We start from the raw sequence: 72,089 nt of genomic DNA, 5'->3' as shown, positions 1-72,089 counted from the left end.
TCCGAGCTACTTCAGAATTTATTTTTATTTGCTAAATGCGATACTACAAAATGTCTCAGGGCTGGCTCTGATTTTACGTCTGCTTTATCAACTGTATGTTGGTTATTAGTCATTAGTATTCTTGAAGTTCATTCGTTATATTTGTCGTAAGTGCCCGATAGTAAAAGTTCTTCTTAGTCATGGAGGTTGCGTACATTCCCTGTCGTTTAGATTAGCTAAGTTAAGGCATAAGGTGAAACTCCTTCAGAATTTCTAAATCACTGTGGCAGCCTTCAACCACACTACTATTAAAATTGGTGCGTACAGTCTATTAGATTTCCTTTAAGGAGGGAAAAGGCATTAGAAAGCAGTTCTGACGTTGCTCTTGATCGTAATGGAAGCACGACTTAAGAAAAATCAAGACACGTTCATAAAATTTGTCTACGCAAAAAAAAGCGTTCCTCAATCTAAAATAGTACAATGTTTCCGAAACTGTCAGAAAAATAGGTAAAAGCTAAAAGGTGCAGGGAAAGAGTATTTGGAACACCCAGCAACGAACAATGAGAATGGAAGTCTAAGAACTGAATACCTACATTAAAAGCGGTCTGAGGCAGGGATGGTATTAAAAGTCCTGGTGAAAGGGTATCAGTTATCTGATTCGCTCACGATTTTGCTGTAAGGGACGATCAACATGTTTTTTTTTGTGGCTGCTGCTGCAGCATATATGCAACGTAGCGCGACTCCGACGCGGTATATAAGCAGTGACATTAAGGCAAGGGGTTAATGTAGCATTTTTGTCTTTCCGAGGTGCTTAGGGCAAATAGGCAAACGTGAACTACGGCGACGTTATTAGCAAACGCGTCCAGACAAGAACAAGGTGCTGTTATTCTTCTCTGAGATGCCGAAGAACAAACATTGGTGGACGTAGTAATGAATCATCCTCCTCTTACATTACCATTTTTTTATAGAGATAACTGATAGAATGTATAATCTCGAACTCGCACAGGTTAAAATTACCTCAGCTGTTTCATTAAAAGAGCTGATATGATTTTGTATACGGCGTATTATATTTCAGGCTAAAATGTATAATAATAAATTAATGTGTTACAATCCATGCGTACTACCACTTAAAATTACCCTTCTTTTAAAAATATATATTTCTGGCATATTTAAAATTCATATTATTAATTGAGCAATCAAACGCTAATTATTAAATTTGTTTCTGGATTTATTTATGAAATAATGATATAATTTGGTAAGGATTCTCCTCCTATCGAGTAAGTTGGCCGACTACCGAATAGACGTTTTCATGTCAAAGCAGTAATGACTCTTAAAATTGGCGCTCGATGTGTCTACTCTTTCTTGATCGATTTTAATGTATATTTGGTATCAAGTCGCTCGTGAGCCACGACACTCAAACCTGAGGACGTACTTCGGCACTCAAATGGTTCAAAAGGTCTGAGCACTATGGGACTTAACATCTGAGGTCATCAGTCCCCTAGAATTTAGACCAACTTAAACCTAAATAACCTACGGACACCACACACATCCATGCCCGAGACAGGATTCGAACCTGCGGCCGTAGCTGCAGCGCGATTCCAGACTGAAGCGCCTAGAACCGCTCGGCCACTCCGGCCGGCACTTTGGCATTCAGTGTCACTGGGACAGTCTATGAGAAGTGTCAGATAGTATTTGAGTCCGTTGTGGTATGATGCGTATAGCGCCAGAAAGTCTCAAAACGTTTCTACCAGCTTCGCGTCTGCTGTTCGCTTATGTTATTACATACGTATTCAATAGACTACTCCCTGCACAGTTAAGGCGAAATGTTTAAACATCAGACATTTCTTATTCACTTACCGGTTTCTAATTCTTGTTTCTTCACCTCGTTACCAGCTACCGTTTCGGCATTCTATTCCTGTTTTCACCTCACTGCATACCCAAGTAACACTGTTAACTGGAGCTACAAGCATGAGCCGAATATTTGTTTCTAGAATTTGAAACGTACGTTTTCACCTGCTTTCCTTGTTTTGTTGACGATTTGAGTACGAATGCTGGAAAAAGGGTCTCTGACCGAAACCAATCGAGTGGTAATGAACACTTTTAACAGCAGCTTACGCCGTTACGCGGTGTCGTTTTATAAAGTACGCGCCAGTGTTTATTATGTAGCGAAGACACTGCCCCGAGATTAATGCTACAATCTTCGATAGCTCAACGACTGTCAGAAATGAAATTCACAATGATACTAATGCAGATAATGACTTCCATTATTGAACCGCAGTGGGGCAAGCTAAAAGTCCACATACGCATGATCCCGTTCTCGCTTTTGACCTGAAGGAACACATCGTATCATCTTCCTGTATTTTGTAGTTTTATCAATTACACGTGATTGCAGGCGCGTCTTTATAGTAGAATGGCTTCTATAACTCTACACCGAGTGAGGTCGCGCAGTGGTTACCACACTGGAAAATGGCTTCGAGCACTACGCGATTTAACTTCTGAGGTCATCAGTCGCCTAGAACTTAGAACTAATTAAACCTAAAGAACCTAAGGACATCACACACATCCATGCCCGATGCAGGATTCGAACCTGCGACCGTAGCGGTCGCTCGGTTCCAGACTGTAGCGCCTAGAACCGCACAGCCACTCCGGCCGGCTTAGCACACTGGACTATCATTCGGGAGGACGACGGTTCAATCCTGCGTCCGGCCATCCTTTTCCCTGATTTCCCTAAATCGCTCCAGGCAAATGCTGGGATGGTTCCTTTGAAAGGGCACGGCCGATTTCCTTCACCGTCCTTCCTTAATCCGATGAGACCGATGACCTCGCTGTTTGGCCTCCTCCCCCAAACAACCTCAAACCTCTATGTCTGTGTGGACGTCATGCATCAAACTTCACATTACTGCTTGTTCCCCTTCTGAAACGTACTTGATCAGATATGTAAAGATCATTTTGAAACACCCTGTATTTGTCTGAAGAGCAGCGTTGTGGAGGGACAAGCAGTTCACACAAGAAGAGAAGATTTTGAAACGCTCTGCTAGAGAAGAGTGCTGAAGATTAGATGGGTAGATCAGATTACTAATGAAGTGGCAGTGAATCGAAGCAAAGAGAAAATAAAAGAAGGGATTGATTATGTGACACATCCAGAGGCCGCCAGGAACGGTTTGTTTTAAAACTTGGAGTTTCACCCGACGCATAAAATGTTTAAACAATTACAGGAATTCAACCGGGTGATGTCATCGGCAACGATGTTACGACAGGTACAGAACCCTTCCTTTTTTAAGGCACTAATGGAATGAAAATTAGGTGGACTGATAAGGTAAGGAATGAGGAGGTTCTACGCAGAATCGGAGAGGAAAGGAATATGTGGAAAACACTGATAAGGGGAAGGGACAGGATGATAGGACATCTGCTAAGACATGAGGGAATGACTTCCATGGTACTAGAGGGAGCTGTAGAGGGCAAAAACTGTAGAGGAAGGCAGAGATTGGAATACGTCAAGCAAATAATTGAGGACGTAGGTTGCAAGTGCTACTCTGAGATGAAGAGGTTAGCACAGGAAAGGAATTTGTGGAGGGCCGCATCAAACCAGTTAGTAGACTGATGACAAAAAAAGAATGAGAGAGCAGCTGATAGATTTGAATCTAGTGCACTTGCATGAGCCGACCCTGAAACTTCGTGCGCATGCGTGAATTTTTTTCCGCCTGTCGATACCGTCAGTTGCTGGCAAGCAGCAGTTAAGCGAGGTGATGTGCTCGCGTCAGTTTTTCATTGCGAGGGAAATGACGGAACGACTGGAGTGGCTCTACCGCATCAAATTTTGCCAGAAACTGGGCGACAGCCAGGTGGAAACCATTCGAGAGATTCAGACGGCTCTCGGTGACGATGCTACAGCCATCACGCAGATTAAGGAGTGGTGCGACCGGTTTAAAGACGGCTGCACTTCGGTGGAGAGCGAGCCACTCTCCGGTCGGTCATCAGAACACTCCGAAATGACCAGGTCACTGCTAAGGTGAACGCTAGGGTGATGCGGGACCGTCGTGTGACTGTCGGAGAAACTGCAGAAGAGGTGGGCATCGGCACTTTTTGGACATGTTCTCTTACCAAGACCAAAGAAAGCTCGCCAAGTGCGCAGCGATGTCAAAATGATAATTACTGCTTTCTTTGACTATCGTAGTGTGGTGCGTTACGAGTATGCATCACAGGGTAAAACAATCACCAAAGAGTACTGTAGGGATCACCTCCATCGCCCACGTGACGCTGTGCGATGCCAGAGATCGGACTTCCAGTCAACAGGAGCTGGTGCCCCGAACATGACAATGTTCCAGCACATTTCTCATACCTGATTTACACTTTTTTGGCAGGAACCCACATTCCTGTGCTGCAGTAGCCTCCCTAGTCTCCTGGTATGGCACTCTGAGACTTCTGGGTGTTCCCCAAACTCAAGAGACCATTGAAACAAACAGGATTTCAGACAAGAGAGGACATTATGGCAGAAACAACAGCCGAGCTATATTCCGAAAGAGGCTTTTTCAGCTAGGTTCTAACAATGGCGGCACTGCTGGGAGAAATGCGTGGAGTTTCAAGGAAACTAAGTTGATGGTGATTAGATATCCAATGCTCCATGTAAGCTAGTTTTTCTTTCCGATCGAAGGTCGCCTACTTTTCTGACAGACCTCATATGTGTTTGACACAATACTGGCCACACCTCCTCCCTTCTCTCTGTTTCCACCTCTTTCTCCATCCATATCATCCATCCATCTCTGTCTGTCTCCTCCACCCCCCTCTCTGACTCTTCATCACCTCCTCCTCTTCCTCCCCCTTACTCTGACCATCTACTCCCCCCCCCCTCTCTGACCTCCTCCCTCTCTTTCTACCCTTCTCCTCCTCACCTTCTCTATTTTCTCCTCTGCCTCTCTCTGACCACCCCCTTCCCCCCTCTTTTTGTACATTTCCTCCTCACCCTTCTCAGTGTCTCTCCTTTGCCACCTCACTATGGTGTCCACTTTCTCCACCTCCACACTTTCTCCCTCACCCTCTCTCATTCTGCTCACCGCACTGTCACTGTCCTGTCCACCTTCCCCCTTCTCTCTATCCATCACCTCCTGGCTCCCACTCTCCCTATCCACCCCTCCACCAGGGCTGATACTACTACACCACGGCATGGCCTGTCGTGCAGGGCGGACTACATGTTGAAGACTGGAAAGCAATTGGTTACCCCTGACATATAGGCTGGCCTGCAAAGCAGGTCGATCAAGCAGCTGATACCCTTCATACACAATATGCGTGTTACACAGGGCAGCCTCTACACCAGGGGCTGGAAGAATCACAGTTTTTCTACTCCTATTGTAGCTAGAAGGATATAAGCACCATAGTGGTGACACTCAGAAGGTCTGCTGGTTTTGTGCCACACTTGGTTCAAATCGGTTCAGACATATGGAAGGAGATTCCCCCCCCCCCCCACACACACACACATACATAAATTCTGTTTTATGTATACAGAGAGAGAGAGAGAGCATAATTACCCATAGTTGAGTAAGTAGCATAACTCTCTGACCAGGGAGAGAGCAATATTCCACGTAGAATGTAATCTCTCTAAGGTCACTGGCTAATCTAATCCTAAGTGGTTCCATACTGAAACTAACCCAGTTGCTAGAAAGCATGGCAGAATCTCTGTGTTCATATACTCCATAAGATGACCAGTGCAAAGGTAATGATCAGCAGTAGAATATTTGTTTGCGTGTTATAAGCGTTTGTGACGTTTACATTCATACAATGGTCGTGTATGGTCTTTATGATCCAACCAATGTACAACTTGCAGACTGCAAAGGATATGGTAGGCACCTGGCTTATGCAAATCAAGACTGTTCTTTACAGAGTCTATAAGAGCCCAAATCTCAGATTGTGATCGAAAGAACGTTCGTCACACCTCAGCAGAAGAACAACAATCCTTCTGGAAACGCTTCTTGTGTAAGGCAAAACGGCTGTAGATCGGGTTGGTGAAAGGTGACTTAGAGGTAGGGTAAGTCAAAGTCTGAGATGACATGGGCCCTATGAACCAAGGTTGGAAGTACCCCTTCACGCTGAGTTGGATGCTATCAGACTGTAGATATAAATCAGTGTGAGCTGGCTACCTACATAAACGCATGTCTCAACGTACTGCTAATCTTCCCAGTAACCAACACATCAAGAAAGTGATGACAGCCATACTTTTCCACTGTCATTGTGCAATACATACGAAGAGAAGCCAAAAAAATAAAGCAGTTTCTCTCCGTAGGGCTTGGTAACACTGCTAGTATCCTGGGCTGGAGTATTGTCTGTACAGCGTGTCACTCTTATCCCACGTCAGTCCTCGTATTGTAGCAGACCGTGGAACATGGCAGCTCCATTGTTGATCTGTACCAAGTAGGAAATGAAGGCAGTGATTCGCTTTCTGTTTGTGGAAGGTGTTAAACCTGCGGGAATTAGTGGTCGAATGCAAGTGCAGTATCGTGATAGCTGTTTCAAAATGTTCAACTGTCACTGAGCACTATGGGACTTAACATCTGAGGTCATCAGTCCCCTAGAACTTAGAACTACTTAAACCAAACCAACCTAAGGCCATCACATATATCCGTACCCGAGGCAGGATTCGAACCTGCGACCGTAGCGATCGCGCGGTTCCAGACTGAAGCGCCTAGAACCGCTCGGCCACACCGGCCGGCCGATAGCTGTTTATCGCGAAGCAAGATCTACCAATGGATAGAGCTTTTCAAATGGGGGAGATCTTCTCTATGTGACGAGGAAAGATCCAAGATCGGGCAGACCATCGACATCAACAACTGAGGACAACATGGAAGTCGTTTAGGTTATGGCGATGGAAAAGACACGAATCACAGTGGGGGAAATCGCCAATACTTTACATATCACTCACGGTTCAGCGTATTCCATCTTACAGGAAAGGCTAAATTTTCAAGTGTGTGCAAGATGGGTACCGAAAGAACAGCCAGCGCAGCATAAGGAGCAAAAGATGGACATCTCTCGCAAACATCTGGCACGTTATCACCGCGAGGAAAATGGGCTTTTTACAGCAAATCTTTACTGCAAACGAAACGTTGGTGCATCGTCACGAACAGGAAAGTAAGGCTTTTTTTTCCTTTATTGAGTTTCGATTCCCCCTAAAGGGGGCGGGCTGGCAGCAGCTTATTACGCCGCTCTTCAGCCCACAGAATTTGGTTTAAAAAGATGAAGATAATAAAAAAATAATAACAGTTGGCGATAAAATCGGTGACTTAAAGGTAAAATGGCAGAAAATTCTGGAGCTTAAAACATAAAACACAGGTTTGATGATCTTAATAAAATACACAGGAAGCAGAAAAATAATAGACAGACAATTAAAAAACACGGCGACAGTCTGGGTTCTGTTCGCAAGAGATATAAAATGCACACCCAGCGACAGCATGATTTCTGTCCGCAACACTGTGGAAAGACGCACAACACGGAACACTCACTTAAACACTGCACTAAAAAGTTGGCACAAATATGACATACTACACCCGAGAGCAGGTGGGGGGAAACTGGTCAGATGACGGGAAAAAGGGGGGGGGGAAGGAGAGGAAAAGTGAAGGGGGAGGGGGAAAGTAAGGCTGTGAGTGTGATTTGGAAATACTCGTCATCGCCGTGTAAGGTTTTGGGTTCTGAACAACAACTGTATAAGCTGTGTAAGTTTAAGATTGCAGTCTTATCACAGAAATACACGCATTTACACAGTTTGCAATGTGACAATGTTACGACAGTTATCAAATGAACAAATTTATCATTCTTTTCTCGCAACGGAGTACCGCAGGGTACTAGGGGCCCTCTGCCGGTCACGTTCCTCCAACCACTTCCCGCCTGTGCGGAATTCTGGCGTTAGCGCTAACAGAGGGCACTGATTATGTGCAGAACTATATTTTCTTTCACTTGTGACTTCTTTAGCGATTTGTTTTATGTTGTTTAATATTACCCGGTGCAATGTCAACGCTGTTTAATATTTATGTCATTGTCTAGAATATTGGCACTAGAGCATAAATTATGTCAACCACTGTTTTTTAACTCTTCGTCTTTTTAACAATATTACTTTTGTCGTGTTCTTCTTTTTACTGATTTTTATTATTGTAACACCTTTTATACTTTATAAGCTTATTACAGACTTTAACTATTGTATCCCCCTTTCATTTTCGCTGTTTCAATTAATTATTGAAAACTAGTGTATGCCGACATTAGCGGCATCTGGTGAACTTAATACACAAACATCTTGTGGCTACTGTACGGCTGCTTGTTTTGAACAGTAGTGCTACTGACAACATGACACGTGCATGTGATGTTATTTATATGTATTTGACGATGCTGGCGCTGATTCCGCATTTAACATTTGACGATGCCACTATGGCTGCAGTATATTAGGACTTTGTTTTTATGAAACAGGTATGCGTCTTCACATTTATAGCGCACAAATGTAAATTTTGTCAGTACTACTTTTCAATATGCTCTATGTATTGTTCTTAAGCTGTATACAGTTTGCGAGTGTATTTATATTTTTCCCATTTTTGTTGCAGATCTGATGATGGTCATTAAAGACCGAAACCGGTAATCTGTTAAACAAAAAAGATTGTGACCATAGACGTAAATTAAAGGAAACTTTGTACAATGATAAATCATCCGATTCCGGTGCAAAGTCCAGTACTGTTTAGGATGACAATCAAGTCTACAGAGGGTGGTTTGTTTTGTGACAAGTTGAGCAAAAGATTATGCAAGGTCGCCTGAGTTGGCAGTGGGCGGAAGCTAGTGAACCAACTAGTTCACACCTCTGCTCACGGTATTTACCTTAGCTGTGATAAGCTGTCGTCTGCATGGCTGCTCTCGTCCTCTGAAATTCCTATAAAAACTAATTAAGCCTTTGCTGATTTTTCCAGCAGAAACTCTCGCTATGTCTCTCATAATGCGAGAAAACATGTACTCATCCCTAGTCTTGGAATATGGCAATATGTATGCGCATGGCTGGAGCAGCGTGCATATTAAAATGCCCTCTCAGTCCTCCCAAGGACAATTACCTAACTGGCTGGTTCGTTTCTCCACAGTTGGAGCTCAATGACAGTTCAGCTAATATATAGTTGAATGTGAGCCGCAGTGATCGCAGTGTTGACACAAATTTCTCCTCTGTGTCGTACAGAGCAGACAAACAAAACTTACGCGAAGCGAAATGTAGTGTGAGGAGGGCTATGCGAGAGGCGTTCAGTGAATTCGAAAGTACAGTGCTATGTACTGACTTGGCAGAAAATCCTAAGAAATTTTGGTCTTATGTCAAAGCGGTAGGTGGATCAAAACAAAATGTCCAGACACTCTGTGACCAAAATGGTACTGAAACGGAGAATGACCAGACTAAAGGCCGAAATACTAAATGTCTTTCTCCAAAGCTGTTTCACAGAGGAAGATTACACTGTAGTTCCTTCTCTAGATTGTCGCACAGATGACAAAATGGTAGATATCGAAATAAATGACAGAGGGATAGAGAAACAATTAACATCGCTCAAGAGAGGAAAGGCCGCTGGACCTGATGGGGTACCAGTTCGATTTTACACAGAGTACGCGAAGGAACTTGCCCCCCTTCTTGCAGCGGTTTACCGTAGGTCTCTAGAAGAGCGTAGCGTTCCAAAGGATTCGAAAAGGGCACAGGTCATCCCCGTCAGATGTGCAGAACTATAGACCTATATCTCTAATGTCGATCAGTTGTAGAATTTTGGAACACGTAATATGTTCGAGTATAATGACTTTTCTGGAGACTAGAAATCTACTCTGTAGGAATCAGCATAGGTTTCGAAAAAGACGATCGTGTGAAACCCAGCTCACGCTATTCGTCCACGAGACTCAGAGGGCCATAGACACGGGTTCACATGTAGATGCCGTGTTTCTTCCGCAAGGCGTTCGATACAGTTCCAAACAGTAGTTTAATGAACAAAGTAAGAGCATATGAAGAATCAGACCAATTGTGTGATTGGATTGAAGAGTTCCTAGATAACAGAACGCAGCATGTCATTCTCAAAGGAGAGAAGTCTTCCGAAGTAAGAGTGATTTCAGGTGTGCCGCAGGGGAGTGTCATAGGACCGTTGCTATTCACAATATACATAAATGACCTTGTGGATGACATCGGAAGTTCACTGAGGCTTTTTGCGGATGATGCTGTGGTACATCGAGAGGTTGTAACAATGGAAAATTGTACTGAAATGCAGGAGGATCTGCAGCGAATTGACGCATGGTGCAGGGAATGGCAATTGAATCTCAATGTAGACAAGTGTAATGTGCTGCGAATACATAGAAAGATAGATCCCTTATCATTTAGCTACAAAATAGCAGGTCAGCAACTGGAAGCAGTTAATTCCATAAATTATCTGGGAGTACGCATTAGGAGCGATTTAAAATGGAATGATCATATAAAGTTGATCGTCGGTAAAGCAGATGCGAGACTGAGATTCATTGGAAGAATCCTAAGGAAATGCAATCCGAAAACAAAGGAAGTAGGTTACAGTACGCATGTTCGCCCACTGCTTGAATACTGCTCAGCAGTGTGGGATCCGTACCAGGTAGGGTTGATAGAACATATAGAGAAGATCCTACGGAGAGCAGCGCGCTTCGTTACAGGATCATTTAGTAATCGCGAAAGCGTTACGGAGATGATAGATAAACTCCAGTGGAAGACTCTGCAGGAGAGACGCTCAGTAGCTTGGTACGGGCTTTTGTCAAAGTTTCGAGAACATACCTTCACCGAGGAGTCAAGCAGTATGTTGCTCCCTCCTACGTATATCTCGCGAAGAGACCATGAGGATAAAATCAGAGAGATTAGAACCCACACAGAAGCATATCGACAATCCTTCTTTCCACGAACAATTCGAGACTGGAACAGAAGGGAGAACCGATAGAGGTACTCAAGGTACCCCCCGCCACACACCGTCAGGTGACTTGCGGAGTATGGATGTAGATGTAGATGTAGATGCGCACTGTTCTGCACTTGACACCAGTTCAGAGAAGAGTCCCCCAAAATTTCGCTCTTGTCTTTCTCATAGACGTACTGTCTCTCCACCCGTGTCCATTCGTTCTCCACGTCACGGCTTTTTTCGACCAATAGGAGCGTTCCACTTATTTAGTGGAAACTCTTTCTGTCTCTCGCAAGGGCGCTACCATTGAAATGCGTCGAAATCTCGGCACTTTACTCCTTCCTAGTTCGTTTCCGCCAATCGGACGTCTTGTGCCCACTCCAGACGCCTAAACGTTACATGCGTACATCACAAGTCTACCATTCGCTGTTCACGTGGTCAACTGCATCACTGGCTTTGTTCGTATCCATTTGGAAGTCCGAAACACAGTTTTCTAAAGCTCCTTTCTGTCCTACTTCTGGTGGCCCATTACTTGATCTTCAGTATGCGTCACCTGTTCGGTTGCTGACTCCTGTCACGGGACGCCCCCTAACAGCTTTTAGTGGTGTCTCCTGTGGTGTTGCTTCTGCTTCTGCTCGCGCCCGTTTCCACACAAAACGTTTCCTCTCACTGCTTGTTTCACCTTCTGCTCATTGACATGCATTAACTAGGAGCGGTGTGTTAATACCGTCGACTGAGTGTCATCCCTTTTGCTTTACATACTTATAGGCAGATCTGCTCATTACTGCCAACGTAAGTTAGGTGCCATATTCACCTTCCCGTCACGATGTATAAAACTCTTATGTAAGGTGCGAAATTGACCTTCATTTGTTCTGTCACCTTACAACTGGAAGTTATGAAATTTATACGTCAACCATCAGCTGTTAAGATCATGCTAACATTATTCTGGGATCACCAATTTTGTATTGGAGAGCAGCGTGGAGGGTAAAAATCGGTGAGGGAGACCAAGAGATGAATACACTAAGCAGATTCAGAAGGATGTAGGCTGCAGTAGGTACTGGGAAATGAAGAAGCTTGCACAGGATAGAGTAGCATGGAGAGCTGCATCAAACCAGTCTGAGGACTGAAGACCACAACAACAACAAGTACCAACTATAAAATTTGCCTACACTACATTCTTAGCAACAACAGTACCAGTGTATGTATTCCAGTGTTGGAGGTATCAGAACGATATTAGCTTGTAAGTATCGACTCAGTCGTTTCCAGACCATGGTCTCCTAACTCAAATACATAGATTTATCCTTCTCCACCATCCCCGAAAGTTTGTAACGTCACCATGGAATCACACTGTATGTTATACAGCACTTAAATATGTTGAACTTAACAATATTTACAATCGCTGAATCAAACACAACCTCACGTCACAATCATCTTTCATTTCGCAAAATGTGTCATTTGAGTGGGTGAAGGACAATCGCAAATATTTAAAGTGATCGACTTGTAACACCATAAGTTGGACACTACGTACCTTTTGTTGATTCATTTTGCTTCCTGTTTTGTTTAACATTCCATTGTTGAACTTCTGCAAATGTTGTTTGATTAAATCGATAACACAAAATTGTATACTCATTTCTCTGTAAAAACTTTGATGTCATGGTTTGATTCTTTCCAATGTACTGTATCTGTCATTTAAATTCTTTGTCTCATTTGGAAGGAACAAAACTTACTGTATATAATTGTAATTTTGTTAAAACATTTTTTTGTATAAATGTCAATATGTGCAAATGTTCTGCTTTGTTTAATATGTTTGATTACTGTTATGTAAAGTACTGACCTTCACTTAGGGCTCTTAGTTATTTTGTATGTAAAAGGCGTTGTGGTTCCCCTATGGAACGGAACTTTAGCGCACGCAAAATGTGGTTGGCATGGATAGAAAGGTGGATTAAGTGTCAGTCGGGGACGAGCTATCAAACTGTCAACTGCTCATGTAAAAGTTGTGTATTGTGCTGATGCCGAGAGAGGTTTTTCGTGCCACTTTCCAATTTCTCGGATAGATGGATAAAGAGCTGGCACTGTTCTGGAATTGGTACCTATCATCGCCACCAAGACATGACAGAGTCCAGCATTTCCGCCTACAAATCCACCCACCGACATGCATTCGCCACTACATTGCGCAATCACCGAAAAGGAACCAAGGGATTGTAAATATGTAAAGTGAGGGATCAGCTCATTGGATGTTTTAGTGTGCTGAAACATAAGGTAACTTATAACTGAATTTATGTACCTACCTTGATTTTTTCCTTATCACAACACCTCTCAGGTTCCTCTCCGTTTGGACTATGATTACCGAGTGTCCTTGTCATGGAAAAATGGAAGCTTCAAAGCCAAACAGTTAATTAAATAATGTTGTTTGATATTTGGTAAGAAGGGAGCATTCAGTGTTACTCTGGATTTGGTAAAATTGTGGGAGGTAGTAAATGTAGCTTTGTGAAAGCCTCTCAGTGATTGAAACAGTCCAAGTTAAAGTTTTGTGGACTTTCAAAGTTACCTATTTAATCATTGACTTGATAATAGAAGGCTGTGATAATAAAGACAGGCAATAAACCATCTTGAGATTGGTTCCAAAAGTAAATATTACTAAATTTTGGCTTGAGATGTTCTTCTTAGTAAACAATTTGCTGTTACTTTTAAAAATTAAAAGTTCTTAAAACTGAGGCTTACTAAGTTTTGCTTAGTTATTGATCATAGTGTTGTCTGTTGTAAATTTTAAAAGGTGAGTCAGTTTTTTACAAATTTGTCAATATTGTGTCTCACTGCAATAAAAGTCGTGAACTGCATTTGTGCAAAGTTATATACTCATGTTTGCTAAATGCATGTGTCTCTTGTGTATTGGAAGTGCATATTAGTGGTGTAAAAGGATCCACAGTTTGTCTATTGTGCTCATGCTAGATAACGATTAATAGAAAGACCACTATCTATGAAAATAGTAACTTATTTATCCAAAAGACAGTGAGAAGTAATTTGTAAGTGAACTCCATTTAATTTTCATTCTAAGCAGAAAAGTGTTTAGTAGTGATAGTCCTAATCTATGCACAATAACTAATTTTGCTGTGAACCATATCCATATTTCATGTCAGATAGGAATTTGTTTAAAAAGTAATATTAAACCTCTGTCCAATTTACCATTCTACTGTGAATATTAATAGTAACGTTATTGAGACCATTCAGTTTGACTAAATCCTCAAAGTAATTGTTTTGTTATCTGTTATATTTATGCAAATAGCTTGTTGTGCTCTGTCAGCTCCAACCTTAACGTGAACATACTATATGCAGGTGCCAGAGTTCATTGCACTCTCGTGTGACAAAGTATAGGCTGTGTTTGCCCATTGAAGTTACTTATTTTCAGTTTCTTGAACAAGAATTATCATTTGGACGCTGTGGATAGGTAAATTATTGTTTGTTACTATTTGAATATTTACGTAATTCTGAACTTCACTTCCGATACGCCACATCCGTTAGGTACATCGCGGTGAACATAAATTCCTTTCAGAGGGTAGCACTGCTCTGCTTCTTTATACTGCAATTGGTTTAATAAATATAATTTCACTTATGCAAAGTGCCTCCAGCGTTGAGGTTATGGTATAACTGTAGCAGGCGGTAGCGTTTTAAACTGTCTCAAAAGTAATTAGATTAAAAACAGCCGACCAGTTGCAAAGGATAAAGTAATCTTTACCTAGGTTTCGATAGATTTAAACCTATCTTCTTCAGAAGGCGGCCTGAGGAAAATAAACATCGTGTTTTATATGAAAGGTATACACATAAGTCAAGATTAGACTTTAACATATATTAAGAGAATCTTGTGTTACAAAATATGAGAAGGATTTCTTGTACTTACAGTATTACATTAACATCTCAAAAGTACATTCGCCCAATGTTACTGTCGGTGACATGTTCTCCAAGCATCCTATCCCAACACCTTAACACCGACATGTGTCAGAAACAGCTGGCTGCGAAATTCGCAGAATCTGCTGCAGTACCGCTGGCGCCGCGGCCATCTGCCGAAAAATTCCCACGACATCTTAAGCGAGTTAGGAGGAAGATTTGCCATCGATTCCTCGGCAGCGCGGCCTGCGGTGGGCGTGAGTACCCCGGGCCACGCACGCCGTTGGCGCCGGCGGGCTGAGAGGATTCGTTAATATAATGGAGAGACGCCGGCGGCTATAATGGCTGGAGGGCCCGCGGAAGCGTCGGCGGCCGTGCATTAGGCGGATTGTGGCGCCGCTCAAGAGGATTGTTAGTTGTGGGGGCGGCAGCGGCAGGGGGCGGCAGGGGCCGGGGAGGATTCCGGCATGCGGTGGGGGCCGCCGTGAGGGTGGAGGGGGGTGGTCTCATTAGGCGGTGGCAGGCGGGCGGCCACTCTGCGGGCCGCGCTTCGAGGCCCGCCGATCCTGGCACGGTCGCCACTTCTTCTGCTCCCATTTATCTCGTCTTCCTTTCTACTTTTGCTGTTGGCTGCGTTGACGCCAATGACTGCTGTGAGGAAAGATTCAGGATATAGCCCAGATACACAATTTTCCCTAGCTGATTGCCCAGTGCAACCCAGTCACTGTTATAAAGGGACCCAGTTGCGAACAATATTTCAAAATTTCTTAAAAGACTTCATAGTCGTCGTTGACTGTATAAAATATTTATTAATGGGAAGGAAAGCGTTTCTGAAGAAGAGAAATCTGTTAACATCGAGTATGGATTTAAGTGTCAGGAAGTCGTTTCTGAAAGTATTTGTATGGAGTGTAGACATGTATGGAAGTGAAACATGGACGATAAATACACTCCTGCAAATGGAAAAAAGAACACATTGACACCGGTGTGTCAGACCCACCATACTTGCTCCGGACACTGCGAGAGGGCTGTACAAGCAATGATCACACGCACGGCACAGCGGACACACCAGGAACCGCGGTGTTGGCCGTCGAATGGCGCTAGCTGCGCAGCATTTGTGCACCGCCGCCGTCAGTGTCAGCCAGTTTGCCGTGGCATACGGAGCTCCATCGCAGTCTTTAACACTGGTAGCATGCCGCGACAGCGTGGACGTGAACCGTATGTGCAGTTGACGGACTTTGAGCGAGGGCGTATAGTGGGCATGCGGGAGGCCGGGTGGACGTACCGCCGAATTGCTCAACACGTGGGGCGTGAGGTCTCCACAGTACATCGATGTTGTCGCCAGTGGTCGGCGGAAGGTGCACGTGCCCGTCGACCTGGGACCGGACCGCAGCGACGCACGGATGCACGCCAAGACCGTAGGATCCTACGCAGTGCCGTAGGGGACCGCACCGCCACTTCCCAGCAAATTAGGGACACTGTTGCTCCTGGGGTATCGGCGAGGACCATTCGCAACCGTCTCCATGAAGCTGGGCTACGGTCCCGCACACCGTTAGGCCGTCTTCCGCTCACGCCCCAACATCGTGCAGCCCGCCTCCAGTGGTGTCGCGACAGGCGTGAATGGAGGGACGAATGGAGACGTGTCGTCTTCAGCGATGAGAGTCGCTTCTGCCTTGGTGCCAATGATGGTCGTATGCGTGTTTGGCGCCGTGCAGGTGAGCGCCACAATCAGGACTGCATACGACCGAGGCACACAGGGCCAACACCCGGCATCATGGTGTGGGGAGCGATCTCCTACACTGGCCGTACACCACTGGTGATCGTCGAGGGGACACTGAATAGTGCACGGTACATCCAAATCGTCATCGAACCCATCGTTCTACCATTCCTAGACCGGCAAGGGAACTTGCTGTTCCAACAGGACAATGCACGTCCGCATGTATCCCGTGCCACCCAACGTGCTCTAGAAGGTGTAAGTCAACTACCCCGGCCAGCAAGATCTCCGGATCTGTCCCCCATTGAGCATGTTTGGGACTGGATGAAGCGTCGCCTCACGCGGTCTGCACGTCCAGCACGAACGCTGGTCCAACTGAGGCGCCAGGTGGAAATGGCATGGCAAGCCGTTCCACAGGACTACATCCAGCATCTCTACGATCGTCTCCATGGGAGAATAGCAGCCTGCATTGCTGCGAAAGGTGCATATACACTGTACTAGTGCCGACATTGTGCATGCTCTGTTGCCTGTGTCTATGTGGCTGTGGTTCTGTCAGTGTGATCATGTCATGTATCTGACCCCAGGAATGTGTCAATAAAGTTTCCCCTTCCTGGGACAATGAATTCACGGTGTTCTTATTTCAATTTCCAGGAGTATTGTTTAGACAAGAAGAGAATAGAAGCTTTCAAAATGTGGTGCTACAGAAGAATGCTGAAGATTAGATGGGCAGATCACATAACTAATGAGGAGGTGTTGAATAGGATTGGGGAGAAGAGAAGTTTGTGGCACAACTTCACTAGAAGAAGGGATCGGTTGGTAGGACATGTTCTGAGGCATCAAGGGATCACCAATTTAGTATTGGAGGGCAGCGTAGAGGGTAAAAATCGTAAAGGGAGACCAAGAGATGAATACAGCAAGCAGATCCAGAAGGAAGTAGGTTGCAGTAGGTACTGGGGATGATGAAGCTTGCACAGGATAGAGGAGCATGGAGAGCTGCATCAAACCAGTCTCAGGACTCAAGACCACAACAACAACAACTATTGCAATTTCGGTGTTATGGCCATTTTCAAGTAACACTGAAAACGTTGTTTCCATCGTTCAAATAATGTGTATGTGTGATACATTATTAGAACGATGGTAACACCGACAGTTCAGTACATATTTAACAACATATTACGATGTAATAAGTGTCGTACTCATCGGATGTTGTGGGACTCTCACAGTCAAAAGGCTGCATTTTGACAACGACATGTATGCATGTCTAATAGTTTCATATTCTGAAGAAAGTAAGTGATGTACATTTGTCACCAATTTTTATAATTGAGCTACTTTCTTAATGAAATGTTTGCTTAATTATGTATATACACCCTGTGCTTCACTTTTGTATTTTTGTGTTTAGGTAACGTTTGCAGTGTTACTTGAAAATGGCCATAACACCGAAATTGCAATAGTAATAGTAAATATTTTATACAGTCAATGACAACTCTGATGTCTTTTAAGAAATATTATATGACTGTGAATCCCAACCGTGAGATGTTATTCACATATTTTAAAACATCGGAAATATGTTTAGTCTTGTTTAAAACTCCTATTATTTAGCAAAAAGTTGATATTTGGTTCATTCATATTTGACCATTAGATTCTGAGTTATTAATTTTTTTGTGATATATGATGTCTAACTGCCTCACCTATTTTTGCACAATCTTGCTGAGTATTGACAACAGTACAGCAATAATTTGTGTTTTACCGGTACTCTTATTTTGCTTGCAACAGGTAATTGTTGTTTCCGTGTTAGCCAGCCTGTCCGCATTACTGACTATTGTTTCTCAACTCTTGTTGTTGCTTATGTTTTTGTGATGCAAATGTGATGTTCTAGCGTGCTTTTGTGAGCTGTTATAAGCACGATGGACAGAATAAGGGAACTTGGGTATGTCCCCAGGGTTTGTGGAGATAAATTATAGAGATGAACATCGAAAGTAACAGTTATGAACACAGGTGAGTAAATAATTTTGAAGGTGAAGTGAGCATGAGCGTCTGTGCTTCAAGTAAAAAGCTTCTAGGCGCTGCCTCTTTAGCCGGCCGCTGTGGCCGAGCGTTCTAAGTCTAGTGGACTGATGACCTCAGATGTTAAGTCCTATAGTGCTTAGAGCCATTTCAGCTACCTGTTTTCAAAGAAGGTCTAAGCAGTCAAGCGGTATCCTGTACACAGACTATTTTGTGGGACAGGGACAATAAATCGCAACAGAAAGTGGTAGAAGAGAAACTATATGGGCCTACAGTCAACGTTAATGAACTGGCGTGTATACTGCATGTACAGAAAAGAATGGGATCATAGCTTCTGAAAGTACATAAGGAAAAAAGTTAGGTGGTAAAGAAGCCCAGATTAAGTTTGAAATAGACAATATCTAGAATTACTATGTTATGTTTAGGAGGAATAACATGGTAGAGGCATCCTGACAAAGGTTGAAACAGACAGGATATAGAATTATTATGGTATGGAAATTGCGAATAACTGCAACAATGTACAAGCAATGAGAAAAGCTATCTGGACTACAAAAAAATGGTTCAAATGGCTCTGAGCACTATGGGACTCAACTGCTGAGGTCATTGGTCCCCTAGAACTTAGAACTAGTTAAACCTAACTAACCTAAGGACATCACAAACATCCATGCCCGAGGCAGGATTCGAACCTGCGACCGTAGCGGTCTTGCGGTTCCAGACTGCAGCGCCTTTAACCGCACGGCCACTTCGGCTGGCTATCTGGACTACATTCTTTCATAAAATTTCAATGGGTGCAGAAGATAACATCACCCTTCACTACTGGAAGTAGATAGCTGATGTAAATTCAACAACCCAGCTACAGCTTCCAATTAAAAGCGCAAACATCCAGTGCCAGACACTACCCCGCTTACTGTCAAACCCATTTTCAGATACCTTAGCCAGCAAAAGCGCTTGAAAAAATGTCTTAGTTGTAAAACTCTAAATACGGATGAGAATTAGAATTCTGTCAGGGCAAGGCTAATGGGTGTGGCTATCAAAAACTTAGAAAAGAAGTACTGAAGTTCGGTTCTCATGATTCAGTGATGTGGAGTGTTAGTGTATCAGGAAGGACTAATGTGTTGAGGCACTTGGGAACAAACGATGGTATGTCACTATTAAAAGGGGACGGAAAAGAATTGATGTGGTTGCTGTCTGTTGCACCGAATTTTCTGTTGGAAATGCTACCAAGGAGGCCAGGACAGCCAGAAGAGCAAAGAAAAGAAGGAAAGAACATAAGGGGGATGAAGCTTAGCCACAGTAGATTCCTGCAATGTTTTATAAGTGCATCTATGTGGTAATGTTCACTAGTTTCTCGCATACCAAATTTTAACACAGTTTTTCTCAAAAGAACATTTTGAGATATTCTAGTAGACTTTCCTCACAAACTAAGACTGTAAAGACATCAAACTTTCATCTCTTGTTAATAAATAGATGATTAATCAGAGGAAAAAAACGGTCCTGTAAAGACATCAAGAATAAAGTTACAATCTCCAAGGTTTTTAAAAATATTATAATTTTCTTTTCTTTCAGAACAAACAAATCATTGCCCTCAACATACGTAACATAAGGGCGCCAACTGATATGCAGTCTGAATATGCTGTTTCATCTGTATTCTGTAAAAGTATCGAGTCTTTGTCTCAACCAGTTTCTTCAGAGGGCGTACCTGTAATTTGTTAATGTTAAAATCGATTCCTTATGGGAGTTCCTTCGCGAGTGAGTACCCTTAATGACATCTAGTTGCCAACGCTTAACTCCCAGTAACGGTGAAAGTCGATAGAACTGTCATCAGTTATCCTTAGGCGTGTCCAACGGATGTTTCCGTTATTTCTTGGCGTCATTGTCTACGTCTACATGTCTACATTTACATCTACATGGATACTCTGCAAATAACATTTAAGTGTCTCGCAGAAGGTTCGTCGAACTACTTTCAGAATAACTCTCTACTATTCCAATCAGTACAGCACGTGGAAAAAACGAAAAGCTATATCTTTCCGTGCGAGCTCTGGTATCAATTACTTTATTACGATAATCGTTTCTCCCTATGTAGGTCGGCGCCAACGAAATTTATTCGCATTCGGAGAAGAAAATTGGTGATTGAAATTTCGTGAGAACATTCTGCCGCAACGAAAAACGCCTTTGTTTTACTGATGTCCATACCAAATGCTATATCATTTCAGTGACACTCTCCCCCCTATTTCCCGATAATACAAAACGTGCTGCCCTTACCTGAACTTTTTCGATGTACTCCGTAAATCCTATCTGGTAAGGATCCCACACCGCCAGCAGTATTCTAAAAGAGGACGGACAAGCGTAATATAGGCAGTCTCTAGTAGATCTATTACATTCTCTGTCTTGCCAATAAAATGCAGCCTTTGGTTAGCCTTTCCTACAACATTCTCTATGTGTTCTTTCTAATTTAAGTTGTTTGTAATTGTAATTCCTAGGTTTTTAGTTGAATTTACGGCCTTTAGATTTGTCTGATTAAAAGATATCCATACAGATACCTTTTTTAAATCTTTTTGCAATTTGTTTTGATCTTCTGATGTCGAAAACGACAGCGTCATCTGCAAACAATCGAAGACGGCTGCTCAGATTGTCTTCCAAGTCGTTTATACAGGTACGGAACAGCAAAGGGCCTATAACACTACCTTGGGAAACACCATAAATCACTCGAAGACTTTCCATTAATTACCTCGAACTGCGACCTGTGACAAGAAATCACGAAACCAGTCGCATAACTGAGACGATATTGTACAAGCACGCATTTTCACTTCAAGACGCTTGTTTGGTACGGTGTCAAAAGCCTTCCGGAAATCCAGAAATACGCAATCATTTTAAAACCCTTGTCAATAGCATTCAACACTTCGTGCGGGTAATGGGCTAGTTGTGTTGCACAAGACCAATGTTTTCCAAATCCGTGTCGACCGTGCGTCAATTTTCGTCGAGGTAATTCATAATGTTCGAACGCAGTATATGTTCCAGAATCCTACTGCATATCGACATTAATGATATGAGCCTGTAATTTAGTGGATTACTCCTACTACCTCTCTTGAATATTGGTGTGACCTGTGCAACTTCCCAGTCTTTAGGTACGGGTCTTTCTTCGGGAAAAATCTTGTATATGAGCCATTGCATCAGCATACTCTGAAAGGAACCTAACTGGTAGACGAATAGCGATCTTGCTTGATATTTTACTAAAAAGCAGTCCAGAACGCTACATTTTTTCCTTATTTTCAGTTCTGGTAACCAGTTTCGAATTTTAAGACCATTTTCAGACCAAAGCCTCTGAAATATACAGGGTGAACCAGAACTCCATAGACAAAAAATTCGGAGTTTGTTCAGCGATGTTTTATGAGCATTTTTATATTAGGGACTTGTGGTGTCACAGCCAGACACCACACTTGCTAGGAGGTAGCCTTTAAATCGGCCGCGGTCCGTTAGTATACGTCGGACCCGCGTGTCGCCACTATCAGTGATTGCAGACCGAGCGCCGCCACACGGCAGGTCTAGAGACACTTCCTAGCACTCGCCCCAGTTGGACAACCGACTTTGCTAGGGATGGTTCACTGACAAAATACGCTCTCATTTGCCGAGACGATAGTTAGCATAGCCTTCAGCTACGTCATTTGCTACGACCTAGCAAGGCGCAATTACCAGTTACTATTGAGATTATGAATAATGTACCATCAAGAGCGATTTCACCATTTATGGATTAAAGTTAAGTATTCCAGCAGCAACGTAACGTTTTTTGCTAAAGTCTAATTTCCTTGTCCTGTTCCAGACCTCACGCCAGTCTGTGTCAGCTAAAACGCGTGCCTTTCGGCTTCCTCTCACACCGGGTTGGCTCTCTTGCCAATTCACAACAGGACTCATGGGCTCCAGTGGCCTCAGAGTGATTCAGTTTGATTTTTATCCCCCACTCATTTCTGTATTTGTATTGCAGAGCAAATAATGATGTTATGCGCTGTGTATGTTGTTTGGGAAAAGAACGTGTTCCATTAACTCACCGTACTTACTGTTGACAACAGTACTGTCCACCTTACACTTCCTCATAAAGCTGTACTGATCGATTCTGTCTCGGGTTTGTTCCTCAGCCACTGTTAGTTGTCCTGTGGATAGGTTTACTCATGTGAAACTGGTCGATATGCACCTTCCGTGTGGAATCACGGAGTGCAGTGGAAGAGAGACGCAGCGATGTTTTGCTAAGACGTTCCAGCAGCGAGAGCATCCACATCACGCTACTTTTGCATGTGAGTGTTACTGCATTATCCCGTAGCTTGTGCTGTGCAATTTGTATGCTACAGACTTTTTGAATGATGTGAAGTTATTTCCAGAGAAACAAGGTACTTCGGGAAACGAACCCAGTAGGTCTATTCTGCAACGTGACATAGGCGACCACATGGTCGTTGTATCGAAATACTCGGAAAGTATCCCTGAAAAACCTCCGACATCACTGCACAGCACACTTTCTGCCCTCTACCGGAAACAGGTGACTATGACTAACTTTCCTGTACTCAGCTCGGATTTGATTTTAGTTCTGCTGCTCATCACGTACAGTTTCTTCTGGTTATCAGTTTTCTCTCTGCTACGGACGTATGTTGGAATTTAATTGAAATAAGTTACATTGCACATGCAGCAGGGGAACTTTCTTCTCTATATGAATTTTAATTCTGCATTGCTCTGCCATTTCTTGAGCTTTCATGCAATTTCGATGAAAAGCAGTTATTCCTGTACTGTGTGTTTTGCTGATGAGACTTTTGTGATTGTAAGTATATTTCTGTCATAAAATGTCTAGACAATGTGTAAATAACTCTAAAATATGTTTTGTTTCATACACTGGGAATGTACAGTGAAAGGCGAGCGACATAATCTTACTCTTTTAGTTAACAAGGGATATGAGATATATTCTTCTGGCCGTAGAGATGGGGATGAGAAGCCGTTTGCTCCTCATCTTTGTTGTGGCACAAGGGCAAGCAATATGCGTAAGTGGCTGCGGGCTGCTCCAGCAGAAAATGCCATTTGTGGTATAAATGGTGAGGCACGGACACTAGGATCAGCCCAGTGACTGCAATTTGTTGCTTGACCAAAGTGAAAGGGTATTCTGCAAAATCAAAACGCGATATTCAATATCCACACTTTGTCTCAGCGATACGGCCAGGTCCTTATGATGCTTCTCTATGTGATTGTACCACGGATGAACAACCTACAGAGATGCTGTCCGACAGCAGTGGGAACTAAGCAGCAGCAGCAACCAGCACAGTACGAGTTGCTCCGTATCCGGAGTGTTTGCCACCGCAGTCGACTTCAGCTGATCGCATTACGCAGGGAGGATTTAACGACCTGTGTAGGGACTTGGATCTTTCATTGACACTATCTGATTTACTGGCTTCGCGATTGCAGGGATGGAATTTGCTCGCTTCAACTAAATACTGAAGGATTACAATTACAAATAACGTAAATAGGAACGATCACATAGATAATATTAAGAGTACAGCAAACCAAAGACTGCGATTCATTGGCAGAACACTTAGAAGGTACAATAGGTCTACTAAAGAGACTGCTTACACTACGCTTGTTCGCCCTATTCTGGAGTACTGCTGTGCGGTGTGGGACTCGCATCAGGTGGGACTGACTGATGACATCGAAAAAGTACAAAGAAGGGCAGCTCGTTTTGTATTATCGTGCAATAGGGGAGATAGTGTCACAGACATGATACGTGAATTGGAGTGGCAATCATTAAAACAAAGGCGTTTTTCGTTGCGACGGGATCTTCTCATGAAATTTCAATCACCAGTTTTCTCCTCCGATTGCGAAAACATTCTGTTGGCACCATCCTACATAGGGAGAAATGCTCATCACGATAAAATACGAGAAATCAGGGCTCGCACGGAAAAATTTAAGTGCTCGTTTTTCCCGCGTGCCGTTCGAGAGTGGAACGGTAGAGAGACAGCGTGAAGGTGGTTCATTGAACCCTCTGCCAGGCACTTTATTGTGAATAGCAGAGTAATTAGGTAGATGTAGATGTAGGTTGTTAAACTGGCTTCATGTAGGAGGCGCCAGAATGAATTTGAAACATTCCTCCATCGAGTTTGTGTACTGTAACAACATCAATAGTTTTTTTTGGAGCACTGCATCATGTTCACGACCATGAAGAGACTCTTTATTTATTCATCGAAATCAAGTTTAAAGACAGTATTCCTTCATATTATTAATAACTATTCCTCAGTTGCAGTCCGATTCTTGCCTAACAAGAAAGAGGATTATGAAAGTATGCCAGATTTTCTCAGTGTTTGATATAACGGGAAATTGTGTGCATATCTGAAAGACTGAGTGGAATGCAACCAGGTTACTTGAAGTACTGCTGCCTTGTGAGCAAGTGGGACAATTGCAACAAGAAAGAACGTCAAGCACCGAACGAGTGGCCTAAGTGAAACACTTACACTCCAGGTGTAATGAGTGCATCGTATGAGTCGCTAGTAAGGACTAGGCCGGCCGGAGTGGCCGAGCGGTCCTAGGCGCTTCAGTCTGAAACCGCGCGACCGCTACGGTCGCAGGTTCGAATCCTGCCTCGGGCATGGATGTGTCTTATGTCATTAGTGTTGTGGCTTGGAAAGAGAGCCAATCCACTCAGGAAGCCGAAAGGCACGCGTTTCAGCTCACGCAGGCTGGCGTGAGGTCTGGAACAGGTCAAGGAAATGAGACTAGCAAAAAAAGGACGTAGCTGTGGAATACTCAACTTTAATCCATAAATGGTGAACATCGCTCTTGACGGTACACGTTTTACAGCATCAATAGTAACTGGTAACGGCGCCCTGCCAGTTCGCAGCAAATGACGTAGCTGAAGGCCATGCTAACTATCGTCTCGGCAAATGAGAGCGTATTTTGTCAGTAAACCATCGCTAGCAAAGTCGGCTGTACAACTGGGGCGAGTGCTAGGAAGTCTCTCTAGACCTGCCGTTTGGCGGCGCTCGGTCTGCAATCACTGATAGTGGCGACACGCGGGTCCGACGTATACTAACGAACCGCGGCCGATTTAAAGGCTACCACCTAGCAAGTGTGGTGTCTGGCGGTGACACCACAATTACATTAGTCCCCTTCTAGGGGACTGATGACCTCAGATATTAGTCCCATAGTGCTCAGAGCCATTTCAACCATTTATTAAACACTAAAGATGTATACGAGCCACCCCTGCATTTCAAAATAGGGTTAAAGACGACATTCGTAAAAGCGCTGGACAGGGAAGGGGAAGCTTTCGCACACCTGAAAAGAAAGTTTGCCAATGTCAGCGGTGCAAAGATGAAGGCTGGAGTATTTATTGGTACCCAACTACGGCAGCTTAGGCAAGATACAGATTTCACGAGCTCGCTAAGTGAGACTGAAAAATGTGCATGAAATGCCAGTGTGTACGCACTTTCTTGACAATCACAAATATGACGAATATAGAGAAATTGTGGATAATATGATATTTTCAAAGATCTTGTATGAACTATCATATGTCACGAAAGTTACATTTCCTTGATTACCATCGCGGCTTTTTTCCTCAGAATCTCTACATCTATATCTACACTTACATACACACTCCACAAGCCATCGTACGGTGCGTGGTAAAGGTATCCTGTACCACTACTGGCCATTTTATTTCCCGTTCCACTCGCTAATAGCGAGAGCGAATAACGACTATCTAGATGCCAGTTTATGGTCCGTAATTTCTCGCATCTTATCTTTGTGACTGTTACACATATGTTGGAGCAGTAGAATCGGTCTATAGTCAGCTTCAAACTTCTGTTCTCTAAATTTTCTAAAATTTAGGTTACAAAAATATAAAACTGCATCAGTCACTATAACAGTGGAATTACTAACATCCAGATAGGGTATTATTAATTCAGTCTTACTTTCCAAGATTATTCACTTTTGTTGTTGTGGTCTTCAGTCCACTTCAGCCCCAAAGGGTGGTTTGATGCAACTCTCCATGCTACTCTATCTTGTGCAAGCTTCTTCATCTGCCAGTACCTACTCCAACCTTCAAACCTCTGAATCTACTTGCTGTATTCATCTCTTGGTCTTTCTCTACGATTTTTACCCCATGCTTCCCTCCAGTACTAAACTGGTGATCCCTTGATGCCTCAGAATGTGTCCTACCAATCGATCCCTTCTTTTAGCCAGGTTCTACCACAAATTTCTCTTCTCTCCAGTTCTGTTCAGTACCTGCCTCTCGACTCTTATAACAGCCATCTGGTTTCTGTACAAATTGTAAACAGCCTTTCGCTCCCTATATTTTACCCCAGCCGCCTTTAGAATTTGAAAGAGAGTATTCCAGACGACATTGCCAAAAGCTGTCTCTAAGTCTACAAATGCTATAAACCAAGGTTTGCCTTTCGTTAACCTCTCTTCTATGAGAAGTCGTAAGGCCAGTATTGCCTCGCGAGTTCCTACTTTTCTTCGGAATCCAAACTGATCTTCTCCGTGGTCGACGTCTACCAGTTTTCCCATTTATTGACTATATGACGCTATTTAGTGCACCTGGCCTAATTTTAATTGAAGGGGATGAAAGTGGACGAAATGATTATTTGGCTATAATACAGTCTGGCCCACCGAGGAATTCGTTCTCTTGGTTCCCTCGTGAAGGTTTCATTCATAAGCGTGACAGCGGTATATACTTTTCTTCTTTTTTATTTTTAAAAGTTATTTACCCTTGCTTATTATGACCTATTTGTGTAAACATTTTATCTGCCGTTTTAAGCAATCATCGTCTCTTTGTGATTATGTATGGAAACCTAATAGCTATCGCAGCCCATCGCCTACCTGTGTCATCTGCTGTGAGCTGCATACTCTTTGTACGTTTCTATGCCCAGTACTATGAGCACAGCCGGGACTATGAGCAGCCGCGTCTCCTGCTTACTTACTGTGTGGGCTTGATTCCGTTTTAGTGGATGTGGACGGCGCCGCATAACTGACAAGGTAATCTACTGCCTATTTATAATTTACGTACTTCTTATGAGACTAAGCCAGTTATTTGCTTTAGAGCAGTATTTGGCTATTTTCGAGATGATGTGTTTTATAGGACACGGCACGAGATCCTTTTTTTTTAAAAAATTGACAAAGGTAACTACCTGCTGGGGCTTTCGTGTGTTTTAGGCGCGGTTTCCCGTGTATTTAACATCTTTTGCATCAGTAAGTTGGACTTCATTTGTTTTCAATGTTGTTGGAGTATATTTTGGACGCTGTCGATTTGTATTGTTTTAGACTCTAGGATATCAAGAAGCTTTGAAAATATGTTTATACACCAGAGGAGCAAAGGTAGCATCCTGTTGCGGTGGAAAATTCGACTGAGGCGATAATGTTAGACAAGGCACCTTTTTGTATGATAATTTAGTGTCCACATAACACACTATAAAGAGGAGTACCAGGATAAATTGAAATGCAGGAAAAATTCAAAAGCGACATTTTACAGAAACAAATGTAGCGCGGACTTCAATGCGAAATGCAGAGAATAAGAGTTTGCACACGAAACTTTGTCTCGAAATCTGGCAGAAAATCCAGAGACATACTGATCGTACGTTAAGTATGCTAGCGCCAAAGACACAATCAATGCTCTCTCGGCGCGGTAGCAATGGAAGTACTACTGACGACAGGGCTGCCAAAGCAGAGTTTCTAAACACAGCCTTCCGAAATTACTTCACCAAAAAGACGAAGTAAACATTCCGAAATTCGAAAGAACAACAGCTGCCACCATGAGTAACTTAGAAGTAGATATTCCCGGAGTAGTGAAACAACTTAAATCACTTAACAAAAGCAAGTCTTCCGGTCCAGACTGTATACCAATTAGGTTCGTTTCACAATACGCTGGCCAGCCGTTGTGGGCGAGCAGTTCTAGGCGCTTCAGTCCGAAATTGCGCTGCTGCGGTCGCAGGTTCGAATCCTCCCTCGGGCATGGATGTGTGTTAGTTAGGTTCTAGGCGACTGATGACCTCAGATGTTAAGTCCCATAGTGCTCTGAGCCATCTGAACCATTTTCAGAGTACGCTGATGCAATAGCTCCATACTCAACAATCACATGCAACCGCTCGTTCGGCGATAGATCCGTACCCAAAGTCTGAAAATTGTATGGGTCACACCAATATTAAAGGAAGGTAGTAGCAGTAAGACACTAAATTATAGGTCCGTATCATTAACGCCGATATTCAATAGGATTTTGCAACATAAATCGTGTTCGAACATTATGAATTACTTCAGCTATTTACACACAATCAACATGGATTTAGAAAACATCGTTCTTGTGAAACACCACTAACTCTCTATTCAGACGAAGTGTTGACGACGATTTCAGACTGATTCCGTATTTCCGCATTTCCATAAGGCTTTTGACACTGTACCTCACAAGCGGCTTGTAGTCGATTTGCGTGCTTATAGAATATCGTCTTAGTTATGTGACTGGATTTGTGACTTCCTGTCGGAAAGGTCACAGTTCGTAGTAATTGTCGGAAAGTCATCGCGTAAAAGAGAAGTGATTTCTGGCTTTCCCCAACGTAGTGTTATAGGCCCTCTGCTGTTCCTTATCCAAATAAACGATTTAGGAGAAATTCAGAGCAGCCATCTTAGGTTGTTTGCAGATGACGCTGTAGTTTATGGTCTAGTAAAGTCATCAGAAGATCGAAACAAATTGCAAAACGACGTAAAAAAGATCACTGTATGGAGCGAAAATTAGCAATTTTCCCTAAATAATGAAAAGTGTGAGGTCATCGACATTAATGCTAAAAGGAATCCGTTAAACTTCGGTTACACGATAATTCCGTCAAATCTACAGGCAGTAAATTCAACCAAATGTCTAGGAATTACAATTACTAACAGCTTAAATTGGAAAGAACGCATACAAAATGTTTGAAAGGCGAGCAAGAGACTACGTGTCATTGGCAGAAGGTATAGGAAATGTAACGGGTCTACTACACAGACTGCCTACACTACGCCTGTCTGTCCACATTTGGAGTACTGTTGCGCGGTGTGGGATCCTTACCAGGTAGGGTTAACAGAGTACATGGAGAAAGCTCAACGAAGAGGAGCACGTTTCGTATTGTCGCGAACCAAGGTGGAGAGTGTCGCGGTCATGATACAGGATTTGGGATGGACAACTTTAAAACAAAGGCGCTTTTCGTTTTGGCGGAATCTTCTGACGAAATTTCAGTAATCCTCTGACGAAATTTCAGTCACCAACTTTTTCCTCTGAATGCGAATATATTTTGTTGACGCCGACCTACATAGGGAGGAACGATCACGATAGTAAAATCAGGGAGATCAGAGCTCGCACGTAAAGATGTAAGTGTTCGTTTTTTCCACGCGCTGCATGAGATTGGAATAATGTAGAGTTAATGTGAAGGTGGTTGGATGAACCGTCTGTGAGGCACTTAAATGCGATTTGCAGAGTATCCTCGTAGATGCAGATGTAGATGATTTATAGTGAATTACCTACAGAGATGAGCATTCCAGATGGCAGAGAGGAATAAAATGCCACATCACTTCTATACCAATAACCTATATGGGAAAGTGGGCAGGTGCTGAACGCAAAACCCACGTAGTTAGGGGAAAGTGGCCATTGTGTAACCCTTCGGAAAAATGGATGTAGTTGTTATATGTTACTTTTTTCTTCCTCCAAAAGTATTTGATGTGGTACCTTATAACATGTAGGGTTATTACAAATGGTAGAAGCGATTTCACAGCTCTACAATAACTTTATTATTTGAGATATTTTCACAATGCTTTGCACACACATACAAAAACTCAAAAAGATTTTTAGGCATTCACAAATGTTCGATATGTGCCCCTTTAGTGATTCGGCAGACATCAAGCCGATAATCCAGTTCCTCCCACACTCGGCGCGGCATGTCCCCATCAATGAGTTCGAAAGCATCGTTGATGCGAGCTCGCAGTTCTGGCACGTTTCTTGGTAGAGGAGGTTTAAACACTGAATCTTTCACATAACCCGACAGAAACAAATCGCATGTGGTTAAGTCGGGAGAGCGTGGAGGCCATGACACGAATTGCTGATCATAATCTCCACCACGACCGATCCATCGGTTTTGCAATCTCCTGTTTAAGAAATGCCGAACATCATGATGGAAGTGCGGTGGAGCACCATCCTGTTGAAAGATGAAGTCGGCGCTGTCGGTCTCCAGTTGTGGCATGAGCCAATTTTCCAGCATGTCCAGATACACGTGTCCTGTAACGTTTTTTTCGCAGAAGAAAAAGGGGCCTTAAACTGTAACGGTGAGATTGCACAAAACACGTTAACTTTTGGTGAATTGCGAATTTGCTGCACGAATGCGTGAGGATTCTCTACCACCCAGATTCGCACATTGTGTCTGTTCACTTCACCATTAAGAAAAAATGTTGCTTCATCACTGAAAACAAGTTTCGCACTCAACGCATCCTCTTCCATGAGCTGTTGCAACCGCGCCAAAAATTGAAATCGTTTGACTTTGTCATCGGGTGTCAGGGCTTGCAGCAATTGTAAACGGTAAGGCTTCTGCTTTAGCCTTTTCCGTAAGATTTTCCAAACCGTCGGCTGTGGTACGTTTAGCTCCCTGCTTGCTTTATTCATCGACTTCCGCGGGCTACGCGTGAAACTTGCCCGCACGCGTTCAACGCTTTCTTCGGTTACTGCAGGCCGACCCGTTGATTTCCCCTTACAGAGGCATCCAGAAGCTTTACACTGCGCATACCATCGCCGAATGGAGTTAGCAGTTGGTGGATCTTTGTTGAACTTGGTCCTGAAGTGTCGTTGCACTGTTATGACTGACTGATGTGAGTGCATTTCAAGCACGACATACGCTTTCTCGGGTCCTGTCGCCATTTTGTCTCACTGCGCTCTCGAGCGCTCTGGCGGCTGAAACCTAAAGTGCGGCTTCAGCCGAACAAAACTTTATGAGTTTTTCTACGCATCTGTAGTGTGTCGAGACCATATGCCAATGAATGGAGCTACAGTGAATTCATGAAATCGCTTCAATCATTTGTAATAGCCCTATATATGCAAAATGTGTAAGAGGCAAGCTTCTATCAATAACCAGAGTTTAGTGAAAATCGGTCTCCCTTAGAGCGGCCTCTTTACTCCACCTCCCTCTATAAACACGTCGGCTAGACGAGATCGTTTAATGTTGGAGCTACCAGCTGAGACTCTACAGCTTCTGATGATGGAGACGTTTCGTTAGCCACTGACACATATCTTGGACCGCACCCTAATGCCCATGTAACAAAACAGCAACGCTGAAAAAAACGTCTGTCAAAGCCAACGACCGAAAGGCGCTTGGATGCGACACTAATATCGCTCATTTTCCATTGTTCGTCATTTCACAACCTTCTCACAACCATTCCCACAGAAGGAGGGCCATGCAAGTCTTACCTGCACTGTTTTTTACAGATATGAGACCCAATTTATGCTCAATTTATTCCACAATAGCACATTTATGTTCTTCACGACACCCCTTTTCTATCCCCACTACTATGACTTGGAGTGCTCAGCATTTTCACTTTTCAGATAGCATGTCATATTCATACTACTTTGATCCAAATTGCTCCAGCTATCCCAGAGTTATGAATTACATCTCACACGTTCTTACTAACACCTGCATTTCTAAAGACTAAACATCTTGAAAACTATCATCCGTCAGCGAAGAAACCCTGAAAGCTATGGATTCTAAAAATCATTTTCGAATTTTTTTGTCATCCCTTTGACAGTTACATACCATCTACAATGATGACGGAGTGTGTTACCGCAACTTTCTCCGGAAAGAAAGTCATACACGTAAACTTCTCCAGGCGTTCTAAAGCTATCGATATGGAGCAAGCATCAGGGAGAGTTGACATGATTTATGAATCGGATTTAAAAAAAGGTTTATGGTTTAACATGTTGCCAGGTGCCAGAATAAGATTTATTGCGAGAATCGTAAGGAAATGGAATTCAAATACGAACGAGGTTGCTTACGACCCTTTTAAAGACATCATGGTTCCCATCAGTGTCAAAAGTATTTCTTTCTAAATCCAGAATTTCGAATTTGGCCTAAATTATTTATTTCTAAATCCACAACTGCTTGTTTGCCTTTAAGCCATTTTCAAGCGGAGTATAGCGGAGCCTTGGTGCTTTAGCACGTGTTTAAATATAAAAATATCAGAGATGCAATTTAGTCAGCTTAAAACCGTAACGAAATGCAGAAAGACTAACATGGAATGAAATGGGGAAAAAACCAGCGAGAAAGTGAATGGACATCAAATTTCATGGCATGGGTGGGAAGAGGAAACAAAGATACTATAGTAGACTAACTCGCATTTGGAGATAATTTTGCTATGTTGTTGTTGTTGTTGTGGTCTTCAGTCCAGAGACTGGTTTGATGCAGCTCTCCATGCTACTCTATCTTGTGCAAGCTTCTGCATCTCCCAGTACCTACTGCAACCTACATCCTTCTGAATCTGCTTAGTGTATTCATCTCTTGGTCTCCCTCTACGATTTTTACCTTCCAATACTAAATTGGTGATCCCTTGATACCTCAGAACATGTCCTACCAACCGATCACTTTTTCTAGTCAAGTTGTGCCACAAACTCCTATTCTCCCCAATTCTATTCAATATCTCCACATTAGTTATGTGATCTACCCATCTAATCTTCAGCATTCTTCTGTAGCACCACATTTCGAAAGCTTCTATTCTCTTCTTGTCCAAACTATGTATCAACCATCTTTCGCTTCCGTACATGGCTACACTCCCTACAAATACTTTCAGAAACGACTTCCTGCCACTTAAATCTATACTCGATGTTAACAAATTTCTCTTCTTCAGAAACGCTTTCCTTACCATTGCCAGTCTACATTTTATATCCTCTCTACTTCGACCATCATAAGTTATTTTGCTCCCCAAATAGCAAAACTCCTTTACTACTTTAAGTGTCTCATTTCCTAATCTAATTCCCTCAGCATCACCCGAGTTAAATCGACTACATTCCATTATCCTCGTTTTGCTTTTGTTGATGTTCATCTTATACCCTCCTTTCAAGAAACTTTACGTTAGAGTGAGTCTATTTGAACAAACCAGATTCAATCCGAAAAAATTATTATAGTCAGGTATAAGTTAATTGATTCTTAAATTCTGACTTACTGATGTTGTAGACGACAATACAATGTTTCTACGTTTCACGAAGTGGATATTCTTACATTTGTGGACATTAAAAGCCTGTTGTCAAACTTACCACCATTTTCGAATTTTATCAAGGTCTGACTGGATATTCGTGCAGCTTTTCTTCACGCAGTTCTTCGCTACAAACAATTGAACTCGGGACCTTTGCCTTTCGCGGGCAAGTGCTCTACCACTGAGCTACCGAAGCACGACTCAGGGCCGCTACCCACAGCTTTACTTCTGGCAGTATCTCGTCTCCTACCTTCCAAACTTTACAGAAGCTCTTCTGCGAACCTTGCAGAACTAGCACTCCTGAAAGAAAGGATATTGCGGAGACATGGCTTAGCCACAGCCTGGGGGATGTTTCCAGAATGAGATTTTCACTCTGCAGCGGAGTTTTAATCTGCCAGGAAGTTTCATATCAGCGCACACTCCGCTGCAGAATGAAAATCTCATTTTGGAAACATCCCCCAGGCTGTGGCTAAGCCATGTCTCCGCAATATCCTTTCTTCCAGGAGTGCTAGTTCTGCAAGGTTCGCAGGAGAGCTTCTGTAAAGTTTGGAAGGTAGGAGACGAGATACTGGCAGAAGTAAAGCTGTGAGTACCGGCCGTGATTCGTGCTTCGGTAGCTCAGATGGTAGAGCACTTGCCCGCGAAAGGCAAAGGTCCCGAGTCCGAGTCTCGGTTGGGCACACAGTTTTAATCTGCCAGGAAGTTTCAAACTGTTCATTGTTCAGAAATAAAGAGGTCTTACACGCTGCAAAAAGCATGTAACTGTATTAAGTATCTAAATGTTAGAAGGAAGATTCGACCTATCTTTTCCTGAACATGGCCGTGTTCTTCTTAGATAAAAACACAAGCTGTCGGACAACAGTCTCTTCCTACACTGATGTACCTTATGTCATATGGGATATAGTAGTTGTACTAAACATTTTATTAAAAATACTTAGTTGACCACCTGTACCCCGGATTGTTTCCTCTCAACGAAACGTCGTTTCATGCTGAACGTGAGAGCGGAATGCCAGTGCTGCCAGCTGCGTGCAATACACGCTGTCGACTTATTTGACATCGGAATGCAATTTCGTACACACGTAAATGATATAACTAGTTTACTCAAAATGATTTGGTAACCACCCAAATCGCATAACATAAATTTTGTCTTCCAAAAAAATAACTTTATCCTTTATTTAAGCCGGTATGGCCGAGCGGTTCTAGGCGCTACAATCTGGAACTGCGCGACCGCTACGGTCACAGGCTCGAATCTTGCCTCGGGCATGGATGTGTGTGATGTCCTTAGGTTAGTTAGGTTTAAGTGATTCTAAGTTCTAGGGGACTGATGACCTCATCAGTTATGTCCCATAGTGCTCACAGCCATTTGAACCATTTTTTAAGCACGTGTTGAAACTGTGGACAATGGAGTGGAAAGCACATTTTCAACCCCCGTTCGGAAGAACGATAAACAGATGTAATTACAGTGGCCGATATGGTAGCGCGTGCACTGGCAATTCAAAGACACACATTGTTAGGCGTAGTTGGGGCTTTGTCATACTGCATCTCGCCGGCTATTTGACAACAGAGGTTCGTCCTGTCCAACGTCCTGGAAAGTTCTGATTCGGTATTTGCGTTTCAACACGGGACAAGTCAGGTGGACAACCGTCGTGTTGCAGCCAGTCGAATCTCCAGTGGTTGGTGGATCACGTCGTTCATAAACAGCCCTTTTCAATGTACGACAGGGTTCATGTCTGGAGAACGTGCTGGCCACTCTAGTCGAGCGATGTCGTTATCCTGAAGGAACTCATTCACAAGATGTGCACGATGGGGGCGCGAATGGTCTTCCATGAAGACGAATGCATCGCCAATAAGCCGGGTTGCCTACAAACAAGTCTCCGACGTTGAATGCATGTGCGACACTGATAGGTGAGGAGAACGTGATGCCAATCCTGAGCGGTCCATGTTGTTGCGTCCATCTGTACCGCGCTGCATGGTGCCGTAGTTGCAAAGATGGACCTGGCCATGGACGTCTGGAGTGAAGTTGCGCATCATGCAGCCTATTGCGCACAGTTTGTGTCGTAACACGACGTGCTGTGGCTGTGCGAAAAGCTTTATTCAACATGGTGGTGTTGCCATCAGGGTCCTCCGAGCCATAATCCGTAGGTAGCGGTCATCAACTCCAGTAGTAGCCCTTGGGCGGCCTGAGCGAGGCATGTCATCGACAGTTCCTGTCTCTCTGTGTCTGTTCCATGTCCGAACAATATCGTTTTGGTTCACTCCGAGACGCCTGGACACTTCCCTTGTTGAGAGCCCTTCCTGGCACAAAGTAACAACGCGGACGCGATCGAACCGCGGTATTGACCGTCTAGGCAGGGTTGAACTACAGATAACACGAGCCGTGTACCTCCTTTCTGAGGATGACTGGAACTGATCGGCTGTCGGACCCCCTGTGTCTAATAGGAGTTGCTCATGCGTGGTTGTTTACATCTTTGGCCTGGTTTAGTGACATCTCTGAACAGTCAAAGGGACTGTGTCTGTGATACAATGTCCACAGTCAACGTCTGTCTTCAGGAGTTCTGGGATCTGGGGGTGATGCAAAACTTTTTTTGATGTGTATAATTCGTGCAGTTGCCTTGCGTGTCGGACACTGACGATCCGAATAGATAGCCCTATACCGGTGTACTGTTCGTACGGCATTTATTTTACATACACCATACAAAAGTAATATATCAAAATTCTCTTGATTGGTGTATTGTACGTTAACCGGGGGCCTAGAAACGACGGAGAGGCACCGCCCCGCCACAGAAGCAGTGGTCCACAACCCCACGACGACTACCGCAGTCCACTTCACCCCTCCGCCGCCCCACATCGAACCCAGGTTTATTGTGCGGTTCGGCCCCCAGTGGACCCACTCAGGGAACGTCTCACACCCGATGGGTGTAACCCCTATGTTTGCGTGGTAGAGTAAGGTGGTGTACGCGTACCTGGAGACAGTGTTTACGAAGCAATCGCCGACATAGTGTAGCTGAGGCGGAATAAGGGGAACCAGCCCGCATTCGCCGAGGCAGATGGAAAACGCCCTAAAAACCATCAACAGACTGGACGGCACTCCCGACCTCGACCCAAGTCCGCCAGCAGGAGGATTCGTACTGGGGACCGGGCGCTCCTTCCCACTCCAGAAAGCAGTGCATTAGACCACACGGCTAACCGGGCGGGCTTCATTGGTGTACATGTCTGCATACAACGAATACTGAAGCAGAAATGAGCATCCTGCAGTGCAGACAGGTAAACAGGCAAATATGTCGACATTCTGACACAGTGTAGCACAAGAGCTCTGTTTGTCGGTGTTTGCGCCACTAACGCCAGTTCCAGCCACCGTGCTGTCAAATTCTAGGACGTTTCTCGAATTTTTCTGCGAGATTTTTTAACGTCAACATTAACAAACGCTCTATCAATGTATCTGTCGTCACAAGAGCTATCGAATGCAGTTATAAAAAGTGTACCGTTCAAATTAAAAAACCTACTTGCTTCAATATCTCAGTTGAAATCTGCGCTAGAAACATTAACCAAATAAAAACATGCGTGCCCCTCAACTCTAGCATATGCCGAAAACCGCATTTCGATATGTGTACCGTCCACGAAATAAGAGGGTTATTATGTATTATATAACTCACCCTATACCATCTGCAAGAGTTTCAAATTGCCTTGCTATGCACATTTTTAAGTGTTACTCCCACATAAAAAATAGGACCTTTTTGTTGGAAATGTTGGATTGTTGTTGTGGTCTTCGGTTCAGAGACTGGTCTTATGCAGCTCTCCATGCTACTCTATTCTGTGCAAACCTCTTCGTCTTCGAGTACCTATGCAACCTACATCTTCTAAATCTGTTCAGTGTATTCATCTCTTGATCTCCCTCTATGGTTTTTACCCTCCACGCTTCCTTCCATCACAGATCCCTTGATGATTCAGAACGTATCCTATCAACTGACCTCTTCTTCTAGTCAAGTTGTGCCACATATTCCTCTTTTCCCCAATTCTATTCAATACCTCCTCATTAGTTGTGTCATCTACCCATCTAATCTTCAGCATCCTTCTGTAGCATCACATCTCGAGAGCTTCTATTCTCTTCTTGTCTAAACTAGTTATCGTCCATGTTTCACTTCCATACATGGCTACACTCCATATTTTATATCCTCTCTGCTTTGACAGTCAACAGTTATTTTGCTTCCCAAATACCAAAACTCATTTAATACTTTAAAAGTCTCATTTCCTAACCTAATTCCCTCAGAATCACCCGACTTAATTCGACTACATTCCATTAGTCTCGTATTGCTTTTGTTGATGTTCATCTTATATCCTTCTTTCAAGACACTGGCCATTCCGTTCAGCTGCTCTTCTAGGTTCTTTGCTGTCTCCGAGAGAATTAGATTATCGTTGGCAAACCTCAAAGTTTTTATTTCTTCTCCATGGATTTCAATGCCTACTCTCAATTTTTCTTTTGTTTCCTTTACTGCTTGCTCAATATACAGATTAAGTAATATCGGTGATAGGCTGCAACCCTGTCTTACTCCCTTCTCAACCACTGCTTCCTTTTCATGCTCCTCGACTCTTATAACTGCCATCTGTTTTCTGTACAAATTGTAAACAGCCTTTCGCTCCCTGTATTTTACCCCTGCGATCTTCAGCATTTTAAAGAGGGTATTCCAACATTGTCAAATGTTAGAATAGTGGGTTTGCCTTTCCTTACTCTATCTTCTAAGATAAGTCTTAGGGTCAGTATTGCCTCTCGTGTTCCAACATTTCTACGGAATCCAAACTGATCTTCTACCAGCTTTTCCATCTTCTGTAAAGAATACGTGTTAGTATTTTGTAACCATGACTTACTAAACTGATAGTTCAGTAATTTTTACACCTGTCAACACCTGCTTTATTTAGGATTGGATTGAAGTCTGAGAGTATTTCGCCTGTCTCATACATCTTGCTTACCAGATGGAAGAGTTTTGTCATGGATGGCTCTCCCAAGGCTATCAATAGTTCTAATGGAATGTTGTCTACTCCCCAGGGCCTTGTTTCGACTCAGGTCTTTCAGTGCTCTGTCAAGCTCGTGATGCAGTATCGTATCTTCCATTACATCTTCATCAACGTCCTCTTTTATTTCCATAATATTGCCCACTGTATACTCCCACTTTTCTGCTTTCCCTTGTTTGCTTAAACTGGTTTTCCATTTGAGCTCTTGCTATTCATACAAGCGGTTCTCTTTTCTCCGACGGTTTCTTTAAGTTTCCTGCAGTCAGTTTCTATTTTACCCCTAGTGATACATGCTTCTACATCCTTACATTTCTCCCCTAGCCCTCCCTGCTTAGCCATTTTGCACTTTTTGTCGATCTAATTTTTGATACGTTTGTATTCCTTTTCGCCTGCTTCATTTACTACATTTTTATATTTTCTCCTTTCATCAGTGAAATTCAATATTTCATCTGTTACCCATGGGTTTCTACAAGCCATCGTCTTTTTACCTACTTGATTCTCTGCTGCCTCCACTATTTCATCTCTCAAAGCTACGCATTCTCCTTCTACTATATTTCTTTCCCCTGTATTTGTCAATCGTTCCCTAATGCTCTCTCTGAAACTCTCTACAGCCTCTCATTCTTTCAGTTTATCCAGATCCCATTTCCTTTAGTTACTACCTTTTTGCAGTTTCTTCAGTTTTAGTTTACAATGCATAAGCAATAAAATGTGGTCAGAGACCGCTTCTGCCCCTGGAAATGTCTTACACTTTAAAATTGGTTCCTAACTCTCTGTCATACCATTATATAACCTATCAGAACTCTTCCAGTGTCTCCAGGCCTCTTCCACGTACACAGCCTTCTTTCATGATTCTTAAACCACGTGTTAGCTATGACTAAGTTATATTCTGTGCAAAATTCTACCAGGCGGCTTCCTGTTTCATTCCTTACTCCCATTCCATGTTCGCCTACTACTTTTCGTTCTCTTCCTTTTCCTATTATCGAATTCCAGTCCCCTATGACTATAAAATTTTCGTCTCCCTTTTCTATCTGAATAATTTCTTTTATCGTATCGTATATTTCTTCTATCTCTTCATCATCTGCGGAGCTAGTTGGCATATAAATTTGTGCTACTGTGGCAGGCGTGGGCTTGGGTATAATAACGCGTTCACTATGCTGTTCGTAGTTTCTTAAACGCACTCCCTTTTTTTTTTCATTATTAAACCTACTCCTGCATTACCGTTACTTGGTTTTGTATTTACAACCCTGTACTCACGTGACTGGAAGTCTTGTTCGTCCTGCCACCGTACTTCACTAACTACCACTACATCTATGTTTAGCTTATCCATTTCCCTTTTTAAATTGTCTCACCTGCCTGCTGCTTAACGGATCTGACGTTCCACGCTCCGATCAGTAGGACGCCAAGTTTGTTTCCTGAGTAGCCCCCGCCCGGAGATCCGGAATGTTCTACCCATGAGGACGCCATCACCATTTAACCATACAGTAAAGCTGCATGCCCTCGGGAAAAATTACGGCTGTAGTTCCCCATTGCTTTCCGCCGTTCGCAGTACCAGCACAGCAAGACCGTTTGGGTTGATGTTACAAGGCCAGATCGGTTAATCATCCACACTGTCGCCCCTGCAACTACTGGATAGGCTGCTGCCCCTCTTCAGGAACCACACGTTTGTCTGGCCTCTCAACAGATACCCCTCCGCTGTGGTTGCACCTACGGTACGGCCATCTGTATCGCTGAGGTACGCAAGCATCCCCGCCAACGGCAAGGTCCGTGGTTCATGGAGGAGGGGTGGGGGGTGGGGGTGGGGGGGGGAAGTAAGGCTGTAAATGCAGTGTATTAATTCTGTGCTGTCATATGGTTTCGCTAAAGGCCGTAGTTTCTGAATTATTCAAGAAAAACTCACAAAAACGCGTTTTTCTTCACTAATTCGAAAACTGTGGCCTCGAGCGAAAACATATCGCAGTTCAAAATTTAACTGCATTACATTTCCTACAAAGAGGTCCCATACAGTTTTTCTGTGGGACTAATAGTCTGCGAGTAGTCAGTGAGAAAATATGAAAACCTTTATAGGTATTTGAGGGTGTTGCTGGTTGCATAAAACCCAGAGTCAAGGACAGCTGAATCACCGTGTGTACATATCGGGTTGCTTAAAATATACAGTGAAACTAACCATCACATCACAGTCACAACTGAAAAATTCATTTACGTGAACTCAAAGTGAAGTTCACAATTTGAAATCCAAAACAAAAATGGTAGTCGATAAATGAATCCCTATCAACGGGAGAACCAACATACGAAATGGAAACTTAACAAACCACTTGCATCACCGTGAACAATAAAAACTGGACACGTGTTGCACACATGCTTCATTCGAATTAGGCCGTACAGCAGTGAGCTGAACCGCAGGAAACGCACATCCTCGCCTATTTGCGTGTTGCGTTTCGCCAGTTCAAATTCGATCACCAGACTGTATTTGTTATTTAATATTTATCATTTCTCGAAGGATTTCGAAAATTATTATGTTAGTAATGTTTGCATAATCAGAAATATTTGACGTTTGTATAGATAACAGCAATATTCGCCGGCCGGGGTGGCCGAGCGGTTCTAGGCGCTACAGTCTGGAACCGCGCGACCGCTACGGTCGCAGCTTCGAATCCTGCCTCGGGCATGGATGTGTGTGATGTCCTTAGGTTAGTTAGGTTTAAGTAGTTCTAAGTTCTGACCTCAGAAGCTAAGTCCCATAGTGCTCAGAGCCATTTGAACCAGCAATCTTCGTCTACAAGTTCAGTCCCGATCTCTGTGAACAGTTCTACATCTACATCTACATTTACACTCCGCAAGCCACCCAACGGTGTGTGGCGGAGGGCACTTTATGTGCCACTGTCATTACCTCCATTTCCTGTTCCAGTCGCGTATGGCTCGCGGGATGAACGACTGTCTGAAAGCCTCCGTGCGCGCTCTAATCTCTCTAATTTTACATTCGTGATCTCCTCGGGAGGTATAAGTAGGGGGAAGCAATATATTCGATACCTCATCCAGAAACGCACCCTCTCGAAACCTGGACAGCAAGCTACACCGCGATGCAGAGCGCCTCTCTTGCAGAGTCTGCCACTTGAGTTTGTTAAACATCTCCGTAACGCTATCACGGTTACCAAATAACCCTGTGACGAAACGCGCCGCTCTTCTTTGGATCTTCTCTATCTCCTCCGTCAACCCGATCTGGTACGGATCCCACACTGATGAGCAATACTCAAGTATCCGTAGTAAAGTGTCCGTAGTAAACGTGCTTTCAGCATTAATTGTTATACTTCACTAAAGATACTGCTTCCGGGTTTGCTCTTGGCTCTCGTTACAACGCGACCATAATAGCAGTTCTTAAAATGTTTACTGTTGCTCCTGACACACAATGTATTCACTGGGGCCCGGTTAGCCATTAAAAAAAAAAAAAAAATTAAAAAATAAGAAATAAAAGGTCCCGGCGACAGCGACGTCATTAAAGACGAAAGAATGGGGAGGGAAATCTGCCATGCCACAAAGGAACTATCCCACAATTGGCTAGGAGTGACTTAAGGAAAACACGTAGCACCCAGACTGGCACGACCAAACACGGATTTCAACCATTGCCTTCCGGAATGCGAAATCAGTGTGTTAACCAAAGCGCCACTTCGTTCGGTTGCAGTTACTTGAGAAAAATTAAACATTACGAGGTGCGTTCAAGTTCTAAGGCCTCCGATTTTTTTTTTCTAATTAACTACTCACCCGAAATCGATGAAACTGGCGTTACTTCTCGACGTAATCGCCCTGCAGACGTACACATTTTTCACAACGCTGACGCCATGATTCCATGGCAGCGGCGAAGGCTTCTTTAGGAGTCTGTTTTGACCACTGGAAAATCGCTGAGGCAATAGCAGCACGGCTGGTGAATGTGCGGCCACGGAGAGTGTCTTTCATTGTTGGAAAAAGCCAAAAGTCACTAGGAGCCAGGTGAGTAGGGAGCATGAGGAATCACTTCAAAGTTGTTATCACGAAGAAACTGTTGCGTAACGTTAGCTCGATGTGCGGGTGCCTTACTAAACCATTTGTGGGAAAAAGTACAGAAGTCACAAGTAACGTCTGTTCACACTCACGTAATATACAGGGTGATTCAAAAAGAATACCACAACTTTAAAAATGTGTATTTAATGAAAGAAACATAATACAGGGTGATTCAAAAAGAATACCACAACTTTAAAAATGTGTATTTAATGAAAGAAACATAATATAACCTTCTGTTATACATCATTACAAAGAGTATTTAAAAAGGTTTTTTTTCACTCAAAAACAAGTTCAGAGATGTTCAATATGGCCCCCTCCAGACACTCGAGCAATATCAACCCGATACTCCAACTCGTTCCACACACTCTGTAGCATATCAGGCGTAACAGTTTGGATAGCTGCTGTTATTTCTCGTTTCAAATCATCAATGGTGGCTGGGAGAGGTGGCCGAGACACCATATCCTTAACACACCCCCATAAGAAAAAATCGCAGGGGGTAAGATCAGGGCTTCTTGGAGGCCAGTGATGAAGTGCTCTGTCACGGGCTGCCTGGCAGCCGATCCATCGCCTCGGGTAGTTGACGTTCAGGTAGTTACGGACAGATGTGCCAATGTGGTGGCGCTTGCGACCGAACCGCTGAATCTTTCCATCAGTAAATGGGGTATGTTCTCCACTGACTCGGTTGTTTTAACCCCCTCCACTGACGGAATGACCCACTTCCCAATTCCGTATGTATAAAACCAATACGGACTTGTAGCTGTCACGCCTTTGCGCTTACTGCTACGTATTTTAACTGTAAATAGCTCAGTCCCAATGGTAAGAGGCAGTAGTGAATTCACGTAGTTAATACTTGAATCCAGCACAGCTGCCACAAGCTCAGCTCACTTTTACTCCACTCCTACCCTCGCCATTGCACCACATTAACTAGGTGCTACGTGGACCTTGCTAAATTCACTTGCGTATACATTTTTGACCGTTACTCGCCAGTATTTACCTAATGAATAGTACACTCCTAACCGGACTATTTCCCTAAGAGCTGTGATGATTGAACGGGTTCGATCCACGGCCTACAGTGCCCTACAGTTCACACGGTAACACTGCCTACCTGACCCACTTAACTTGGTAGTGAGCTTATGTATCCAATCACCACTGCTAGCAGCAGTGGATAATCCTATCAGCACGACGAGAGCAGCAGACTTACCGTCGAATCCTCCTGATAATACTTATAACTACGGTCGCCAGCTCTGAAGGAGCAAAAGAATAAATCAATTTTTGGGCTCGTTTCAAAGTGAAATGGCTTGAGTTGAATTTAAACTTAATTCTGAATATTACTATTTCTGATCATTCTAGATGATTCTACAAAGCAAATACTCTCTCAATTTCTGTGAGTTGGCTTGGTAATTACTACCAAGACAGGTTATGCAACTTCGATTAACAAAATTCTATCCTTCAACTTATTTAATGATTTTGGATATTACTCTTTGGACCATTGATACAGAATTAGTTAAGTGACTTTACTTGAAAGGTTGCTCAGAAAAATTTAAGTAACTGTAAATAGGCGACTCATTCTGGTGTGACCATTGCTCTTTTCAACATTCTTATACGCTAAAGTATTCTACAACCAAAAGAATTGTAAATGAAAGAGGCGATGGTGGCCTCAGTCTGATTTCACTATACTATGTTTGAGGTTACTACACTTTACAATGAACAACATGCGTCGTAATTTTACTCATTACTATATTCTGTCCTCTGCACTTGCATAAAAGAAAACTGGTATTCTCCTTTTACATGTATACAAAGTTCGACTTAACAATTGCAAGCAGTCTTGCCTTGGGTAGACGTGTCGGTGCTGGTGGTGAGATGCATGTGGCTAACGCTGCTCTTCACGCCTCATGCCCTTAATGGCGGCTGGAACTATGAGCTGTAGCACTCGTATAAGCTACTGCACGTCCGCCATAAAATCTGGGCGCAGGAACTCTTACAATCAGCCCCAGTGGCATAGAGGCGGCTTCAACAACCATTCGTCGCGTTTTACTCCAAAAATGGCGACGATATTCGCCTCTTCTCTGTTGCACAATCACTTTTGCGTGAGCACAGTTACGCACGTCCGATCACGTCAACACACTCCAGGCCATTCTTGTTCAGTCCCTGTGTCTCCAGCTACCTCTAGCTACGCTCGTATCACCAAGAGTGGGGGCGTTCCCCTACCACCTTTTTACTGAAATCATTTAGTATTTAAGAATATTTATATTTACTACCCTGGAGTCCATACCAGTCATAATAATTTACTACTAGCGTTTTACAACATTAAATTATACAGTAATAACTTATAATTACCAAGAAAAAGAATACATTTGACTCTGAGAGCTTAGTGCATTGTCTGACAGCGCTAATTCCCAGTTTCGCCAATAGATGGCATCAGGGTGCACTCCCTGGCAGTCTCACACAAGCGCGCCCGTTTCAGACGCGCGGGCTCCAAATTACTGTCAGCCCACCATCATTTCAGTTCCGTTACACGCTCCATCTCCATACAGTTGATTATGGAATTTGCAGCTCTCTGCTAGCTCTGCGAGTCGATTTTCCTGGGCTGCGAACAAATGCTTGCTGGATGCGTGCTACATTTTCATCACTCGTTCTCGGCCGTCCAGAACTTTTCCCTTTGCACAAACACCCATTCTCTGTAAACTGTTTATACCAACCAGAATGAGATTTTCACTCTGCAGCGGTACTGGCAGAAGTAAAGCTGTGAGTACCGGACGTGAGTCGTGCTTCGGTAGCTCAGTTGGTAGAGCACTTGCCCGCGAAAGGCAAAGGTCCCGAGTTCGAGTCTCGGTCGGGCACACAGTTTTAATCTGCCAGGAAGTTTCATATCAGCGCACACTCCGCTGCAGAGTGAAAATCTCATTCTGGAAACATCCCCCAGGCTGTGGCTAAGCCATGTCTCCGCAATATCCTTTCTTTCAGGAGTGCTAGTTCTGCAAGGTTCGCAGAAGAGCTTCTGTAAAGTTTGGAAGGTAGGAGACGAGGTACTGGCAGAAGTAAAGCTGTGAGTACCGGACGTGAGTCGTGCTTCGGTAGCTCAGTTGGTAGAGCACTTGCCCGCGAAAGGCAAAGGTCCCGAGTTCGAGTCTCGGTCGGGCACACAGTTTTAATCTGCCAGGAAGTTTCGTGTTTATACCAACGTTTAATACACCACCTATCAGGAGGTTTAACACCATACTTCGTTCGAAATGCACGCTGAACAACTGTCGTCGATTCACTTCTGCCGTACTCAATAGCACGAAAAGGTTTCTGTTGAGCAGTCGCCATCTTAGCATCAACTGACGCTGACGCCTAGTCAACAGCGCCTCAAGCGAACAAATGTACAACTAAATAAAACTTTATAGCTCCCTTAATTCGCCAACTGATAGTGCTTAGCTCTGCCTTTTGTCGTTGCAGAGTTTTAAATTCCTAAAGTTGTGGTATTCTTTTTGAATCACCCTGTACATAAGCAGAGCGGATGCCATGATATTTAATGATCTTTTAAACTATTATTTGCATAAAAATAACACGTATTTTGAGAGAATATTGACCGAAAACGTATTTTTTTATGTAATCATTCACGGTAACAACCTAACCTAACCATATTATTAACAAAGGAAAATAATCTATTATGGACTCACTTTCCAACCAGATGCGTCCTCTGGTGATTGTTTAGTAACACAATCACTAAATCAGAAGCTAAAACCGCTAAATGTGTTTAAAATAACAAGTTATAGGTGTACATAAACCACAGCCTCACCGATCGACAGGGCCACAACGAAATCCAAAACCTCTCGGTACAATTGTCGTAAAATCGGTGGGAGGACCGTTCGGTAACAGGTCTCAGAAACTTACTGAATAGTATATTTCGATAAAGAGCCGAAAATGACGTCACTACCGAAACGAACCAACTACACTGATCGATATGAATGATACAGAATAGGGCCCCTGGTCTCGTCCTGACCAACACATGGCGATCACTGGCACCGAGGCAGAACTAGCTCCCATCATAAAAGACAACAGATCTCCATCCTGCCCCCCAATGAGCTCTCGCTTGAATGAACGCTACAGGGCGTCTGGCTCTGAGCAGTCCTCGAAGTAACCGATTTGTCAGTGTGGTGCCAACTGATCGCCAGATTTCTGCTGCAGATGCAGCACAATGCGCCAGAGCTTTGGACTGAATGCGATGGTCTTCCCTCCCGGTAATGGCCGGCTGGAGTGGCCGAGCGGTTCTAAGCGCTTCAGTCTGGAGCCGCGTGACCGCTACGGTCGCAGGTTAGAATCTTGCCTTGAGCATGCATGTGTGTGATGTCCTTAGGTTAGTTAGGTTTAAGTAGTTCTAAGTCTAGGGGACTGATGACATCAGGTGTTTAGTCTCATAGTGCTCAGAGCCATTTGAACCATTTGAACCTCTTGGTAATGGACGTGGCCATCCAGAGCCCGGTCTTCTTGGGTCCGTACATGCTCGTGACCACCGCTACCTGCAGTCATTTACAGTGCCTAAGTTCCTACCAAGTCTTCTTGGAATATCGCAGGAAGAACATTCAGCTTGTGGTAGCCCTATTACACGACATCGTTCAAACCCCGTGAGGTGCTGATAACGGCGTCTTTGTTCCCTTAAATCCATTGTTAACAACCACCAGCACACCACCGTCCAATCTCAAAGGCAACTAAAGCTCACGACCGTTATAGTGTGTGTTTAAACCAAACCTGATTCCCACCCTCATACAGGTGCTACTAGCGCAACTTTTATACGACTGGCACAAAATACAAATAGAAATCATCTTTCAGATGTAGAAATACGCCTGCCAACTTTCGTTTATATCGCATAATTCCTCCTTCGCATTGCGATTTTTTTTCCGTCCGTGTAGTGGAGCTTATAATGGGTGATACCCACCTACGAGGTGCATTCAAGTTCTAAAGCCTCCGATTTTTTTTCTCCGGACTGGAAAGAGATAGAAACATGCGCATTGTTTTAAAATGAGGCCGCGTTCATTGTCAATACGTCCCACAGATAGCAGCACCGTACGGCAGATGGAATTTTACCGCCAGCGGCGAGAATGACGACTGTTTTAAATACTTAAAATGGCGACGTTTTCCTTACTTGAACAGCGTGCAATCATTCGTTTTCTGAATTAGCGTGGTGTGAAACCAATTGAAATTCATCGACAGTTGAAGGAGACATGTCGTGACGGAGTTATGGATGTGCCGAAAGTGCGTTCGTGGGTGCGGCAGTTTAATGAAGACAGAACATTGTGTGACAACAAACCGAAACAACCTCGGGCTCGCACATGCCGGTCTGACGAGATGATCGAGAAAGTGGAGAGAATTGTTTTGGGGGATCGCCGAATGACTGTTGAACAGATCGCCTTCAGAGTTGGCATTTCTGTGGGTTCTGTGCACACAATCCTGCGTGACGACCTGAAAATGCGAAAAGTGTCATCCAGGTTGGTGCCACGAATGCTGACGGACGACCACATGGCTGCCGGTGTGGCATGTTGCCAAGCAATGTTGACGCACAACGACAGCATGAATGGGACTTCCTTTTCGTCGGTTGTGACAATGGATGAGACGTGGATGTCATTTTTCGATCCAGAAACAAAGCGCCAGTCAGCTCAATGGAAGCACACAGATTCACTGCCATCAAAAAAATTTCGGGTAACCGCCAGTGCTGAAAAAATGATGGTGTCCTTGTTCTGGGACAGCCAGGGCGTAATCCTTACCCATTGCGTTCCAAAGGGCACTACGGTAACAGGTGCATCCTACGAAAATGTTTTGAGGAACAAATTCCTTCCTGCACTGCAACAAAAACGTCCGGGAAGGGCTGTGCGTGTGCTGTTTCACCAAGACAACGCACCCGCACATCGAGCTAACGTTACGCAACAGTTTCTTCGTGATAGGAACTTTGAAGTGATTCCTCATGCTCCCTACTCACCTGACCTGGCTGCTAGTGACTTTTGGCTTTTTCCAACAATGAAAGGCACTCTCCGTGGCCGCACATTCACCAGCCGTGCTGCTATTGCCTCAGCGATTTTCCAGTGGTCAAAACAGACTCCTAAAGAAGCCTTCGTCGCTGCCATGGAATTATGGCGTCAGCGTTGTGAAAAATGTGTACGTCTGCAGGGCGATTACGTCGAGAAGTAACGCCAGTTTCATCGATTTCGGGCGAGTAGGTAACTAGAAAAAAAATCGGAGGCCTTAGAACTTGAATGCACCTCGTAGTAACCAAATAATTAGTTTTGTCTTCACTTATCCTTAGACCTACATCTTCACTAGACTTGATTAACGCATCCGCATTTGCTGTTATAGATTATTTCTTATCGCTAATGATGTTTAGATCATCTTCATACCCTAATATCTTAATATTTGCATTTAACCCCACACCCTCTGAATTATTTGCTGCTTTTTCACAACATTTTCCTGCTAAGAAAAACGGCGAACCGTTTTCCTGGTTGAAATAAATTTAGAAAAATGACATGGCCAGTTTTTCGGACCGCTGCTAAGAGTAAACTTTCTAGGAGACATACCGATCTCCAAAAGTTTCTGAAAGACACGGGCAGTCCCTGGGAACGACGGTCACATGCTTCAGCATGCAGCCAAACATTTTCCCCTTTTCTTTTTCTTTTTTCATATTCCCATGCTGTTCGCCCCCAGTTGCTGAGTGGTTCCGCCGGCACGGTAGCTCAGCGTGTTCGGTAAGAGGGCTGCTTGCTCTCTGTAATGAAAAACTGAGTAAAGGAATCAACGATCACCTTGAACGGATATCTTGTGACGTCCGCCCAGACCAAACGCAACGAACTATATCGAACAAAATGAAAAAAAAAATGTGGTCAGCGCGACAGAATGTCAATCCTAAGGGTCCGGGTCGATTCCCGGCTGGGTCGGAGATTTTCTCCGCTCAGGGACTGGGTGTTGTGCTGCCCTCATCATCATCATTTCATCCCCATCGACGCGCAAGTCGCCGAAGTGGCGTCAATCGAAAGATTTGCACCCGGCGAACTGTCTAACCGACGGGAGGCCCTAGTCACACGTCATTTTCATTTGTTCCCAAGCTAGAAAACAGCACACAAAAGGCGCCAAACATAAGACGTCTGTACTGGCTGGAGTATACAGGGTGTTTCAAAAAGGTACGGCCAAACTTTCAGGAAACATTCCTCACACACAAATAAAGAAAAGATGTTATGTGGACATGTGTCTGGAAACGCTTAATTTCCATGTTAGAGCTCATTTTAGTTTCGTCAGTATGTACTGTACTTCCTCGATTCACCGCCAGTTGGCCCAATTGAAGGAAGGTAATGTTGACTTCGGTGCTTGTGTTGACATGCGACTCATTGCTCTATAGTACTAGCATCAAGCACATCAGTACGTAGCATTAACAGGTTAGTGTTCATCACGAACGTGGTTTTGCAGTCAGTGCAATGTTTACAAATGCGGAGTTGGCAGATGCCCATTTCATGTATGGATTAGCACGGGGCAATAGCCGTGGCGCGGTACGTTTGTATCGAGACAGATTTTCAGAACGAAGGTGTCCCGACAGGAAGACGTTCGAAGCAATTGATCGGCGTCCTAGGGAGCACGGAACATTCCAGCCTATGACTCGCGACTGGGGAAGACCTAGAACGACGAGAACACCAGCAATGGACGAGGCAATTCTTCGTGCAGTTGACGATAACCCTAATGTCAGCGTCAGAGAAGTTGCTGCTGTACAAGGTAACGTTGACGACGTCACTGTATGGAGAGTGCTACGGGAGATCCAGTTGTTTCCGTACCGTGTACAGCGTGTGCAGGCACTATCAGCAGCTGATTGGCCTCCACGGGTACACTTCTGCGAATGGTTCATCCAACAATGTGTCAATCCTCATTTCAGTGCAAATGTTCTCTTTACGGATGAGGCTTCATTCCAACATGATCAAATTGTAAATTTTCACAATCAACATGTGTGGGCTGACGAGAATCCGCACGCAATTGTGCAATCACGTCATCAACACAGGTTTTCTGTGAACGTTTTGACAGGCATTGTTGGTGATGTCTTGATTGGGCCCCATGTTCTTCCACCTACGCTCAATGGAGCACGTTATCATGATTTAATACGGGATATTCTACCTGTGCTGCTAGAACATGTGCCTTTACAGGTACGACTCAACATGTGGTTTATGCACGATGGAGCTCCTGCACATTTCAGTCGAAGAGTTCGCACGCTTCTCAACAACAGATTCGGTGACCGATGGATTGGTAGAGGCGGACCAATTCCATGGCCTCCACGCTCTCCTGACCTCAACCCTCTTGACTTTCATTTATGGGGGCATTTGAAAGCTCTTGTCTACGCAACCCCGGTACCAAATGTAGAGACTCTTCGTGCTCGTATTGTGGACGGCTGTGATACAATACACCATTCCCCAGGGCTGCATCAGCGCATCAGGGATTCCATGCGACGGAGGGTGGATGCATGTATCCTCGCTAACGGCGGACATTTTGAACATTTCCTGTAACAAAGTGTTTGAAGTCACGCTGGTACGTTCTGTTGCTGTGTGTTTCCATTCCATGATTAATGTGACTTGAAGAGAAGTAATAAAATGAGCTCTAACGTGGAAAGTAAGCGTTTCCGGACATATGTCCACATAACATATTTTCTTTCTTTGTTGTGAGGAATGTTTCCTGAAAGTTTGGCCGTACGTTTTTGTAACACCCTGTAATGATGTAAAATTTTTTGACGCAAGTTTCTGGAAGAGTGGTTTCAGTACACTTGATTGGAACGGTAGCATGTTTCCTACGGTGGTGGGAGTACAGCTGTGTCTGGCTGATTTTTCATTGGTAGAACAAAAATGTTACTTTCTGATCGGCAACTGCTGCTTGAGACGCGACAAACGCCCGCAGGATGCGCTATGCACTGTTAACTTCACTTTGGATTCTGCTCTGGGTTCAGTCTCTGCTTGCAGAAGGGACACTTCGGATCCTGTTTGCGGCAGCTGTTACTTCGCGTCTTACACTCGGTGGAGACACTTCGGGTTCCGCAAGCAGCTGGGACACTCTGCGGTCAGAACGCTCGGGGTGGAGGCTTGTCCAGTAAACTCCTGGGTTGAGACCTCGTCCGAGAGCGATGCAACAGAGACGATCCCCAAACAGCCGCGATAAATGAATGCGCCTACCGCAGCCAGCGCGTTCACGTTCCAGAGATGGTGAGATTTACGGGCAGCACCGACGGTATAGGTCGTGTTGAATCTAATACACTCCTGGAAATGGAAAACAGAACACATTGACACCGGTGTGTCAGACCCACCATACTTGCTCCGGACACTACGAGAGGGCTGTACAAGCAATGACCACACGCACGGCACAGCGGACACACCAGGAACCGCGGTGTTGGCCGTCGAATGGCGCTAGCTGCGCAGCATTTGTGCACCGCCGCCGTCAGTGTCAGCCAGTTTGCCGTGGCATCGGAGCTCCATCGCAGTCTTTAACACTGGTAGCATGCCGCGACAGCGTGGACGTGAACCGTATGTGCAGTTGACGGACTTCGAGCGAGGGCGTATAGTGGGCATGCGGGAGGACGGGTGGACGTACCGCCGAATTGCTCAACACGTGGGGCGTGAGGTCTCCACAGTACATCGATGTTGTCGCCAGTGGTCGGCGGAAGGTGCACGTGCCCGTCGACCTGGGACCGGACCGCAGCGACGCACGGATGCACGCCAAGACCGTAGGATCCTACGCAGTGCCGTAGGGGACCGCACCGCCACTTCCCAGCAAATTAGGGACACTGTTGCTCCTGGGGTATCGGCGAGGACCATTCGCAACCATCTCCATGAAGCTGGGCTACGGTCCCGCACACCGTTAGGCCGTCTTCCGCTCACGCCCCAACATCGTGCAGCCCGCCTCCAGTGGTGTCGCGACAGGCGTGAATGGAGGGACGAATGGAGACGTGTCGTCTTCAGCGATGAGAGTCGCTTCTGCCTTGGTGCCAATGATGGTCGTATGCGTGTTTGGCGCCGTGCAGGTGAGCGCCACAATCAGGACTGCATACGACCGAGGCACACAGGGCCAACACCCGACATCATGGTGTGGGGAGCGATCTCCTACACTGGCCGTACACCACTGGTGATCGTCGAGGGGACACTGAATAATGCACGGTACATCCAAACCGTCATCGAACCCATCGTTCTACCATTCCTAGACCGGCAAGGGAACTTGCTGTTCCAACAGGACAATGCACGTCCTCATGTATCCCGTGCCACCCAACGTGCTCTAGAAGGTGGAAGTCAACTACCCTGGCCAGCAAGATCTCCGGATCTGTCCCCCATTGAGAATGTTTGGGACTGGATGAAGCGTCGTCTCACGCGGTCTGCACGTCCAGCACGAACGCTGGTCCAACTGAGGCGCCAGGTGGAAATGGCATGGCAAGCCGTTCCACAGGACTACATCCAGCATCTCTACGATCGTCTCCATGGGAGAATAGCAGCCTGCATTGCTGCGAAAGGTGGATATACACTGTACTAGTGCCGACATTGTGCATGCTCTGTTGCCTGTGTCCATGTGCCTGTGGTTCTGTCAGTGTGATCATGTGATGTATCTGACCCCAGGAATGTGTCAATAAAGTTTCCCCTTCCTGGGACAATGAATTCACGGTGTTCTTATTTCAATTTCCAGGAGTGTAACTGTCAGTAGCTGAGGACTTGAGCCGTCGGCCCACGGACCGTGCATCCGAACGTTGAGCGTTGAGCGTGCCGAGTTCCTGACGTCATAGCGTGGGACAGCACGTTCGGGAGTCTTTCCGAACGTGCAGAGCAGTATTTGGCATGTCAGATATTCTGAGCGTGCGTCTGAGCGTTGACCAATGAGATGGCACAACGCCACCTACGTCACACACACGCCGTCTCCCTTCAATATAGAGTTGTGAGGCGCCATATTGGCATTCATTTCAAGCCTATTTGTATACATGCCGTTTCTGAGCACTAGCAAATTGAGAATCACTGGAAAACCCGTTGTTAACTGTGTGATTCTTTCCAATAAAATAATGAGAGACATCATATTCGTGGCAAAAGAATTATTGTAACTTGCGTATGATGAGAGTAGGCTATTTGAAGGCAGCGACACACTGAAGATCCACCCAAAACGCCTTGTTCTTGGTACAATTTGTTATAATTAAATTTCAATTAGTAACATATCTACGATTAAGGTTTTCAGCATGTGTAACATAATATAATATCAAATAAGAAACGTGTTGGTGGTTTAGCGTAATGAGTAGCATCACTGTCCGGTAATGAGTTGTTTATTGGGTCGGTGGTTCGCATCTTCACACCTGTATTTTTTTCCCTAACATTCGCGTTTTTATTAGGTTCTGATACTTTATTATTAGTTTAATATAAGTATATACTATAATATTTGATCTCATGTAAATATAAGTACACCTTTTTTTGAGGGTGACTTTGTTCGATTGGCTTAATCTACAGGAGAGCTTGCGCTACTTGTATAAAGATATTTTGCTCCTTTTTCTTTTACGCTTCGTAACTGACAGGTTGCAAAGATTCTGCTACTGGGTAGGAACAGTGATCAAGTAAGACTGACCTTTGGGTTTTACTAAAATGTGGAAATGATGAAATACTGTTTATCTTATGCGGAGAAGTATTCCAAATTTGCACCGCACTCTTTGTAATGGATCTTTTATAAGCCTGTCTCCTTATAGATTGGACATGGTACTTTCATTTTCGTGGACGATAGAGGAAAAGTGCGTTGTCATAGAGCTAACGTGGGAATTTTACGCGCGCCCGTTTAGTAAACAGTGCGATTTACGAACTTGAAACATCCGTCAACTGCCGCTGGAGTGCGTTGCGATCGCGTATACCACGTTGGGGCCCACGTACCGTGTGCACAAGTCGCATCGTTCCTGAGAGTTCAGCAGCACGTTGAACTTGGCACGCTCAACGTTAACGTTCGACAGCACGGTCCGTGTGCCGACGGCTTTAGGTTCTACCTGGCCACTGGGGATGGCACAGTTGCACGACAACTTCACTTATATTCTAAGCATAAATGCACTCGTCGTTTTCGAGTCAGTAAAAATTTAATATGTTAGTGAGCTGAACTTACCACCACGTGCTTCCCTTTCAGAACTCTGCCAGCCATAAGTCACTTCAATTTTATTGTGTCCTGTGTTTATCATTATTACGTTACATCTGGATTAACTTTCACTGTATTGGTGCAAATGGCTCTGAGCACTATGGGACTTAACTTCTGAGGTCATCAGTCCCCTTGAAGTTAGAACTACTTAAACCTAACTAAGGACATCACACACATCCATGCCCGAGGCAGGATTCGAACCTGCGACCGTAGCGGTCGCGCGGTTCCAGACTGTAGCGCCTAGAACCGCTCGGCCACTGCGGCCGGCCCACTGAATTGCTTGGCAATGTTTTTAACGAAATTAACTTGTGCTAATGAAGAGGGGAAGATATCTTATCATTGAATTTCATTTAATAGCTACTAATTCCTGTGCATAATTAAGAAAACTATGATTACACCGACCTACTGATCCACTGCTGGGCTAAAAATTAGAGTTCATTAATTTCAATGGACACAGTTTAATTAGCGTGGTTCACTGGGGCAGAGATATAGATAGATAGATAAATAACTAATTTCAATACTTAAATTCTTTAACAGCAAGGCGGAAACGGGGAGGGGGGGGGGGGGAGCACTGTCAGAACGTCTCTAAGCTTCATAATCCCTTCCGTTAAATACAGACAAAAAAATTAACTGAAATAGAAAAGAAAGATAGGGAAATAGTCTAGAAAAACTTGGAAACAAAATATGATAATGGTAAATGAAAATTAAGAAGTAGTCAAGGAGTTTATCAAAGATTAGAACAAGCATTAGATACAATAAGCAAGAGAAGAGTTGTATTAAGTGGACAACTGAAACGGTGAGGTCAAAACAGAATAACGAAAACTTTTCAACTTTTCTGACAAACCTAAATACAGGAATGACATGGGTTAAGACTTCATTGTTGTGGCCCAAAGACATTACTCTGGACCTGCGGAAAAATGAAATTGCACAGGAAGAAAAAGAGAAAAGTTTCGGGCAAAAGTAAATAATACCAATGGCTTCCAGGGGAAAACAAACAAAAAGACACGTGTAATATTGACAGAAGAAAGAAGAAGCGCCAGTGATAGATATTGATTTGGAAACAAGGGGTAAGTGCCTGAGAGGGAACATTTCTAGTATGGAAGTGAAAGTCAACATCAGGAAATTCGGGGAAGAAGAAAGTGAAAGAGTTTGAAATGAACAAATACTAATAGGAATAGATGAGAATGGTACTCTACGAAAACTTTTACCAGAAGCAGGAGCACGTTGTACATCTACATCATACTCGTCAAGCCACCTAATGGTGTGTAGCGGAGGGTACTTTCGGTACCACTCCCTGATCCCACCAACCCTGTTCCACTCGCGAATAGTGAGTGGGAAGAATGATTGTCGTTAAGCCTCTGTATTGGCTCTAATTTCTCGAAATTTCTCCTCGTGGTCAATACGCGAGATGTATGCGGGGTAAAGTAATATGTCACTCCTGAAAAGTGCTGTCCCGAAATTTCAATAGTAACTCTCTCCGTGTTGCACAACGTCTCTCTTGCAACGTCTGCCAGTGGAGTGTGTTTAGCATCTCCGTAACTCTCTCTCTCTCCACCTAAACGATCCCGTGACGAAACGCGCCGCTCTTCGTTGGATCTTCTCTATCTCCTCTATCAGTTCTACCTGATAGGGTCCCACATAGATGAACAATACTCCAAACCGGGCGAACGAGTGCCTTATAAGCCACTTCTTTCATCGATACGTTACATTTCCTTAAGCTTCTTTGGATGAATCTGAGTCTTGTGTCTGCTTTTCCCACTATCTGTTTTATGTGGTCATTCCACTTAAGGTCGTTCTGGATAGTTACGCCTAGAAATTTTACGGCAGACGTTGTCTCCAACTGTTTTTTAACGGTAGTGTAGCTGTACAGTACTGGATTTCTTTTCCTATGTATGCGCAATATGTTACATTTATTTACGTTCAGGATCAACTGCCGAAGTCTGCACCATTCATCAGTTCTCTGCAGGTCGTTCTGCAAATTCTTACTATCTTCTGGCATTGCTACTGAAGTGTCGGCAGAAGTGCCAACACTGTTTTGTGTGAGGAGACCGAAATGCACGCTATATGCTCACGCAGGCTGGCGTGAGGTCTGAAACAGGATGCGTAATGAATGCTATAAAGAAAAGTACGTGGCTTCTGAAATACTTAACTTTAATCCACATTTGTAGAACATCTCTCGTTACTGTACAGGCTTTATAAACACAATATCAATTGGTAATGGCGCCTTGCTAGGTCGTAGCAAAAGTAGCTGAAGGCTACGCTAACTATCGTCTCGGCAAATGAGAGCGTAATTCTCAGTGAACCATGGCTAGCAAAGTCGGCTGTACAAATGGGGCGAGTGCTAGTACGTGTCTCTAGACCTGCCGTGTGGTGGCGCTCGGTCTGCAATTACTGACAGTGGCGACACGCGGGTCCGTCGTATACTAGCGGACCGCGGCCGATTTAAAAGCTACCACCCAGCAAGTGTAGTGTCTGGCGGTGACACCACAGCTACTTTGGTATAGACAACTGCATCATCTGCGAATAGCCTTAAAGTGCATCCGACGCTTTCTACTAGATCGTTTATGCAGCATATATTGTAAACAGAAACGGTCCTATCACACTTCCCTGTGGTACTCCGGATATTACCTTTAGATCTGTCGATTTAGTTCCGATTAAGAGTGACGTGTTGAGCTCCATCTGCAAGAAAGTCTTGAATCCAATCGCCGGTCTGCTCTGATAGTAAGCTCGTATTTTTTTCATTAAAACTTAACTGAAATCAAGGAACACGGCATCAACCCTAGGGCCGTTCTCCACTGCGCTGTGGGAAGTTTTCCTTCGACATCCAGCGATATTAATTTGACACTAGAAGCAGAAGTGGAAGGAGAAAAACCAGTAGAGGAAAAACGGATTAAGGGTCCACCCTCATCGGTAAGGATATAAAATAAGCGATTTTACGGTTTATTGTTAGAAAAACTAATGAAACCATCAACGTAAATCTTCTTGCACATTTTTTATTGATTCTTGGACAACATTTTCTGATTTTTGTAAGAAACTCAATCATCGATCACCCTCCACCCCCCATCCGGGGAGTTAAAGTTGCTCTCTCATAACTGAGGTGTGCTCAAGACGAATGTTCTGTAGTGTATGAATCTTATCTGAAATTTTAAAAAAATTAAAAAAAATCTTAATCTGTAGGATATTGCGCACTGAACAACAGCCAAGTTTTTTTAAATTTGAAATACAGGGTGTATGAGGTACAGTGTGTTTGAAGTCGGCAGAATCGATTGCGGGCACTCTAATAAAGACATCTTTCAGAAATTTGGCTGAATTACTGCTCGGTCTGCAGTAGGAGTTGTTTTACTTTTGTTTTAATTTATTCACTAGTCGCAAAAAACGTGACCAAAAACACATGACAGAACTACATCTTTAGTTCAAACGACAGCCACTTTATAATTTATTCAAATTACAAAAATCTGTGCTATTAGTCAGTATGCAATAGCTTATAGATTAAATTTTTTTTTTTAAAATTTGAGATAAGATTTACAGACGTCAGACTCTCGTCATAGACGCGCCTCGATTTGAACAGAACAACTTTAACTCCTCGAATTGGAGGGGGGGGGGTGATAGATGACTGAATTGCTCAGAAAAATGTTGTCCAAGAATCAATAAATAATTAGTAACACAATTTACGTGGATTACTTCATTAGTTTTTCCAACAAAAAATCGTAAAAATCTCTTATTTTATAGGCTGACTCAGTAGAATGGACCCCTAATAGAGGATGTCGACTGTAGCAGTTAGGTAGAAATAAAGAAATTGAAACAAGATAGGAGCAGATGGAGAACATCATCAAACAAGTAAAAAATCTGACAAGTGAAGACAAAATTATCTTAAAACTTCCTCCAGACGTTAAGTGCATGGAATCCTCATGTCTGAGTACGCTTTCGACTATTAGTTATACTCTATTCTGGAGAATTGTAATGGAATAAGTGACAATATAACGTTGCCGAACTCTACCCTAACACAATTTTCACCTTAAATAACTCTCTGAACATTTTAACAAGGTTCATGTAATAGCCTAAAACATACCATAATAAAACTGAGGATTGGAAGACACCAGAAGGTACAGTGCGGAACATGGTCAAAGTTAAATAGCTGGGTGAATCTATTTAAAAAAAAGAAAAAAAGAAGCGGGAGCAAGGAGGCAATTATAGCGAGGATGAAGAAGTCAAGGTCAGCCTTCTTTATGACCAGTTGTACATAAAAAGTCCGCAGCTCGTGGTCTTGCGGTAGCGTCCTCGCTTCCTGCGCACGGGGGTCCCGGTTTCGATTCCCGGTGGGGTCAGGGATATTCCTTGCCTCGAGATGGCTGGGTGTTGTAGTGTTGTCTTTATCATCATCATTCATCCCCATTACAATCGGAGGAAAGCAATGGCAAACCACCTCCGTTACGACCTTGCGTAGACGGCGGTGCGGGTCTCCCGCATCGTTCCCTACCCTCCTCCGAGTATGGGACCTCAACATCATAGGTACAATATAGGGAATACTTCTACAGACGCAAAGATCAAACACTACGTCCCAACGGTGAGGAATGCGGGACTGCTACTGAGACGATAACAACAGGAGGGCATGGTGAAGATCAACTAGAGAAATAAGAGGGAAGTACTATCCCCTGAGAAAGAGAGTTGCGAAGAGCTAGGGAAGGACTGTATCAGAGTATGAGGAAATAACGGGAGAAGTCAGACATTGAAGGGTAGGATTTGCCGGACGGATGAATATGGATAGAATGACGAAATAATGAGTTTGAAGAATAACAGGGGGGTGGGGGGGGGGGGTGGGGGGCCGACAAGAGTAAAGACAGGAAAAAAGAGGGTTGTTGAATTGCGGAAGGACTGGTCGGAGGTGGGGATTAATGTTGAAGAAAACGAAAATAGGAGAAGCAAAAACAATGTGCCAGACATTTGAAACATCCCCTTGGAAAAATTAAGAATGACTGTCCTGGTAAACCTCTTACGTTATTTGATTTTCAAACAGCTGAGCAAAACTGAACGTACTCAGACATTTCTCTCTTTACTTATTCTGATCATCACTAAACAGACACACAATATTTTCTTAGCGCAACGCAATCTGACTTTCAATAATCCCTGACTAACAGTAAGCTATAGCTTTCATGAATCAAATTACCTCACAAAAATCTTTGTTACTCGAACTACTGCAATACAGAGAGCGCCAATACTGCCAGCCAAATAAAAGAAACTAACTACTGAAGGCACTAACTACTGATAGGCATATAGTTAGCAAATGAAATATTTTGGTAGAGAACAAACAATGTATTTACCTTAATAATCTTCAAAAGTCATCATATATCTATCTATCAATTCATGACATCCATCTTAACAAATTTCCTGGACACACGTCCAGATCGTCCGCTCTTAAAATTCTGCAATCTCTCTCCCCACATCCACCACTGCTGGCGGCTCAACTCCAATTGCACAACGCTACGCGCTGTTCACATCCAGCTGCCCACCACTACAATAACGAATATTCCAACAATGCCAACCAGCCACAGACTGCACACGGCATAGTCTGTGATTTTCATACAGAGCGCTACGTGGCGTTATCAACATAAAAACCTAAACACCCTACGTACATATTGAAGACAGAGAAGGAGATAGGAAAAGGATAGGGTACCACCAGTGCGGCGAACAAGAGAAGAGTACTGAAGATCTCGGAAGCGAAAAAATGGAGAGGATCTGCAAGAAGAAACGGAAAATGCGATCTATGGTGGGGCTACAGGTGGTCCTAGAAAGGTGCGTTAGCACGAAGAAGAAGAAGACGAAGTCAAGATTCATGTATCTTCGTGTCCTGTGGTTTAACATTATTTACAAAGTGACTCGTTATAAATTGAAAACAAATTTTGTGTATTTACCTCGTTGAGGGGCTCTTGGTACACGAGTAAGGAAGCAAAACATTTCTAATTCATACCACGCCAAACATTTACCTCATAAATGCACTGACAACTGAACAATGCACAATAATCCGTCCGACAAATACATAAACACACTGATCCTAAGACAGTATTCGAGACCGAATTTTCAGTCCTAGTAGGACTATTTTGAAGCTAAAGATATTGACAAAACAGAATCGATGGCTCTGTGTTACAGGCAGCGCGCGAAAACTCTCCCGACGTTCTGTCAACTGTCGAAGAAGAAGTATTCATAGAATTCACGGGAAATAGAGAAATCAAAAGACAATTTAGAGAGAAATCACTGTTTGAATTTTGAACAGGGTGGACTGATGAGTTTTCTGCACAGAAAATGAGAGCGTCTCGTATACTATTACGTTTTTCTGCAATCTACCTACTGCGTTGGCTGCTTTGAAGAGAAAATGTTCATCACAGCTAAAAACAGAAAAAGAACTCAGAGTGTCTATTTCTAATATAAAACCTTCCCTCAAAAAATTTTGGTCTGCAAGGCATGCCCAAGGGAGTCTCTAATAATTACAAAACTTATTTTAATTTCGTACTGAATAATTAAGCATTAAATGCATTGTGCAGTATTGATACAGTCCTACTTATAAGTGTATTTTATCAGTTTAAGTGTGTATTTTAATTTCTTATTATGTCAGATTGTATTTTGCTTTCGTGTTTCTTCAGTAACTTAATCAGTTTTTTAATTCATATTTTTTTCTTTTAAATGAGCTCGTCTCTCTCTCCCCTCCCCTCCCCTCTTTTGCGTTATTACGTCAATTTAGGGGACCGAGTCCCACAAGCAGAGAATCGGTGGCCTAGGAAAATACTGTACATGCAGTGAATTTATTTCTAATTTTTCAACAATTAATATATTTCTTACTTTGTGAGAATTTGCTATTACAATTAGTTTTATCATACGCAAACAATTTTAGCGGTTTCTGGTGACAAACTATTTAATATTTTCGTCAAAATTGGATACCACCGGATCCTGCCACAAATTTGACTTCTGTGACAGAAATATGCGACCATTCTCATATGATTTACATTTTCCTTTCCTTTTAAGAAATGACTTACGTTGAGAATTGTTCAACATCTTACATATTCTATAGTTGCACATTACTTATAATCGTACATACTTCGTTTAATCCTTAACATAAGGAAAAGGCAGCTACTTATCTATAGCGGATCGATGCATGGAGCACAGAAACACGTAACATTGGTCTTCGAGTACTAGCTTTTTTTTCTAGCAGTAGTACACAAATTCAAACACACAACCACACAGATACCCAAAAGCACACTCCCATGTCGACGGGTGTGGTTGTGTATGTGAAAATGTGTACTATTTCTAAAAAATGAGCTAGTGCTCGGAAGGTGGAATGAATGCAGTTTTCTGTTATGTATTTCTGCTCTCCACACATCGACCCACTATAGCTTTCCCTTTTTTTACGTACTGCCTCATCCAGGAATTTCCATTATTGTTGTACTTCGTTTTGTATCATTTGCCTTACATCTTTATGCGAAATCGTAGCTTTACATTGCTTAGAACAAGCCGTACCTGCCACTCAAGTTTTGTCATTAGACATAACTAGTGTCGCCAAATTCGACGATTAATTTCAGAACGATACAAATTACTCAACTTATTAACCCAAGGTGCGTAGTTTTTATTCAGAACTGTACAATATTTCGGAAACCCTGAAATAGCAAGTTACTGGTGAAAGGTGGCTACACTGAGCCACAGCGCCAAAAATCGCGCCAGAGAGAGTATTGTTCCGCCGCCTCCACTGGCAGTGCTCATTGAGAGGTAGTGGCAAGCAGTTCTTGCCGAGCAGTCGTGGTGGACACTGCTGGTATCTGAAGTGGGAATGAGATGAGGTAGTAGTGAGTGTTGTTCCATGTTATGCAGCTATGTGATGGGAGATATAGCAGATGTTATTCTAATGGAGATATTGAAATGATCTGAGTGCTTTTCGTCAATATAAATTAAGGTAACTAACTACTGTTCTTTATTTTCTTATTATTTGTGTGTCCTGAATAATGCTTCATTACAGGTTCAGTCAACAAAGCATCTGGCGTGTGTCCTTGTATTAGAGTGTAATTCTGATTTCTTGCGCAATTGTAGTATTTCTAATTTTCCTTTATCACGTCAGTATAATTGGTATTAAAAAATTCTTGTCTTGTTGAAGAAGAACCGTGCCAGATGTGCGTTGAGTCATACTACCACATACAGAACAGCTACACTTGTGCTTGTTGGTTTCGTAGGTTTTATAGTTGCTGGGGACTTAATTAGTTAATTGTGTTAACAGAAATTTTCTTACATTCTTTGTTGTCATTCTATGCAGTCAGATAGCGTAACAATTACTAGTCAGGGCCAGCCGTTTACGAGACTTGCGTAATCGGACATACAGCAACTAAAATTATTGGCATTTTAATTTTTTTATTTCATTAAGTCCCCATGCACGTGGCGACCGCTGATTCGGATCGTCCCTTGGAATCTTCTGATTGTAAAAATAGTAGACAGTAGTATTGTTGTAGTAATTTGTAGCTTAATAGTTGTAGTCTGTATTGCATGTGTAGATTTGGTGATTGTCATTCTTCTATTGTTCGTTAATCGTGTTTGAAGGAAACATTTCGTGTGAATGGTATTGTTGGAGATAAAGTGTCATTGTGTGCAATTTTCATATAGTGACGAGTTTTGTATATTTTGTAAATGATTACGCGATCGATGAAAAAGGCAAAAATGATGAATAGTGAGAATAACGAAATTGTTGACATGGCGAACTCGCCAACACAGGAGAACAGTATGATGAGTAATGAAGTGGAAAACAACGTAATAAGTCGAGAAAATAGTCCGGAACCATTTCAAAATTTTTCTCAATCAGAAAATTCACAACAGAATTCGAGATTAACGACAGAAGATTCTGGAACAGTATCGAACACAGATGGCCTTATGGCTATGCAGAAGGAAGTTGGTTTTGTGGGAAATGCGAGGGGTGAAAAGAATTTTGAAACAGTTACTTTGGAGCAGTTGATGAGTGCTATATTAAATATGGGAACAATGCAAACTCAGTTTAGATCTGAATTAAAAACAGAGATGGGAACTTTGGCAACACGATTAGAAACAGATATGGAAACAATGGCAACACGGTTAGACTCTCTGGGATCACAAATGGGAACAATGGAAACACGGTTTGGATCTGAATTAAAAACAGAGATGGGAACTTTGGAAACACGGTTAGATTCACGAATAGGGACATGTTTCAAAAATATGAAAGATGAATTAAAGAAAGAAATCAGAGAAGAAGTACAACCGATTTTGAATTCTCACAATAATAGATTAACTGCAGTAGACAAAAGGAACAGGATAGAGAACAGGAAGAAAGAGATCGTGTGATAGTACAGAAATTTTCAGAGTTAAATTTACAACGTGCAAAAGATAAGGAAGAAATATTTGAGAGAATCGAGGAATCCGTACCAAATGACAGACTAAATAACCTAACACAACAGTATGGACAGTTAACTACTAAATGCGTCAATACCGAAACGCGAGTCGCGACACTTACGGAAGACGTAAATAAACAGAAAGAACAAATAGGTGATTTATCGGAAAGAGTTGAGGAGATTTCAGATAAACTGACAAGTCTTAGTTTAAATGGGGACAAAGATTCAGATGACACAGCACCATTGCCATTTGCAGAAACCGAAGAGTATCAGAACATAAATAAACATGTTGAAAATCAGGGAAAATTTAATGAACGCGTTAAAAGGGAAGTTGAGGCATTACGAAAGCAAGTGAAACAAATTGAAGGCGAAATCGTAGGAAAAGACAGCAGAAGGAATTTAGAATCACAGATAGCAGAGGGGTTTGAAGAAAGTAATTTGTTTCATTTACGGGATGCAACAAGAGAGCGCCAGGCGCGCGAACTTCACAATAATCGACATTGGGAGTGGGACAGACGCGGCAGGTCTTTGTCGCCACGAGGCGAAAACTTTGACTATAAACACTTTTTGACTGTTCGGAAATTTAAGATCTTCCGCAATTCTAAGAATGACATACATCCATGTTCATGGTTAGATCAATTTATCTACGCACTTCCACCAAATTGGCCACTAAGTCACAAACTGGAATTTATGTGTGGATATTTAGAAAACGAACCGGCGACGCGGATGCGCGCACTCATTAGAGATTGTAATAATCTGAATGATTTTTATCATGCATTTTTATCGGCATATTGGTCCGAAAACACACAAGACAGAGTCAAACATAGTATGATTATGCAGCGTAATTTCAAACAGTCTGAATTCCGCACGCCAGCGGAATATTTTGAAGACATGATTCGAAAGAATCAGTTCCTTTCCAACCCTTATAGCCCGACTGAATTAATTCGCATTTGTTTAACCAAGCTGCCACAATCCATAAGACAAATTGCTTTAGCCGGAAGATGTAAAGACGACATTGAGACTTTTAAGACTTTGCTACAAGAACTCGAGTATGACAATGACGACGGGACTACCTGTAATTTTTTCAGTAACAGTAATTATGATAGATTTACAGAGAAAAGGGATAGTGATCGGAACGGACGTTATAGCGGTAATTTTGAGAATGACAGACGAAACAGACAGGACAATAGATACCAGGCTTATGACAATAACAGACGTTCTAACAGAAATTACACAGACAATTATAATAACGGTAATTCGTACCGGAATGATCAATCATACGGAAACAGTAATCGGTATTATCAAGACAGAAATTATTCAAACAGTAATAGAAATTCTTACTACAGAAATAATCCGGGTAGTAGATACAACAATAATTTCAGAAGTGACAGTCGAAATTACACAAGAAGTAGCTATGCAGACAGACAGGAAAACAGAAATTTTAATAACAGACACAACCAAGAATTTGTATCTAACAGACAGGAGGGACCTAATTGGCATCCTCCACGTGACAGAACTTCAGAGAGACAAGTGCAAATCGTAGAAATGGATCCGCGAAATGACGCGAATAATCAAAGACGTGACGCAAACAATCGACAATGACTAGCAGCTTCGGCTTCTGGCAGCAATATAGACGGTTCAGAAAGTAATGACACTACGGTTTTACACTACGTACGCCTGGAAGACGTGAGAGACATTTTGTTAGACGAAAAGGAAAATAATGTAGACGCATTTTTGCATCCTGTTATTGAAGTATGTGTGGGTAAGAATAAGTTCACTGCAGTTTTAGATTCTGGGAGCCCATTGAACGTCATTAGTGAATCAGTTTTTCGTATATGTGAAAGGACTATTGCCTGTCCTGTGTTACCTATTTCTAAAACTACAATTCGAGGAGCGATTTCTGGAAAAGGTGTAGAAGTTAAACAACAGACCAACCTAAATTTCAATAGTCAAGGATACGAATTTTCTGCTAATTTTATTATTGTTCCATTACTCAGTACACAAATTATATTAGGTATGGAGTTTCTTAACGCACATAAGGCAATTTTGAACTTTAAAGAAGGAAGTGTGAATTTGACTATTGCCGGAATGCCGAAATGTTTGAAATTTTTCGAGTGTTGAACAAGATCTGAGTCAGATACAAAATGTTTAAGGTTTCTTACTTCTGATGTTTTCGTTGAGCATTATGACGACAATGTGTTTATTCATGACAATGACAATAGATACAGAGACGCGATGGATGATATAATTAATAGCGAAGAACTAATTAATGAAAAGGTTAAGAAAGCTGAAGTGCCAGATGACGTTGCAAGAGAAGAGCTGCACCAAATTTTGACTTCACATGCTACAGTGTTTAGTCATCACACGGGAACTATACAAGGCTTACAATATTTATTTAAAGTAAAAGAACACACACCATTTCGCGGGAAAACGTACGCTATTCCTTTGGCTTACAGAGACAAGGTTAAGAATGAAATTAAGTACATGTTAGATCAGGGCATTATTGAGCCTGCAGTCAGTCCCTATACCAGCCCATTACACGTTGTTCTTAAAAAAGATGGGTCGATTCGTTTGGTTCTGGATTCCAGACAGATAAATAATATCATCATTCCTGAAACTGACCGTCCACAAAATTTAGATGAACTTCAACATTTTCATGGAATTAAAGTTTTATCCACGATTGATATGCGCGCAAGTTTTTGGCAAATAGAACTCCACCCTGATTGTAGAAAATATACTGCCTTTTTAGCCTTTGGTAACTGTTACCAGTTTCGGAAATTACCGTTTGGACTTACTGTATCTTCAGCAGCAGTCATTCGTAGTTTAAATGAAATTTTACCTGTTTATCTTCGTGACAATATTACTTCTTATGTTGACGACATTCTTATTGCTAAACGTTCTTGGAGTGAGCACAACAAAATTTTGGATTCATTATTACGTATTTTTGCAATAGTTGGCATTACAGTGAACTTAGAAAAATCTGAATTTGGTCGTTCTCAGGTGAAATTTCTCGGTCACATTATTTCTACAGAAGGTATTCTTCCTGATCCAGAGAAATTAGACGCTATTCGTAACTATGCTGTTCCTACCACAAAACGTGATGTTCGTAGTTTCCTTGGTGTCTGTAATTTTCTTAGACGCTTTGTTAGATTGGACGATTTGGCCACACCTCGTTTATGTGAACTATCTGGAAAGAAATCTAATTGGTGTTGGGATGAAGAAGCTCAATCAGAATTTGAACAACTTCGTGATGCTTTAGTTGGTGCTCCACTTCTTTCACACCCGGATTTATCTAAAGATTTTTGTTTGGCGACGAACTCATCATACAAAGGCCTAGGTGCACATTTATTTCAAGAGATAGAAGAAAACGGCGTTGTAGTACAAAAGACTATTGCATTTGGAAGTCGTGTTCTCTCTAAACCAGAAAAGAATTATTCGATTACGGAACTTGAAGCTTTGGCTGTTGTTTGGGCTTTTACAAAATTTCGCACATTTTTGTTTGGCAGACATACTAAGGTTTACACCGATCATCGAGCTCTGGAATTTCTTATGTCAACAAAATTAACTCACGGCAGATTGTCACGATGGGCGTTGTACCTACAGGAATTTGATTTTAGTATTGTTTACATACAGGGTTCTTCAAATATTGTTGCTGATGCTTTATCACGTGCACCTACGGGTTTGAAACAAAGTGCTGAAGAGGACTGCAAGGAAAACAATTATTGTTTGATGTATATTCAAGGTGTTGCGTTTGAGAACTTTATTTCGTCTTCGCTCCAGGACATCGCTAAGGAGCAAAATAAGGATCCAATCTGGAAGGACATTAAGGAGAAGTGGAGGAGAAAGGAAAGCGTAGCGATTAGACAGCATTATTTAGTTCGCAATGACATTCTTTTCAAACGAAAATCGGTCGACAACTCTGTTTGGTTAGTTTGTATTCCTGATGAGTGGGTTAATAAGCTGATTTGGTATACGCATTTCAGTTATGCGCACTTTGGTCCCAGAAAATGCTTTCATAAATTACGAGAAAATTGCTACTTCAATAATATGGAAAAACGTATTCGATTTGTTCTTGCCAAATGCAAATTATGTCAAAAGGCTAAACCGCCGACAGTTTCTCACAGAGCACCGTTGTTTCCTATCATTCCAGCAAAATTAAAGGACATGGCTGCAGTTGATTTGTTCGGTCCAGTGGTTCGATCTACTAATGGTTTTGCGTACATTTTCGTAGCAGTGGAGTTGACATCAAAATATGTGTGTTTTACACCTTTACGCAAAGCAACAGCTCGTTCAGTATCTAACGCTTTCATTAAACATTTTCTTAAAGAAGTGGGTCATGTTGATAAGGTTATATCAGATAATGGATCACAGTTTCGTTCTAAAATTTGGCTTCGTACTCTACAGCGTCGTAAAATTAAACCAATTTTCATTTCACTTTTTCACCCTCAATCTAACGCTTCAGAGAGATGGATGAAGGAAATCAATAAATTGTGTCGTCTTTATTGTCATCAGAATCACAGATCTTGGGATCAGTATCTTCATATTTTTCAAAACATTCTGAATGAACTTCCTAACGACTCAACTTCTTTACCACCTATACTGATATTAAAAAACAAAGCACCGACAAATCGCATTTCTGAAATCGTTCCTTTTCCGCCTACACGGAAACTGCGGCATTCTGAAGTTGTCAACCTGGCTCTACAAAATATTGCATCTGCGGCTGCTAGAAGAGAGAAATCAGCTAAGCGTCCTGGTCGTTTAAAAATCTTGTCAGTTGGTCAGAAGGTGTTAATTAAGTCTCATCGATTGTCTCACAAAGGAAAAGGCTTGTGTCGCAAATTTTTTCTGCTTTATAACGGTCCATATAGAGTTCGCAAAATTATACATGATAACACTGTTGAAGTAGAAACTCTTAAATCTCGACGCTCTAAGGGAATACATCATATATCAAACGTCAAAGTTTTTGTAGAATGACATACTTGTGAGAAACGAACAGCTACATGTAAACATGCGGAGAGTACAAGGATACCGCGCTGTGTTTTGGCGGCGGCGTATACTCAAAGCAACAGTCAAGTCTGCGCGCCGCACAGGGCAGTCGTTGACCGCAAACAATCACTTCCTACGTCACGCGCCTACAGCTGATCGAGCGCTCAGTGCGAATGCACTGACAGCCGTAAATAAATACACAGTCTAATTTCTCCGAATAAAATCAGTATAAAGCTATAGTGACTTGATAAATTCTGTTATTAACATTCAGTATTTTTCAGGATACGGTTCTATAAGGTATTTAAGAACTTCAGGTAAATTCTGTGCGTGTCCGACGTTGAGACGACTTGCTATCGAGAAAATTTCAGGAAAAATGTCATTTCGAAGAAGAAAGTAATAAACTAAAAAAGGTAACTATTAATTGAGTTTATTTTTCAGGTAACATATTTCCACTTAGGTACGTACCTTAGACGTAATTTGCTGCGCGATTACGTGATTTATACTTTGTGCTAATTACATGTTCTATGAATCTACTTGTGAAGCGACGTGCTTGCGTACGTTAACTGATTTTGACAATGATTATCCATGAATTGAGTTGTTACTTGTGTATATTATGCATCGCTTGGCTGCACTGCTTTTTCACTGATGTCATATTTTTTAATTATGTGCCTGCTGTGCCTATTTATTTAAATTATAATTGTCACCTGATTAATTGTGCTGATGTGGTTAGGTATGTAAGTTATACTTTGTGATTTATCTGCTTGCGCCTTCATGTTTACTTATTAAGATACGATGCTAATGACCTGTTTAGTACGTAAGATATATGTTTACTGCTATGCGTATGGATTGCACATTTACACATTTCTGCTTGTTGTCATAACTATACTTCAATTTGGTATATAGCAATGCTGATGTACAGTGTACAAACATAGAGTTTAGGTTACACTATGGTACTAGTTACAGATTGTTCGCTTGGCAGAGCCTCGTTGTAAGATTTGTGCTGCATCCACTTGTTGACATTCTGTTCTCTACTGGTATATTTACTCGCTGTTGCTTGCCTTGCTTACGCTCAGTGCCTTATATTTTTAAGATAAGAAAATGAACTGCTATAATTCGACGAGCGACTTTAGTACAAGAAACGTCATAGAAGTCACATGAGCTGGAGGTTTTATGGAATCTGTATAAATTTGTGCTAATAGAAAGGAAGCTAACGACATGACATACCAAAACTAGGTTTAGACCATTGACAGTTATTACACTGCATTTTTTTTGTGAGCAACTAAAATAGGAAGTGACACTTGACACAAGAAATACTCCACATGTTTGCTTCTCTTTGTCATAATTCTTGAAGTGGTGTACACACTGTGAAATATTAGGATCATTCACACTCCGTAATCGGACTTACTTACTGAGAGTTATTCGAACTAAGTCTGTTAGAGGTCATGTATGCATTCTTTGTTTATAATTCATAATGAGTAGAAGATTTTGGTCAGATGGATTACACAGAGGTTGTGTGTTGACAGTGTGTCTTCGGATTGTATGGGATGAGGAGGTTTGCATTAGGATTTTATCTGTACTTATTCGAGGAGACTGACTTGAGGAAAGAGTTGTTATGGAAGTGAAATGATATTGGTGCTAAGGTTTATATGTATCGACGTATTGAAGAGGTATTATTGAGGTATTATTGAGATTATATGAAGTTGATTGGAGTTTTTGTGGATAAGAGGTAAAGTAAGTGAGGTGCATATTTTTTTTGTTGTTGGTCTATATGGAACAAGGAGGATGAAGATAGCAGACTAGAACACTAAAATGGAAGGAAGATTGTCTACACACAATTTGTTAAATCACTAAGCAGTATGTATTTTTTTTTGGAGAGAGGAAGTTGCATATCTTGGCACACTGACAGTTGTTCAGCAACCGTACATGTTGATCTGGCTTGGCAAACATTGGTCTTGACATGATGACTATGACGTTGACTTAACTATTATTGACTGTTATACATTGCTGCCACTATTACTTGATACACATGATGAACATGAAATTTGACAGAAGTGGATTCAGACAGTTAACACTATACAATTACACAGTAGTACTTAATGTGGATGAAAGATGAGTGAGTGTGTTTTGTGTGTTTTCCTTTCCTAATCCTACCCACCTATCTCCTAAATATTATTTTATTTGTTTGTAGTGGCTTGCACTGACACCCATAAATATTATAGGTTTACTGATGTTTATATACTTGTAATAGTAATATGACAATTATCTGATATCATTTGTGTGTTTGTTATGATTTGTATGTTTAGTGTAAGAGCATTGTAAAAGCATTTGTATGTGCATTCAAACTATTGTTCATGCTTGAACTGTCTAAATAGTGACTGATTATGGACTGTTACTTGTACTTTTTCTACATGATTGGTGCCACTAGGACATGTTTAATTTGTGATGAGGAACAGTGTGATCAGTGATAGTTGTTTAATGTCATTTGTCGGTGTCTGCACCTACTCAACAATGCTGGGTGCCACTGATGGACTGCTTCTACTGAAATGGTGTCACTTGTTGCTGTAGCACCTGTTCAACATTGCTGGATGCCACTGATGGACTGCTTCTACTGAAATGATGTCACCTGTTGGAGTCTGCACCTGTTCCACAATGCTGGGTGCCACTGATGGACTGCTTCTACTGAAATGATGTCACCTGTTGGAGTCTGCACCTGTTCCACAATGCTGGGTGCCACTGATGGACTGCTTCCACTGAAATGATGTCACCTGTTGGAGTCTGCACCTGTTCCACAATGCTGGGTGCCACTGATGGACTGCTTCTACTGAAATGGTGTCACTTGTTGCTGTAGCACCTGTTCAACATTGCTGGATGCCACTGATGGACTGC

This window comes from Schistocerca cancellata, chromosome 10 (assembly GCF_023864275.1).
Source record: "Schistocerca cancellata isolate TAMUIC-IGC-003103 chromosome 10, iqSchCanc2.1, whole genome shotgun sequence".
Classification (NCBI taxonomy): domain Eukaryota; kingdom Metazoa; phylum Arthropoda; class Insecta; order Orthoptera; family Acrididae; genus Schistocerca; species Schistocerca cancellata.
The sequence above is the reverse complement of the archived record's forward strand: the minus strand, read 5'-3'. Positions refer to the sequence as shown.